The sequence below is a fragment of the Thamnophis elegans genome, chromosome Z (assembly GCF_009769535.1).
Source record: "Thamnophis elegans isolate rThaEle1 chromosome Z, rThaEle1.pri, whole genome shotgun sequence".
Lineage (NCBI taxonomy): Eukaryota > Metazoa > Chordata > Lepidosauria > Squamata > Colubridae > Thamnophis > Thamnophis elegans.
In genome coordinates, this window is record NC_045558.1 from 97406729 (window position 1) to 97462256 (window position 55528).

The following is a 55528-nucleotide window of genomic DNA, read 5'->3' on the forward strand; positions in this document are numbered from 1 at the left end:
AAAATTCTAAATGCAAAGAAATAGTATTTGGAGGAAAATAAAACACAAAGCACTTCTTCAAATGTATATAATTGACCTAATATGAGTTTAATCTTTAATCTTTAAAGATTAACATCTAATCTTTTCTATATTTAGAAGATAGTATCATAATTCACATCATCCCCTAATCATCTTTGATTCATGAAAGTTTTTCAAAGCATGTAAAGGGTATCAATTAGGGAAAGCTCTATTATTTGAAACAAAGTTCTTCTAGTTAAGAAGTAATCATATTTGTTCTAGATTCATACCAATATTTATTTTTTAAACCCATTCCATGAATAATCTTTGAATAAACTGATATTGATTTAAGTTTTGATTGATGGGATGCTGCAAGACCGTCTCATAACCAACCTCACTTCAATATCAGGCAGACTTTTCTGTTTCATATGTAAACAATCTTCATCTGTAGCTGCCAGGTGAAGATCAAAGCGCAAAGAAACAGACTTTTTTCTTAAGTGTGGGTTATCCTTGAAGAAAGAGCCTTCCCATTCTTTAATCACTTCATCTACTTTTTCTGTCCTGAAACAATAAATAGATTATTATGTATAAGTATTCATCCAAAACATGTCCTCAAGCTGCAGTTTCAAGACATGTTTATTTATACTCAGATATATGTTTATTTTGGTGAAACAAAAAGGGTGTGTGAACATCTGTTCTGTATTTGTCTATTCATCCATTTATCTGTATTTCTAATGAATATACTTGAAAGATTTCTGTTTTTTTCCCCCTATGGAAAGATATGTATTACCAGGCAATAGAGTTGCAACATATAATTTTTCTATTGTTTTCCTCAGTAAGCTATATAGCTTAGAAAGGTAGTTCTTAACTTACAGTATTCATTTAGTGTTATTATAAATTACAACAGCACTGGAAAAAAAGTGATTTGTGACCTGCCTTCATACTACAACGATTACAACATTCCCACAGTCATCTGATCCACATCTGAGCACTTGGCAATATATTTATAATGGCTGCAGCATTCGAGGGAGGGGAGGGGGGTGTCATGTGATCACATTTACAATCTTCCCAGCTAACTTTTGACAAGCAATGGGGGAAGCTATATTTGCATGGCAAAAACATCATAAAAACGTTAAGCTCATTTAATGATCCCCTGCTTAGCAATGGAAATTGTGATCTTTAGTTGAGGAGTCCATGTCTACGAGGCTACACCTATTATATATTTTTATGAATTAGGTATTATAATCACACATACATGCACATATTTAACTTACTGTATTGTATTATGAGTCTCTGTGCTATCCTTTTCAACACCTCCATTTAAGACTGCTTGCTTTGTCAGTATTTCCACTTTTTCAATTTCATGTTTTTTTAGCTTGCTTGCTATGTAGATAAAAAAACCAGAATATATTAGAACATACCGTTTTAGGAGATGCAGAAGAAATATTCTATATTTCAAAATGTGTTCCAGGTTTATTTTCAGTGCCTTTTAAATCATTTATACCAGGGAAGCCACAATTTTGAACATAAAGCTATATATGTCACACAAATACTGTGTATGCAATTTAATTACTAAACCAATATTTTAATATGACAGGTCTGATCTCACTGCAATTATACAATTGTAGTATTTTATAAGTGGCCGTGATGGCTCAGAGGTTAAAGATGCTGATCTTCTCAGCTGGAAAGCCCAAGTTCAAGACCAAAGCCCCATATGACTGTGTGAGGTCCCATTGCTGCCCCAGCTCCTGCCCACCTAGCAGTTTGAAAGCATGCAAATGCGAGTAGATAAATAGGTACCAGTTTGGTGGGAAGACACCAGGGTTTTGGGCACCTTTGGCGTATATCTATGCGGGCCATATAACCACAGAAAATGTCTTCAGACAACACTGGCTCCCTCAGCCAAGAAACGTTGATGAACACCATGTCCACAACTAGATAAGGAAACCTTTAGCTTTACCTAGTGTTTTATAAGCATTGTTGGGTTATCCTCTATTTCACTTTTTCTCTTCCCACCTCTGTTTCTAGTGGTACATTCCTTTTATCCAATATGACAATCCCATCTATGGCAGTATGCATACATATTTATAAAACACCAAGATTTTTCATTTTTTCTTCACTAAAAAGTGATGATTGCCAGCTCGAAGAAATTTAACATTGAAGAGGGAAAAGATCTATTCTAGCTCTTTTTTAAGTTTCATTTCTCTACTGTTAAGAAGATTTTTTTTCTAACATGAAAAAAATCAAAATCTCTTATTGCTTGAGGTGACTCAGCCCACTCTTGACATTACAGAATATCTTTTGTTTGTAGAAATCCTATTGGAGGTGATATTTCCAGTTGCATTTAAATGAATGAGAGCCCCATTTTAGGTTTGTATAGTATAGTGTATTATTTCTAGTGTTAAGTAAACTCACATGAAGGTAAAATAAAAGCTATTTGGCTGGTGGTAGGTTTTCTGATATCTGTTGTTTCTTCGTGTTTTAAATAATGAAACCTGGAGAGAAAGAAAAAAAAAGATACAGGGTAAAGTAGGAGTGTTATATCTTCTGAGTAAAATCTTGATGAAATCTGTAGGTTGTGCTAGAGTGCCTATTAATGCTCAGTGTTCTCGTTGAACATGTTTTCTGTACAATATAATTTGACCTTTATTCAGGCATTATCAATGCCAGGTTTTATTAGTTTCTTTCCCAGGTATACTGTAGTTTTTGGGATGCTGCTGAGATACTTTTAATAGTCTACAGGTTGTTAGGGTTAGGATTATCAACATGTATTACACTGAGCATAGGTATCAGAGGAAAAGGAAATGGGCAGAGAAAGAGCAAGGCAGAAAGGTAGAGAAGGAAAAGGATGATATATACTTATGATTTTAGATCTGTCCATCATTGAGTATATTTTCCAGTTAACCACCTTTGGGGCTATGTGAGCTCTATAGAAAATCAGATCCTCATTCCTGCAAAAGCCTACTTCAGACATAATCTTTCTTATTGAACCATTATGTTGAAGTTTATGGTTAGTTTAATTAGCCATAGTTTCCTGATCTTTGAATTGAGAATCTCGTACTAGCACCTGATAACAGCTTTCTAGTTCTTCTGTTATGATATGTCAAGGAAAGAACTAATTCTGTATACACAAAACTCAGCATAATTGTATAATACGCTGTAATATGTTGCATCTGAACTTGATCAATTGATGGTTTTATAGTTTAAGTAAACATTACATTGTAGATTTTGTAGATTTGTAGATTTATTGAACATTTATAGGCCGCCCTTTTCCCTGAGGGGACTCAGGGCGGCTTACAACAATGGGGGAAGGGAGTGCAAGACAAGACATAAAAGAAAAACGTGAGTAAAAAAATTAACCATAAAACACAACATTCACTCAACATTCGGGCGGGGTGAGAGTAAAATCCTATCCCCAGGCCTGACGGGATAGCCAGATCTTGAGGGCTGTGCGGAAGGCCTGGACTGTGGTGAGGGTACGGATCTCCACGGGGAGGTTGTTCCATAGCGTCGGAGCTGCAACTGAGAAGGCTCTCCTCCGCGTAGTCGCCAGTCGGCACTGACTGGCGGATGGAATTCGGAGGAGGCCTACCCTGTGCGATCTGATGGGACGCAGGGAGGTAATTGGCACAAGGCGGTCTCTCAGATAGCCAGATCCACTACCATTACCATTGTAATGACAATGTACTTCCATGAATCTATTTCCTGCATATACTTTGTCTATGAATAAGAGATGATCCTAAATTTCCATTTTGATTGAATTGTATTATAGATCCTAAAAAAGATCTTCTTGGCTTTCGTTTTATAAACAATTTCTTAATTGTTTAATTCATACAAATTGTTTAATTGATTAATACAAAGATGAAAGTGATGACTTTTTAAACTCTTCCTTTTGCATTCAGTGGAAAAAAGAGGAGAAATGCATGAGCTTTGAACATTGACCCCTCCCCCCCTGTCTGATCTTTCATTAGGGTCTGAAGATCTGGCTCTGCTAGTTGGCATGGGTTCCCAGACTATCAGATTAAGAGAAGACCCCACCTCTATATGTTGTATTCCTTCTCCCACATCTTTCAATTGTAAATTATCATTATGTTACTTATTGTTTGTTTTAATGTTTACCAGTTTTTAATGTTTGTAAGTTGTGCAGGGTTTCCTCTAGACAAGATAGGCAACCCACAAATCAAATGAAATAAATAAAAATAAATGACTTTGTTCTTGAAGATATTTTCTTTTAATGAATTATGTTTTTTTTCTTTACTACTCTGGAAGAGAAACGAGGCCATGCTGAAAGAACATGCTATGGTGTGTTGTTTCATTCTTTAGTGTGGTTCTACTTTATTATCTCATGGTTATGTGATCAAAATTCAAAGACTTGGCTACTGACTCATATTTCTGAGGGGGCAAATGGGGCAAAATTCAACAACTGTCTCAATTAGCAATGGAAATTGTGGTTTTAAGACAAAGGACTACCTGTAGCTGCCCATATCAATACCTGCCTCTAGGTGGCTATATAAATTTGATTAATAAATAAATATTTCAATTCATCTCTTCCATCTCAGTGTTCAGTTCTCCCAGAAATTTTAGTCCAATCAGGAATTTTCTCAATTCATTATTAGGCAATGAGACATTTTGGTTTGTTTCACTGATCTGATTCCTATCAACAGAAAGGCATAATGGGGTTGGCTTGATTTTGCCTTGGTATACATGAACTTCCACATTGTGATTTACTTTTATGTAGGAATCCAAGCCACTGCAGTTTGTTCTACAAAGCATCAATCAAAAAAATCCTGATGTTGCATGCATCCCTGAGTTATATTGTAACTGATGCAATGTACTTAACAATCTAAGTCACTTTGATTTAGGCAAAGGTACCTTTTCTCTTCCTTCTCCAGCAAACTGCGATAGGTAGCTATTTCCTGCTCAAGTCTCATCTTGGAATTTAACAATATTTCATGTTGCTGGAGCTGTTTTTCTATGTCCTGCCGCACTTCTTGGAGCTCCTTCTCCAGACCTTCAATCTCTGTTTCCAAGCGATTCAGCTGTGTTTGGTATCGTAGTTCTGTAGCCAGTAGCGAATTCTCCAACCCCCTTTCCTATTATATGAAGTTTCTGATTAAAATGCCAAGTTGTACTTCCAACCATTTAAAAGCAATTAGCAACAGCTTACTTTCAGAAAAATCCAAATCTAAAATTTCTGTTAAACATAATGAAATCTATATTTAAACAGGGTCTTACCTTATGAATCATAAAAAAACTGTTGACTTGTACAATTGACTAGATACAGTAAATATGCTTATATCATATATTTGTTTTCATACATTTTCACAGGTATAGGTATGCAGGTCTTGGTGTATTTGGGTACGGAAAAAGATTCGAATATGCCAAGAATTCGGGTCTTTTCCCGTGTAAGATTGAGATTGTCTTGGCAATGTGAGGTGAGGTCTCATTCGCCATCTTCAGGCTGGTGTTTTGGGCTTAAAGCGTGGTCGGAGCTGCTGTCTTTCTATAAATCTTGGTGGGGGTGTATGGAGTGCTGGCTTTGTTTCAGTAAGTGGATTGATTGGTTGTGTGATTGTATCATAATTGGTAGATTGGTGCTGATTGATGCTGGCTGTGTGTCTGTTGTTGTTTTGTGTTGTAACGGCCTGGGTGGTGGGTGGGGCTCGTTTGTTGACTAGGGCTGGTTTCCAGATGTCTGGTAGGCGGGAGGTATCATCATGTTTATTCATGTTGTGAGGTGTTTCTCTATTTTGATAGTTTCCATAATTATTCTCTTGTTGAAATGTTCAGTTTTGGATATTAATTTGGTTCTTTCAAAATTAATTTCATGTCCTGTAGCTTTAAGGTGCTGGAAAAGGGAAGAAGTTTTTTTCTTTTTTTCTTACTGCATTCTTGTGTCCTGCGATGCATGCATTTATTCTCCTGTTTGTTTGTCCTATGTATGTTGCAGGACAGATTTTGCATGGTATTTTGTAGACTCCTTGGTTCTAGCTGGATTTTATCTTTGGGGTTTCTTAAGATGTTGGCTATTTTTTGGTCAGTGTTGAAGGCTGTCTTAATATTGTGTTTGTGGAGAATTTTGCTGATTTTATCTGTGGTGCCTTTGATGTAAGGGAGGAGGGCGATGTCGTTGTCCTGTTCTATGTCTCGGTTCTTGGGGGGAGTATCCCTTTGGATTAGGTTGGTAATTGTTTTTCTTTGGAATCTGTTGGAGATTAATACGTTTGTGAGAGTGTGTAATTCAGTTTTCAGGTGATCTTTGTCTGCTAGGTGTTTGGTTCTGGAGATGAGGGTCTTGGCTACAGAGTTGATCTGTGCAGGGTGGTGATGGGATTGTGTGTTTAAGTAGTGGTTGGTGTGTGTGTAGAAGGTGTGTCCTAGGGAGCCATTGGGTTTTTTGTAGATTAGGACACCCAGAAAGGGAAGTTGGTTGCTTGCTTCTATTTCCATAGTGAATTGTATTTTGGGGTGTAGGATGTTGAGATGTGTGAGGAAGTTGTCCAATTTTTCTTTCCCGTGTGGCCAAATCATGAAAGTGTCATCAACGTATCTAAGCCAGAGTTTGGGTTTGTGTTCTGATTTATCTAAGGGGTTAGTTTCAACAAGACTGGACTACTGCAATGCGCTCTACATGGGGCAGCCCTTGAAGAGTATTCAGAGACTTCAACTCGTCCAGAACGCAGCCGCGCGAGCGATTGTGGGTGCACCTCGGTACACCCATGTTACACCTATCCTCCGCGAGCTGCACTGGTTACCGATCAGTCTCCGGATACGCTTCAAGGTGCTAGTCGTAACTTATAAAGCCCTTCATGGTATTGGATCTGGGTACTTGAGAGACCGCCTGCTGCCAATTACCTCCCACAGACCCATTAGATCTCAGAGGGTTGGCCTCCTCCGGGTGCCATCTACCAGCCAATGCCACCTGGCTATTACCCGGGGGAGGGCCTTCTCTGTGGCAGCTCCGGCCCTCTGGAATGAACTCCCTGCAGGGATTCGGACCCTCACCTCTCTCCAGGCCTTCCGAAAAGCCTTCAAAACCTGGCTTTGCCGGCAGGCTTGGGGGTGATGAGTTCCTCTCGACATGTATGGCTGTGCGACTGTTGTCTACTTTTATTATCTGTATTTTGTCTTTTATGTTCCCCTTTCCCCCCCCCTTGAATTGTTCGCCGCCCTGAGTCCTCCCGGAGAAGGGCGGCATACAAATAATACAATACAATACAATACAATACAATACAATACAATACAACAAAACAATAGTATCCCAATGAACAATTTTTGGAGTTTAATATAGTTGTGCATTACAGAGAATGAGGGGGGGGGGACCATATAGAAATATATACTGTAATTAAGTGTAGCAAATAATAAGCTTATGAAAGATGACCTGGTTGGTATGGCCTTGATGAATCCTTTTTTTCTATCTTTAGAGACTGAAATCTTTGGGACAATTTGGAAAGGGTCAATAGAAGATTCAGTTGTCTCAGGCTTAGGGTGCACTAGAGGACTCTCCCAATAGAAATTTGCTTTATTTGGTGTTAGGCCATATTGCTGTGATGGTTTGAAGAATCTTTGGCTTTAGTTTTAACATTAGTAGAAGGTGTGGGAATTGAAATAATATGTTCATGGGGGAAAAAAAGAGTTTCTCAGATATACCATTAATTAATTCCTTAACTTCATTTTTTTTAAAAAGCCTAGTTCCCTCAATGGATTCCTTCTGTTATAAATATTAGAACAAAACATAATCATTTTTTCAGATAAACTTTCTACATATAAAATATCATAAAAGGACACTATTATTCTTTTTTGTCATATTATTTTTTTACTCGTAAAGTTTTTCTTTAATGAAGAAAGTATTTTATGAATATTTTATGAAGAAATATACTTTGCTCTCATCTGCAATATAAAGTAACCGTTTAAGCATAGGTTTAGTTCTCAATATCACTTAGACTACCACATATTTTCTCAATAAGAAAGTAGCTAGGAACTCTTAAACTAAAATGTCTATATTTCTAATAATTCCTTCTCCCATGCGGCCTATTCATAAATTAATTTAAATTCCCCCAGAAAATTTTAATATGGTGGGGCATTTTTGTCTTCTTATTTTAAATCCCCAAAGAGCAGTTCGTTGTTCTTTTTATTGGATGGGATAATAAAGATGCTTAAACTTGTGAGTTAACAGAAGAGGACATGTTTTCTTTCTAAAAACAATTTTAGAATAGCTGTTTGCTCACACTTACCATGGCATGAAGAGAGTCTATTTCGGTCTGCATATGATGCCATTGGCGTCTAGCTTCATTTAGCTCTGCCCTGGCTGCCTTTAAGATTTCTTCATCTTTGTTCATTCTTGCAGTTGTGATTTTTTCTAGCTGCAGAGAATATTTACACTGCCAGGTCAACATTGTCAGGAACAATGAAAATTTAAACTTTATTTGTGTGAATGAAGCCCCAACTTTCTGAAACAAATCATCATTCATTCATTCCCTTTATAATGTTGCTTGGCCTTGCAACTAAAGAAAAGCAAATCTTCCATTTCAGTCAAGATACTGTGATTGTCAAAACAGTAATGTAAATATATTTCTGAATGCTAAAAATGATTTTAGTATAAAATCATTGTTAAATATTGTAAAAAAATTGTTAAATATTGTAAAAAAATTGTTAAATATTGTAAGATTTGTAGTCCAACATATATGAATGCCACCAAGCTGGGGAAGATTTCTGCAGGATATAGTACAGTACTGTGCATGGTGTCTAGTGACATATAGATAGTCCTTAAGTTATGATTGCAATGGAGCCTGCCCATCACGGTCATAAGCCGTGACAGATGTAAATCAAATCACTCATGTGACCAACCCAATTTGGCAGTGGTCATCAAATGAATGTTGCTTAGCAAATAAGTGGTTTGCTATGGGTCAGTCTTGCCAAAAGCCAGAAATAAATTGTCAAAACTGTCATAAAATAAGGTTATGTGACCATGAGATGCTGCAAAGACCCATAAATGCAGTTGCCTGACCACTCAGGGAAGTCTGTCATAACTTTGAATGGTTACTAAACAATCAGTCATAAATTGAAGACTGTTTGTAGTTGGTTTATTTGTGATTTCCTTTTGATTGCCTTAAAATGTATCATAAAACTTTAGTTCATTCTGATACGAGGAGCCTGACTGCTAACTGGAGTGGTAAAATCTAGTGTCACAGATACTAAAATATTATTCTCTTTCCAAATGACACTCACAAATCCTCAAACGTTACAAGCATTTAAAAAAAATATAAAATGGCAGAAGTATTGCCAGCTTGCTAAGTCTGAAATTTCAGTAATCTCACACTGTGTCTCCCCTAATTTGGACAGGACGAGTGGACTATTAATTTATAATAGCCTAAGAAGTTTGGAAGGAACACGGTGATTCAGTGACTAAGACACTGAGCTTGTCAATCAGAAAGGTCAGCAGTTCAGTGGTTCGAATCCCTAGCACCGCTTAACGGAGTGAGCTCCTGTTACTTGTCCCAGCTTCTGCCAACCTAGCAGTTCGAAGACATGTAAAAATGCAAGTAGAAAAATGGGAAGCATTATTGGTGAGAGGGAAACAGCGTTCTGTGCTCCTTTGGCATTTAGTCATGCCAGCCATATGACCACAGAGATGTTTTCGGACAGTGCTGGCTCTTCAGCTTTGAAACAGAGATGAGCACCATCCCCTAGAGTCAGTATCGGCTAGCACATATGTGCGAGGGGAACCTTTACCTTTAAGATGTTTGGAAGCACTTTTTCAGAGATATTATAAATTCACAGTGGAGATTGTTGGAATCTTGTTAGATTTGTTTTAATGTGATTCTTAAAAGTGTTGTGGTAGATTGACTGCATCCATGAGATTGTGAAAGCCCAGATTCAGGGACACATCTGGAGATTTCTGGAAATCTAAGTTGTGGGAGGGGTGAAGGGAGAGATAAAAATCCATATGAAATATGAATCCATATGAAACATGAACTTTTTTGAATCATTTCTTGTTCCAAGGATTAGAATAGAGATGAGTCTTTCTTGTTCAACATGGACAACACTGTGCTAACTTTAGTATGGTTTAAAACTTTGAAAGTTTCTTACTTGTTTGAGAATTTATATAAGTCAAGTAGACTTCTAGCAAATGGAGGTGTGTAGGACCTTGAGCTTTGCCAATGGCTTTTTCTCACTATTTTCATGTTACAGAATGAGGATGGGGAGATGATTATGAGGGTTTTTAAAATGTTGAATGAAGGCAGATAGTTTCTGAAATTCAGATTCTAAATTAAGCTTGGGGAGCAAAGTCAGACAAAAGTAATTTAATTCCAAGATGCAGCCACATTGGGTGATGAAACAGTACTCTTGTCAAACAGTAGATTATTGATGACTGGAAAATGAAACAAAGCAAAAAATTAAATGCTTAGCTGTTTGGAAGAGTTCTTCTATGGCATTTAGAAAATACTAGTGGATGCCAAAAAGTTAATGTATTGGCTAGGAAGGACCTAGCATATGCAACATTTCAGTCTAAAGCTCCCATCATATGCAAGAACTTTTAACCCAAAACATTTGGAGTGTACCACATTGTGGAACATTACTGCAGAGCATGTTATAATATATAAAAATATTTTTAGGAACCAGTGTGGTGCTGTGGTATGTCAGGGATCTCCAGATATTTAGGGCCATTTGGATACATTTGGAATTTTAAAAAACGTTATGGATATTCTCAAAATTGTTGTCATGGTGGGCATGGCCAGGTATAAAACATCTATTTACTAGAAAGTAAATGGATAAGATAGCTCCCCATAATCTCATCTAATCTTTTGGAGGCTTTTGAGGCTTTCTATTATGCCAAACTATCTTTCTCTTTTCTTCTGGGCAGATGTGTATGATTCTACATAGAATGCTGCCCTGAGTCTCTCGGGAGTAGGGCGGCATACAAACTCAATAAATACAAATACAATGCTGGGCTACAGCTTCCTATCATTTTTATCTTCAAAGAGACCTTGGAATTATATGTGGGCCCCAGAAATATTATTAAGACAAGATTATTCTTGAGCCAGATGTTGTTGTTTTTTTAAATCTCATAGTGCTACAATGTTCTTTCTCTTTTTAAATATACGTACCTAAACATTATAAAAATAACGTGGATAATATAGTCTGGAAGAAAGGTAAAATAGTCTAGTTTTAGACTTTTTGATAGTTTTTTGACTGAAAGTGATTCTTTCCTAAGCACAGTGTTTACAGAGTTTTCTTTAGCATGATTTATTAGAATGAAGTGAGCAGAATAAGCAGCAAATGAAGTGTTTTCAGTTTAAAACCAATACACTGTATCTTTTCTTGTATTATGACAAAAACTATTTGATTCTGTTTCTTCTAAATTTCACGTAAGTTAGTTATCAGATGGGTCTCTCAAAATAAAATGGGAAAATGAGAAATTTGAGTCCTGTTAGCCTAGGAACCAGTTCCTAACTTCTGATGGATGTTGATGGAATTATCTGTAAGTACAATTTTCCTGGTGCACAGCAAATTAGTTCTAAAGTATAAGATTTGAGCAAGCCAGATTCATATCAATGCAAACTGAGGAATTTGGATAGAGAAAGAGAATCTATTAGTATATTAGCAGAGCAAGATAGCTTTAAAGGCAGTTGTTCAATTTTCAAGTACTTAAAAGTTTAAAATTTAAACTTTTATAACCTCAGAGAGATAAATATTTTAGATATTTGAAAGAAAAGATATATGTAATGTTTGTAAACTTAAATCTGACTTCAGTTCCATACTAAACCAATGATTCCGGGGAAAAAATTACAACAGTCATGAATAAAAGATTGCTTTGCTTGATAAAGCACCTCTATAAAAATAATTTCTTCAAAGTGCAAAGGCCCAATAGGTGATTTATGTAAATCAGTCCCAGTGATCAGAGGTATACAGTATGTCACTGATGCATGCTGGCACTCAGCTCAACCTACATGTAAATGACATAACCTCTAATTTATTCTCTCTGGAACATCATCTTTGAAACTGATAGGGAAGAAAATTACCATATTATATATATATATAGATTATACCATATTGCTTTCACATATTAAACATGTTTTGCCCACAATGATGTAGCAATCTTCCATCTGTTATATTCAAGAGATTTTACAGCAGTGATAAATTGTAAAAAAATAAAGGTTCTTGTATGTTCTAAAGGACATAAGAAATAAAGTTGATTGATGAATGGATACCCCATTTAGCAAATGAGTAAACTTAATTACACCAGTATTCTTTTCCAAACACTTCTTTGTTAGATTGAATTTATGTTATTCAAGATGTGGATTTTATATATTCTGTTATCAATTGATTCCTTTATAACAGTGTGTCAAGTTATGTAGTTCCCTAGATATGGTTTGTAAAGTCAAAGTATTACAGGATTATTATACGGCATTCAATTTTATTTTATGGGAAAGGAACATAAATTTTAAGGGATGTACTAAGACTACTTTGTGTTATTAAAAATGTTGAAATAAGATTGGAAATTGGTAGTCCATCTATAGCTTCTTTACCATAGACTTATGTATTAACATTTGTACCCGTCATCTGTAAGTTATTTGATGTTGACTTTAGCTTGGTTTAAAAAATTAAATCATAAAATTAGGATTGTCTTAATACAATTGAAGAGGTGTGTTTACATAGAGGAAAAATGGCAACTTAAGAATATTATTAATATGGAAAGAATTTTCTGAAGCAAATACAACTTAAGCACTGTTGAAAACAGTTAAGAAATGATTTTAGAGCAACTAAATATTTAGTTTCTCACAAGAGGCAAATAAAGAAAAGCTTTAACTGCATTCTTTCAATGATCTTTGAAAGCTGATATAGAAAAAACACTACTGGAGTTGAGATTACTACATACCTTTGTGAAATAGGATAGATTTAAAGAGTGGAGCACATAATGTTTGAATGTGTTTAATATAAATACTTTTTTTCCCCTGACATCCTTTCTTACCAAATCTTTCTCTCCCTTGCAATCAAAATAAGAACTTTCCCCCCATGCCTTCCAGGCAGTCTTGATTCCTGGTGACTGCCTGGACAAGTCCTTTTATTTTCTTGGTAACATTTTTGGAAGTGGCTTGCTACTACTTTCTTCCTGGGGTTGAGAAAGAGGGACAGGTACAAAGTCATCCACCTTTTTTAGGAGCCAAGGTGGCGCAGTGGTTAAATGCAGCACTGCAAGCTACTGCTAGATCAGCAGGTCAGCGGTTCAAATCTCACCGGCTCAGGGTTGACTCAGCCTTCCATCCTTCCGAGGTGGGTAAAATGAGGACCCAGATTGTTGGGGGCAATATGCTGACTCTCTGTAAACCGCTTAGAGAGGCCTGAAAGGCCTATGAAGCGGTATATAAGTCTACTGCTATTGCTATATTTTGTGCTTAACACAGGAAAGCACTTAATTATTAGCAGCTAAATTTTGAAGATTTTGATGTTTGGAAAATAGTTTTTATTTATTAGATTCTAAAACTCCACTGTGCACATTAAATCAACCTTAATAATTAATAAACTAAGGTGGATTTAAGACTCCTGGGAGAAATGCTAGAGATGCAATATTTAATAATATGTCTTCGTAATAATGCCATATTTTTTCCTGAGACTATAATAAATAGATTAAATTCATGAAATTCAGTGGGTAGGTTGGATCAGTCACAATATCCTAGCTTGATATATGGCATAGGATTATTACGAAGAAAATTTGTAAAGGGTGTGGTAGTAGGAAAGGTGAGCTATAAATGCAACAAATAAAATAATTGGTTTTGGAAAGAAACTCATACGAAATAATCCACAAAAGCTATAGGAGTTATGCTGATTGACAGATTCCCTTCTGGGGATGGGTGATCCTTCTTTTTTCTCAAATAAGTTAATCAGTTGTTAAGGAGGAGGCCCAGGCACACCACAAGATGCTGTTCTATTTCCAAAAGTGGCAAATAGAAGAAACTAGATGACTTTTCTGTAGGGAGGAGGGCAATCAATATTTCTTTTTCTTTTCCTGGCCAGAATCAGTGAACACCTTATATAAGGAGAGGAATAAATGATCCCCCCCCCAAAAAAAATACAACCCTCTTCAAACCAAAAGAGAGAGGATGAAGACAAGAAAAAAAAAGTCATTATAACAATACCATAATATAACCTCAGCATGATTTGGAAGATGGCAGAAACTGCAGACCAGGAAGCCAAGCAGAATCAAACCTGCTTATTGGTCAGCTTGGGAGAACTTTCAGTGAATTATGGGCTAGGTTGGGAAGTAAAAAAAAACATTCCAGAAGAAAAAAAGTAGTTCATTTGTGGACTATTGTCAAGAAAATTGCATAAATGTGTTTATAGGGTCACCAGCAACTGAGCTCAGTGAGAAATATGCCTGGTTAGTGGAGGTTGGACTTCAGATGTCACTTCAAGGTGGAGCAGACACAGTAACTGACAGCTACAGATCAGACTCATAGATTTCAAAGCCATCCCATTATATTTAAGATTGAGCTTCTCCATATGTTTATACAGAAGCTATGTATGGAAGGAATTCTGTCTCTTGATAGAGCTAGACCTAAATAAAACATTCTGAGAATTCAGTGAATAGGAAAATCCACAAAACCATAAATAGATTAGATAGATGATGGATGAATGGATAGACAGATAGATAGATAGATGATAGACAGATAGATGGAGATAATTTCAATTATTGAATTAACACAAGATGAAACATACATTTCCAGAAGTTGCAGATACTTATCAGGTCTTCTGAAACAAAGTTTTCAAGAAAGGGGATGGAATGTGTATAGGAAGTTGAATGAAAAAAATATTTTACTGAGTAAATTATTGCTAAAAATGTGCTCTCTGAATTAAGGACCATTTCACCAACCATAATGGAAATATTTCACTAGCAATAACCTTTCAAAGCATCAATGGCAAACATGGAATTAGCATCCACACTCTCATAGCTTAAGTTAGGCACCACCAAGCTCAGCATCTCTATAAAACAAAACACAAAAAAATTCAAGAGCAATCTATTAATCACTCTAATGCAAGTAAAATAAAAGTTTTACATTTCTGTTTGTAAAAACCTCAAAGGATATACACAAGGAAAAGACTATAGGATACGTTTCATGATTTTAGGACTATCATTGTAAACTTTGTCACATACATTATAATAAGCGATCATTTTCTCTAATGGAGAAAAATTTTCTCTAAGGAATGTTAGCTGGAAGCTGCTAAAGACTTTAGAGGTTTAAAGCTACTATCTAAATTTGAAAATGAACCTGTGATGAGTTATATTGTATCATAATTGCTTATCTCTTGACAAATAATGGTGAAATTCTGAAAATACTTGGTGAAAAACCTAACCAAACAACACAGGTAACTTCCATTTTTCCTATCCCCAGGATCTTTATTGAACAAGAGACCACTGACCCTTTGTCTTTGTATTCTAATACAAGAATACTGTATGTAAAACTAGTTTTAAAACATTAAATCATATTTTCAGTGATTGCATGCAAGGCTGTCTGGAGAAGCCAGTGGACATTTTGAATTTGATCTCTAAAAGGTGAATATGGAATGTGCAGATATATCTCATCTGCATCAGCATAAAGCAGCTGGGCATTTCCCTGGGACATCATGGCAGCTGTGCCACAGAGATGAAGGTTTTCTGGATACAAAGATGAAATAAATGTAACTCTACTTAGCATCTTCATTTCAAAAGCCATATAGTCTATACATGTATTGGGATTATGTTACTGAATATGAAGGAGGGAGACCAATGGAATTCTGCTTTCAACTGCTTAGAGCAATCTAAACATAACACAACTTTAAAACTGCTGGAGTTGCCTGACAGGGAGAATTTTGATCCTGGGAAATTTTCCAGGTCACATTCCAAAGGAAAGATGCAGTTGCTTTGAGATATTTTAGACACGTATTATGTTTGTGCTCCCTTGTCCTTGAATTTTTTTTTTTAAATTTGAATCCAAAGTTCAAGAACAGTCCTATTACAACCATAATATAAATAGTCCTTGACTTAACAAACACAACTGGGACCAAAATTTCTGTGGCTTTGGTTAAGTGAGTCATGCCCAGTTTATGAACTTTTGTTTTTTGCCACAATTGTTAAGTGAATCATGCAGTCATTAAGCAAATCTAGCTTCCCCATTGACTTCGCTTATCATAAGGCGTCTGGGAAAGTTCCAAATGGTGATCACAAGATTTTGAGGTGTTGCAACTATGGTAAATACATGTTGGTTTCCTAGTGCTTGAATTTTGGTCATGTAACTGTGAGGATGCTGCAATGGTCATAAGGGCAAAGATCAATCAAAAGTCACTTTGTTTAGTGCTATTACAACTTCGAAATGATCTCTAAATGGTTGTAAAATCAAGGACTACCTGTAATACTGGCTTGAAGCAAAGAATGAAACTACATGGGTCCAAATAATGGAATTTCCTTGGCAACAGTTTGCAAAGAATTTGCCATTCCCTGGAGACTTTCCCTCCAAATAAAGTAGTTCTGATACTAATCGGCTGAGACTCATACTAAGTGGCAAATTACTCTAGGCCAAATTATCTGGAGCATAATAGCAATAGCAGTTAGACTTATATACCGCTTCATAGGGCTTTCAGCGGTTTACAGAGTCAGCATATCGCCCCCACAGTCTGGGTCCTCATTTCACCCACCTCGAAAGGATGGAAGGCTGAGTCAACCTTGAGCCGGTGAGATTAGAACCGCTGAACTGCAGATAACAGTCAGCTGTAGTGGCCTTCAGTACTGCATCCTAACCACTGCGCCACCTCGGCTCTTAAGATATAAATATATCTTTATCTTTTTTGCAGTTTTGGGACTGGATTGCCCAGATACCTAAAGCAAGCCAGCCATTAAAAGATACACACATACAAAAAAAACCCAACAACTATTGCTCATTCAGAAATGGCAAACTCAAAGGCACAGTAGGATGCTCATCAGCATGTATCCTGTTTAATGTTATTCCTGACAATCAGATCAGCAGTCTGGTACATTTTATGGCTGTGATTCAGAGGCATTTTTTTTCCTGGGTGAATTTTTAATGCTGTCCTTGTGATTGGATAACCTTTAGCAAACATGAGACGTAAGCCAGACAAGCAAAGCATTGCAGAACAGCGTGATCTTGACTTTTCTCTTTTAGAGATGCTATAAAACACAGGCTCCTCTTGACCTATCTTTAAAATCAATTCTTTACCAATCTTAAGTAGTTTTCTTCCTAGAGAATATTATATATAAGTGATGAATGGAGCAGAGAAGCTGTTCAAGATTTGTTATTCTATTTTGAGAAATATTTTCATGCAAGGTGACCCAGCTTTACTTTGTTATTCATTTTAAAAACCTCAACATATTTCCCCCTGTTCTCAGAGTCCAGACGTGCTGTGGATGAGAGAGGGAGGGAGGGAGGGAGGGAGGGGGGGAGAAAGAGAGAGAGAGATGGTTGCTCCCCCCCAAAAAAAACACTGCATTGAAAATGTAAATACTGTACCTCACAGAGGCTGAGAGAGGAACTGAGTGCACACCGGATTGTCTCCTTATTCAAGTAGGTGCCTGTTTGTATATGGACATTACCTGGGTCCCTGCTGAGAGGATGGCCTCTATCTGACTTCGGCTGAGGAGCGTTTCATAGTTTGCCCTGATCTCATTGAGGAGCTGGGACAGTTCCATGCTGCTCCCATCCTCCACCTTGGCTAACTGAACCTTATTGATAGGGTGAGAAGACTGCTGCAGAACGTTCCCAGCCTGCAATTGGAATAAGAGGGAGAGAGACAGAGGAGGGAGAGCAGAAGGGGAAACTCAGATTTTTTTAAAGCAGCAGCGTCCCATTCCTTGATTAGCCCTTAGTTATCATGGCTCTTTTCAAACTTGCCCCTGAAGCTTGCCCCTAAAGCTGTCCATTTGTATACAAGCCAAAGACTGGAAAAATGCATGCTATTTATTTTTAAGAGCATAAAGTGAGAAACATTTCATTATGATTTTTTTTTAAATGTAGGACTTAATTGTTGCATGAAAACCTTGCACGGTGTCATGCTCATATACTTCTTTTGGCAAACAGTAGTTATTTACTACTATTATCTTATCTATCAGAGATGGATGCCATAAGTTTCAGTCCCAAGTACCATTTGCAAAGCTTGTGGGAATACCAATGAAACATGAGTTGCTTATTCCTGACATACATATATGCCCATACAAGTTTTTTCTAACATGAAAATAAATATTCTGTGACATACTCTTCATTTTTCACTAGTTATTCAGTAAGTCTGTGTTGCAAATGATTTAATTCACTCACCAGATAAAATAATTCAAATGGAATATAAACCCCAGGTGTTGACCTTTGGTATATTAGTGTGGAATTGGTTCATAGTATTGGATCCTCACTCAAGAAAAATAAAAAAGATGATAATTTTGTTCAGCAAGTCTTTTTAAGCACATAAAAAAACAATAGGAGGAGCCTAGAAAGATTTTTTTTTTAATTCAAAGGACTGATTAAAAAGCAAACTACATTATATGATTCCAGCAGCATGCTGGTCATTCAAAAGAATAGCTGTTGATGCAAGGGGCAAGCCATTATTGAAAAACTTGATAAAAGAAAGGCAGAGAAATATGAATACTTATTTCTTTTTAAGTTCATATTTAAACATTAAGATCAAAAGGAAGTTTTCTTTTGTTTAAATATTTTAAAACATGGTTTCAAAAGGGGAAGAAGAAAAATAAGAACCTTTATTAGCTGTTGTATTATTTTCTGTGCTAGAAATACACAGACTAGAACCTGCTAAGAACTGAATAACATTAAATATGGTGCCTCCATATTTCTTTTGTGCTATTATTTTAGAACATAAGCCTGAGGGCAGGGAGCCTGCTTTTCATTTTTCTTTTGGAAAAGTAATCTATAAGCTACCTTTTGGCTTAAGTGCCAGGTAAAAAGAAATAATAAGTAAATCATATGAATCATATAAATTATATTATTTGTTTATACAGGATTACAACTTTGTGAATCATTGTATAATCATCTGAGCTTTCTTACAGCTAAATGACATAGTTAACATTTCCTAGGTTCAAAGAGTGCTAAAGATTAATATATACAAGCTTAGGCATTCTACAAACTTGCAACATTGAAATGTAATATTATAGCTCTCCAGTTTCTATAAGATTTGTTACTATAACAGCTAACGAAATTATTCTAATAGTCTCCCCTACTTGACTTCCATAAACTTCTGGGTCTTTTCTAGAAAAAAACAACCCTTAATTATTTTAAACCTAAGATTTAAAATAGTTTGCTAATAAGAAGATTTTAAATAAATTGGGAAATGGTATTTGTGGATTCGTAATTTGGTACTTTGTTAATTTTTTAAATACAATTGAAATAACAAAATAATAATTAGCCAAAATTAATTTACATATACATAAAGCAGAGAAAATAAAAGAAGACAAAGGGAGAAATTACATTCATATTAATTACTACTAGCCTTACACCTGTGCCTATTGTATACTATGCATTTAGTTTTGCTTATATTTAAGTCTGTTAAAGTTTAAAAGAAAAAAGGAGGACAAATAGTACATTGAAGATTACAAATGAAATAATATGCATACATAAATTTGATTATATCTCCAAATAATGGAATAATTACTCAAAAATGGAAAGGGAATTTGGTTCTTCAAACAGTTATAAAATCAGAGGAGAATGAATGTCCTTTGTCCTACTAATATGGATTTTTCACACTTAACAAAGACATGCATGACCAATTTCTTAGTCGTTTTGTCAGTTTCCATATTATTGATTTGCAATCTAAGAAGCATCAATATTATTTTTTAAAAAAAGGCTGGTGTCAGGGTTCCATATAATACACCCATAGCAAACAGAACTCTGAGGCAAGTAAATTCCTAAAAAATAGGTTTATTGGATATATCATATCAGCACAGAGTGGTGAAAACAGACTCTAAAGTTCCTGCTGTTTTCAACTAATTAAGGGTAAAAGTTTCCCCCCCTTTCCCAAGCAGTCACTACATGATCCAAACAAAGTGCTGTCCAGTTGCTTGGAAACTTCACTTCTCATCTCATCAGCCACCTGTGGGAATGTCCTTGGTTCTCAGGAGAACTATTTTGTTTTGGCTACAAAACTCCAAATATCTCTATTCCCCCCTCCCTATCCCTCCAAGATTGCCTCAGTCAGATCAACTTCCAATTGACAGCTGGTTAGTGGTATTCATACTGCAGTCTGATTAGTATATTATCTGTTTTTATTAGTTAATAAATAATAAGTATACGTTCCATATTCCACATGTTTTCCAAAGAAAAGATCACCTCATAATTTCCAAATCTCTTTGCTAATTAGCATAATCAGAATAGTCAAATTGTAGCTATCATGCTGTTGCATATCACATTTTTCTGGTGGATAATATAAAGAGATGTGGTATTTTTACAATTGGATCAAAAAACCCTCCAATATATTAGGTATGTCAATTTTTGTTAATAGTCAATGAAATCTTCCAGGGACGAAAACTTGCCATTGAAAGACAAACCTTGTGATGCATTTAATGTGAAAAATTAAAATGTCCTTCAAAGGTTAACAACTGGAACCTTCAGAATGACACATTAGGCTGAGAGTTTTCCCAAATAACCCTCCAATAGAATATGTTTGCTTTCTGAAAATATAATTCACTTCATCTTTGCTTATCCAGTGTAATCAGTGTAATCATTCAGAATTTTATCAGTAAAATCTCTGATAAACCTTCACTGTTATTTGTGAAGGTCCCTAAATATTATACGCAAAGATTATTCATCAGGTATTTTACCAAAATGCAGAGATACAGGATGCTACAGGGGTCAGTCTTGGATCTTCCATTGCAATATTTTCATTAATTATTTGGATGAAGATGTGAAAGACATTCACATCAAATTTTCAAGATAATACATTATTTGATGGGATAACTTATACCTTAGAAGACATGTACAATTCAAAATGAACTTTGTAAATTAAAATAGAATTTTTCAACCTTTTTACCCTGCAGGATCTGTTGAAATAATTGTTATGTCTTAGATAATCTCTGCAGAGACTTCTAAGGCCTGTTTCCTCTTGTTCCTGGGTAGAGGCGATGGAATAATGGTTATAAGTTGCTGGAAGATGGATTTTGCTGAGCTTTACAGGAAACCTGTTACCAACAAATGCAGTTTGATAGTGATTTTCCCAGAGAGGGGAGAGGCTTTGAATCATTCAGAGGCTAGACTTTCATCTATTTAGGGTGCTTGCAAGTCAGCTAATGGACATTACCAAAGAGTTGGCTTTGGATAGTGAGATGGGCTGAATATATAAATAAATTGAAATGTAAGTAAATAATCACATGTCTCCATTTTAAACCAAAAGTCTTTCAGTATGAAATGGACATATACCAGCAACCATAGCAGTTTTAGCAAGTAATTAATAATTAGTAATAGTAATATAATTACATTATAGTAATATAATAATAGTAATAATAATTAATAAATACTTTGGTATGTAAATTTTTGTTTTATCAAGGAGTTAAAGTGTAACTATTCTATTTCTGATGTTGAACTAGGCTATTTACACTATAACTCTTTTATGCATATATTCATTTATGTACATATGCTCTTCTGAACCTAAAAACATAGAAGTGTGATATGCACATAAGAGATACTGGATCTTCAATAGAGGAAATTAGTTTAGCTGCAATAATCAAGGTGACGAAGTGAAGAACCTTTTGAGCATGTGATTTGTACAAATTTGAAAAATGAATTATGCTGATATGGTGAGGGAGATGTCCCGGGCATTAGACAATTTGTACTTTTAATAACGGAATGAGAGCTTGTTGAAAAAGGAAAGCACGTTCCAGTGGAACATCAAAGAACTATAGATTACCAAGTTCTAACAGATCATGTTAGACACCTATGTTCCCCTACAATGATGGAGTCACAGAATTCTCCACTTGCATCTTTTGTTTTGTTTTGTTTTGTTTCTGTAGTCTGATTTGCTCCTGGTGGTCAAATACATTCACCTATATTTTCATATACTGATTTTTTTTCCATGTTATCTCTGTCAATAAATCTCTTATTGACAACTGCATTCAATTTTTCTTGCAGGGGTAATCTGGATTTCTTTTCACAGTGCTTTCTTATATGACATTCACACCCCCCCCCCTTTTTTTAGGAATGAGCTGAGCTAAATCTCCAGGCAGATAGCTAAATTATTAATTTGAACCCAGTTAAACTTTTATTTATATTAAATAGCCATGGGGGTTCTGATGTAATTACAGAACTCTGAAACTTCAGTATGTTTTAAATTTGCTATTAAATATGAAAACCAGAATGTAAAACAAGAATCTCAGACAGATATAACTTGCAAACAGAAGATTTATTGCATTGCAGCAGAAAACAGAATGTGATTTTTAAGTCAGTATTTTAAAGTTAGAAGAAGGCATAATGTGTAGAATTTATTTTTCTAGACTCCTTGGTTTGGTTCTATAATTAATTATTTTTGGTTTCAGTGAGTCTTCTCTAAGTAAATTTGATTAAATTTGAATCCCAGTCCCGTATTAGCAAAAAGCTGCTAAGCTGCAAATTGACAATTGATTCCGATGGCTTTCTTCTACCCAAGTTTTCCCTCAAAAGCAAGCTTTGAAATATTTCTTTCTTGCAGTTTATTTAGATGTTTTTTCTTCCACTGATTTCACTTGGGAAGAGATGACTTTGCCATCCACCAGTTCTTCAACAATGGTTTTAACCACCCTGGTTTTGGTGGGTTCTGTCAAAGGAAAAGTTTAATAGTTTCATTGATTAAAAACAGCACTTTATTCAGTAAAATCTCTCATCATAAGATGATAATTATATTAGAAAAATTGCTGGAAGTGACACGAAGAGCAATTTGGGCAGAGATATTACACTTTAATGGGAAAAAAAAACCCCTGGAAAAAATGTAATAAGCTACATGTTGCAAAACTCTGCCATCGCATCCCATTTAGATATTAAGTGTAATCTGATATGAGTTGGCAAAGACAATTTCTAGGGACAAAAACCACACATATGCTACTGGTTTCCAACCACAGTATTATGTAATCAATTTACCTTATAGAACTGACAATGTATTTACAGCCATAATGGCTCCAAGATACTTATACCAAATGGGACATAGTAATAAATTTTCTTTGTTTTATTTGCATCTGTTTTTGGTGGCAAGCTTTCTAACTGCTTATGATTGGAAACTATTAAAACAATTTGTTTCTTATACTTTCCTCTTAATGCCCAAATTTATTTTGTACACTTTTTTCTTTCTCCTTCTTATTCACATTTTCTATAATTTCAGGAGAACTGCATGAATGAAAATAATCTCCTTCCTTCAAAAAGCCTTTCTCCTACACAGTTTGCACATTTTTAGGCTTTTTATTTTAATCACCTTAAAATATGATACTAAAGTTAATAAAAATTAGTCAATGGGTTCATAATTATTGCTAATAAAGATATGTATGGGTGACTATTAGTTTTATACCTGAGCAGTCATTTAGTTCATGGAATCCTTTTCCTCCTGTAATATTCTAAATTTTTCAATGATTCTCAAACAGAAGCCATTCCTCAACCTTATATTTCAACTCATACTTTTCATTCAGCATGGGTATAAGTCATGCTGGCTGGGAATGCTGGAAGTTTTAGACCAATACATTTGTAGATTAAACCAACATTATTTCAGCCAATTGTGAAATAGGCCATCTCAGCCCTCAAACTGGTATCATCAATTTTTGCCTTATGCCCTTGGTATTAATGGTCAATGCTTCCTAATTAAAAATCCAGATGGCAGTTTAGACTGTGATACTGGTCCAGTGGATTTTAAAAGTATCAAGAAGACATATAATTTGGATATGAATGGAAGAGTCAAAGATTTGAAATAGCTTTTGTTAGTCTACCAGCTTTCAGGAATGTCAATATTAAACTTTCTAACTAGTTTAGTTTTTGATTTCCTTCCCTAGATAGAGACATAACCAAGTACATCTGAAGGGCATCTGATCTCTGCCTGAGCTAACAGGTGGAATAAAGGTTACTGGAAGTGTTAAAGATAATTAAACTGATGCATTTCATCTTATCAAAATGAAATTGTTCATAAGGAAATATTTTCAATTTTGTGTGATGTACTTTTAGATATACCAAGTTATACCAAGTCAGCACAAATAGCAATGTATTATTTCTAAAAGAATAGGATTATAATTACCTCTGATTTGAACTTTTGTCTCGTAAGCAGTACGGAGACTGTTAACAAAGAACACAGTATTAATAATATTGTAGTAATTATCTGAATCTTAAAGCTTGAGCACAATAAATATTTGACTAAAAAGAGAGATATGCATTCTGTGTCATGCATTTTATAATTTTATTATTCCTATCAATAAAATATTTGAAAACTAAATTAATTCAATAATGCTGATCAGCCCTATGATTTTTTTAAAAAAAATATAGTAAATTGTATGAATTTCTAGACAGTATCAGAGAGGATTGTATATATAAATTAGAATTCTTTTTTTACTTTTTAAATGTTCCATAGAGAGCACTAATGTGAGTTTTACTTGTTTTTTTTATAAAACTAGAGAATAACTAGAAGGAGTAATCAATAAATAAGAAAATAAAAACACCTCCCCAAGAGATGCTTAATAATTTTTTAATGTTTTTAAACAAAAGCATTTTTTTGTTTCACAAGCTATATTCCATGATTTTGATGTCTAAAAATACAGTTCTATAATTGATAAAAAAGAACTTTAAAAAAGAATGAATTTGGAAGAGTGATGCTCTTTCTTACACACTAGGATTAATCTACCTATCAGTCAATCACATTTCTACCCTACATTTCTTATCAATCCATCAACAAATAGATAGTAAGAGGCATTGTGGTTGAACACATAGGTGCTTTTCCTCCGATGGATCCAAAGGAAGATTTAGCTTCAACTTCTAGCTAGCTGTCTAAAAACACAATCTTTTGGTCTGATCCAATATGGAACATATGTAGCTCAGTGCATTCTTTCTTATAGTGACACAAAACATGAGAAATCCACAAGCAGAAATGAATGTCTGCAGTAGCAGATATTTGTATAAATAAATATCCTAAGCCTGAATCTACCACCCACTCACTGTGTAATTATTGCCTCATCCAGTTTTGAAAAATGTTTACTCACCTTTCCCCGTCTAGTAGACGTCTGTATGTTTCTATTTCCATTTCCAGTCTGGTCTTGATGCCCAACAATTGCTGATACTCTGAATTTTGGCACTCTGTTTCAGCCCTGATCTGTTGCAGCTGTTCTTCCAGGCTGCTGACTTGAAGTTGTAACTGATTAAGCTGAGTGCTGTAGTTCCCTTCAGTTTCTGCCAAGGTTCCTTCCAGAGATGCTTTCTGTTAATTGGAAAAATGCACATAAGCAGGTTAAAGGTTTGTTATGATTCTCTCAATATTATTTTTCCACCTACAATCCAAATTGTGCATACTTGGGATTGCTAACAACATACGGATTTTCTTTCCTTCTTTGTTTTCAATTTGGCACAACAAACATAAATACAATTTACATTGTGCCTCTAATACAGCCTCATAAACAAACTTATAGAAGTTACTAGCCATTAAAAAACACAGTAGTCTTGTTAGAGACTAACTATCATTGTTTCAATGCTCATCTAAAGTTATCCCTTTCTAACCCACCAACAAAATCCAGACTGTTTTAATTTTGGGGGATCCTAACTGTGATCTGAGGTTTGAATTTGGAATTTGCATCAGTGCATTTGTGGGTTTTTATTTTCTGTTAGAAACCTATAACTCTTCAGTTTAGGAATTTGTAAACAGAGTTTTATTAAAACAAAGGGAGAGTCTGTTTCAAACCAAAGAACAACAAATTTATTTTGATTTCCTGCTGTTCTTGAGAGAAAGGAAGCAAACACAAACCTTTGCCAAAAGGGATTGTAATTCAATTTCCAGGGACTGGAGACTTCGTTTGAGTTCTATTAATTCATTCCTGGCTGTGCTTGCAGCACCGGCGTCATCGTGGATCTGTTGCTGCAGCGGCTGGCTCTAGAAGGAGGGAGAGATCAATAAAAATATAACTTAAAAGCAACATATAGAGCAAAAGTAGGCAATTCTGGGTAGAATTTAATTTGGATGCACAGTAGCCAGAGTAATGTAATATAGGTGGATTGTAACACACAAAAGTGGGATCAGAACTTTCTGTTTTTTATGGGAATTTTCTTGTGAGTAGAGCATTTCCTTTTTTCTTTTAAAAAGAATTATGTTGAAAACTATTTCAACATATACATTCATTTTTTATGTGAGTTATCAAACTGATTAGTTTTAGTGCAGTTGGAGGAGACGTGAAAAAAATATAATTGGGGTACCATCTTACCATTTTGATGAATTGTTCTTCCGCTTCTCTACGGTTTTGTTCTGCAAGATCTTCGTATTGTGCTCTCATGTCATTCAGTAGCTTAGTCAAGTCTATTCCCGGAGCAGCATTCATTTCCACGGTAACATCTCCTGTAGAACTGCTCCTCAATAGAGTAATTTCCTGAATATAAAAATTGGAAGCAGGTTACGTGTACAACCAGTGAAATCTGGTTATGGTGGCTTTTTGAAATCTACCTGAGAGATAGAAATGAAGCCATTTTAAAGTAGTCATGCGAGAGATGGAGAATAGTAAGAACCACAGTATCCTTGATTCCTCTGTTGACATACCTATGGTAGCCATATGTGAAATTCATAGGCTTTTAGGTGGAGAGCAAAAGCAGGCAAACATAGTTCTGTCTGTGTAAGCACTAACAGAACAAACCAACTCAACTGGACTTTAATAGATATACTTTTTTTAAAATGAAACTTTTCATGTGTCTCTAAGTGAAAGATTGGCATTTCCAGATTTCTGATAAGAAATTCTTAATATATTTGTTGGAAGAATCCCCAGGACAACATGGAAAATGATGTGTGTCTTATTAAGGCTTACCTTGAGGCTTTGGAATAGACTCAATCTCCCTGACTGACTTTGAAGCATCTATCAGGAATGGGGGTATTAAGTTAATGTAGGGTGTTCAAAAAATGGAATGTGCACTCAAGTGTTATTTATATTTGTTCTACAATAGGAATTTTTCTTGTTATTTTGTTTCAGCACTGGCACTGCCCCTCCTCATTCCCACTTAGAGTACTTAGTACCAATGTTACTTTTTTTTTTTTGAACTGCAGTCAATCTGCCTTTCTCTTCCCCCTAGTAACATGCCTCAGCTCATCATCGTTTCAGCCTTGGGACATTTCATACTCTTCTCATCCTATGCCTATTATGGGAATTCACACTAATTTCTGCCCTTTGGGTTTCTGCTTGCCAAACCTGCTAATGAAGTAATCCACCTAATGTACCTTTCAGGCAACTGGCTGCCTAGGTTGAAAAGGGTATTATTTTGCTCATAGTAACAAATAAGTGGATCAGGGACAGTGAGACAAAGTTTTAAATTTGCTTTCTGAGCGAGGTGCATATGAAATGATTATTAATTCAGGAACCGTGTACAGTATACTCAATTATACTTGGAAGAGACACTGATAAAAAAAGTAGAAAGAATTGTCTTTGACTGGGACCATTGAGCAAAGATGTAACTAATTAGCAACACATCTCACTTTTATCCTTCCAATCAAAAACATCTGTGAAATTTTGAAGTTAGATATATGGGGACTAACCTGAGTTCTTTTAACTCAGCATTTTCCAGATTTTGATGATGACTAAGCTTATTCTCTGGGAATGACCTAAATATTCCAGCTTTATCTAGGTATAAGATACTGATCTGCTAATTGATACTTGGAGGAATTTACAATCCAAGTAACAAAGCCAAGCCCCAATCTGTCTTGGGAAATAATTTTATATCACATCGGCAGCAGATGAAAGTATACTACTAATTAAATTATGACACAATTAACCTCCTTAATTTTGATAGAGTATTATGTTCTGAAAATTCAGCTTCCCTCTTAGATATGGATTTTTTCCCCCTGTTCAGGTGGGATTTTTCATAATGTTATAACAAATGTGATTAAAATTTGAAAGAAAATGAAAGAATACTCTCTTTTCATCAATGCTATTAAATGTAATAGTTAAAACAAGCCATTCTAATTGATAAATAATGATAAAAAAGTTATGTAGGACTAATATTCTCTTTGAATAGCCTTATTTTGTTGAGGATTTAGATGAATCACTCAAGCTGAATAGTTAGATCAATTTGAGGATGATTGACTGAAAATTACCTACTATGGTTATCAAGTAAGTGTCATTGATAAGTGAAAATTCAAACTGGAGTCTTTCCCTATCCTAAATGAACATTCTATTGACAGCACTAGACTCCTATTCTGTATTCTGCAGATTCCTGGGATCTTAATTCAGCTATCGTACTAAATTTATCTTATTTTATTGTCTGCAATTTAGGATTCTCTGGATGTCCTAGATTAAAACTTCTAGAATTCCCAACCAGTACTGGAAAGGAATTTGAGGATTAGTCTCATATGTAGAATCTTACAATTATAAGTTTAAAAAGGTAGGTTTAGAATGTTGATAAAGAAACTCAACAAAATTCAGAATCCCTTTTTGTTGCATTTGAAATCCATGCAGTCAGTTCTGTGGATTGTGATGGAAACCAGATAAGTCCTTTACCTCCTCATGATTCTTCTTAAGATATGCCAGCTCCTCTGTGAGACTCTCAAGTTGTGCTTCTAGGTCAGAGCGATTCATGGTGAGATCATCAAGTACTCTACGCAGACCATTGATGTCTCCCTCAACACTCTGGCGAAGGAAGAGCTCATTTTCAAATCTAGGGGAAATAAATGAATTTATTAATTGAGCAATAGCTATATTTAGCAAGGAAAAGACAAAATCAGAGCTTTCTCGCTGCTTTCTAGTTCAGCTTCTGGTGATCCTTAATTATTACTTATTAATTGGAAACTACTGAAAGCAAAAGGATTAAGAAAGGGGAAACTTTTTCTTTATGAATATCTATAAATTGGCTTATTGTAGAACTCAAGTTCAGTTTTGTTTAATATCTCCCTGCTTCCCATCTCACAAATGTCAGGAGAGCTTCAGTTTTAGATGTAGTAAATGCTTTAAACAGAAAATATATATCCTAATGTGTTATTCTTTGATAAAAATGTAAGTCTACATATACAGTATGTATATATATCAGGCTCCCGAGAAGAGAAATATTTGTAGCTGTATAAAAATAGAAATCTTTTCCCATGAGCAACCCAACATTGATGATGCACAAGAATATATTGTTGATACATGAAAGTGAAATGGGAAAAAATGATGGAGAATAAAATGCAGCGTATTGAAGAAGTTGTGCCTGACTGAATAGAGACATTGCCGCATATTGATTCCATTAATTCTGTCCCATTTCTTAGTAGCTTAGAAACTGAATAGCTGCTTACAAGATTGAAAAAACCTCTTTCTAAAGGTTCCAAGGTTGAATGATCATCAGGAAAGGACACGGTGTTCTAGTAGAGATTGGATTGGATGACTTGCTAGGATTTGTGCAAACTATTATAGCTGATACATAGACAGATTCAGTAAAGGTGTTGATATGGAATTGTAAAGTAAGACTTAAAAACTATTTCATTTGTAGTGTATATATAACCATGAATCTTTGTACTGAAACTTTTTAAAAAAAAATAGCTACTGTGCTAATACAATATATTAGTACAATAGTTGATACAACGAGGGTAGAGAGCTGAATACTAGATATGATTCTATAGCTTTATATGCCTTCTTATATTTGTACATAACTGAAGATTGCCAGTTTTGCAGAACTTAATTGAAGTCATAGAAATATGACATCATACTTCAACTGACTTGGAAAAAAAGTTCTACTAAACAAAGTCTAATTAATTTCAGTGGATATTTTCTAATTATAATGTAAACTTAGATCTAACTCCTAGTGCAAGAAAACATTAAAGTGGTAGGGGGAGTTTTAAATGTTACACTGGTCTTTATGCTTGTAATAACCCTAGTGTTTCTGGAAGACATGAGAAGGTGCAAAGAACTGCATTTTTCAGGAGTTTCAAAACTGAAAAATGTATTTAACTTACTTCATTCGGAAATCATCAGCAGCAAGTCTGGCATTGTCAATCTGTAAGACTACATTAGCATTCTCAATGGTTACATTCACAATCTAAAAAGAACAGCATTTATTACAAATCAATAATAATCACATGTTCTGGTAGAAAATACTGCTTAGTTATTTTTTTAGTAGTATATTTTATATAATGAGGGATTGCTAGTAGAGAAAATAACACCCTGAAGTGCAATTTTATTTATTTGCTGAGGATATAAACAATCTACCAGACTTATTTTTCCAAATTACTCTGGCCAATATATTGTTTCAGACCTTTTTCTTCTTCAAATATGTACTATATAGATAGGTAACTAAGTTTGTTTTTAAAACAGATTTTTACATCTATATATTTATGAAAATATCATCAATTCTGTTTAAATTACACTGCTTCCCTTTAATTAATGTTTATGAAACATCTACAATTTTATATCAACTTTATTTGGGGTTCTCATCAATTGGACAACCCAATCTAGTTAAGCAGAGTGATTTAGATAGTTTAATTCAGTTATTAAATGTTTTATTAAAGTATGTACTTTTTCTGAACTGAAATTCTCCCTCTCCTTCCATTTATGCTAGATATTTTGCTAGATATTTTTATTAAATACATTAAGCACTTGATAAAGAGATAACCTGTCATGTCACAGGAGTCATTCATTGTAATATAGGCTAAAGTAGAATCCTTAACTTATTTTGTACTCTAATAAAAATTAGAGAAAATATCAGTTGCATGAGAATGCTAGACAGAAATTGTTTTCTTACCTGGTTGCGGAGTTCATCAATCATGTGATGGTACTTGCTGTAATCACGAGTCACTCCAGGTGCCCCAGGTCCATTTTTCTCATACCAGTGGCGAATTTTACGTTCAAGCTCGGCATTGGCCTCCTCCAGGGAACGCACCTTTTCCAGGTAGTTTGCTAGGCGGCTATTTAAATTCTGCATGGTTTCCTTTTCAGCACCAGCCAAAAAAACACTATCACTAGCCCCATAGGCCCCACCCATGGAAACAGATGAGCTGGAGCGATAGTTTGCTCCATAACCACCACCTGCCACAGAGGCACTGCCAAAGCCAACACCACCACCATATCCAGATCCACCATAGCCACTGCATATAGCACCTCCATAGCTACTGCCTAACCCTCCCATAGATCCCCCACCAAAGCCATATAGACTTCCTCCACCAATGCCTGACATCTTAGCACCTCCTTCATAGGAAGATATTTTCCTAGATGCAGTAGAAATTCGAAGAGACATTGCAGTTCAGTGATGTGCTACTGCTGAGCTATAAAAGGCAGAGTCAAAGGGCAGGCAGAGAGTATGCTAACGGGGCACTTTCCTCTGCCTTTTATAGGATCATTAGGGTGTTGCTTCTGAAATTCCTCCTACTTCTGGCGAAATTTTTTTTTGTTTGCTCAGCAGATGTAAGCTACAACTGGTTTTCTCCTCCCTCCCATCCTATTAGCATTTAATTCAACCTATGTCCATTTTCAGTTGAGTGCCCCAAGGGTGTTTGTTATGCTGAGGGTGGAGTAGGGAGGAACAAAGTCAAAAATTCATTATGGTATTGCAGTTGTAGGTGAGTAATTCTTTCCCTCATCTATAAGACCCCAGGCATTACTCTTTCTATTCCCAGAGCAAATATTCAAGTAACATTAATTTATCATATTACCCTCTGAGCCTTTTTCATTCACACAGTAGAAGAATGGAGGACCTCAGTGTTTGCCTTACAGTCACATTTTCTCATTGAGAATTTGCACCTCTGAGGACAGTAGAATAAAGTCCTGGCTGGTAATACAGATAGGTAATAGGTGTGCTACCTTGCTTTAAAATGTAGTAATCAGCTTTCATGGATTGGTAAATATCCTCCTAGTCACTCTGTTGAGTATGGCTTGGGGAATTTCCCCAAAGTCATGCCCTCATGGGACCAGGGAAGAAGATTGTATTTTGTTTTGCTTAAGTCATCAATTGCATCAATTGGCAATTTGCCCTATCTCTCTGTCGCTGGAATAACAATTTGCACAGACATGAAATGTTACAGCATTTTAACAGATGCTTTTAACAGATTAACAGAGTTGAAAGGGACCTTGTAGGTCATCTAATCCAACCCGCCACCCTACACCATTTCTGACAGATGGCAGTCCAATCTCTTTTTGAAAGCTTCCAGTGATGAAACTCCCACAGCTTCTGAAGGCAAGCTGTTCCTTTGGTTCATTGCTCTCACTGTCAGAAAATTTGTCCTTATTTCCAGGTTGAATCTTTCCTTGTTCAGTGTCCATCTATTCTTCCATGTCTGGCCTTCAGGTGCATTGAAAAATAGCTTGACCCCTCTTCTGTGTGGCAGCCCCTCAAATATTTGAACACTGCTATCATGTCAACCCTGATGCTTCTCTTCATTAGACTAGCTTTGCCTTGTTCTCTCTGAGGTAATATGCTCCACTGCAGTGGCGGATTAAGGCTCACTGGTACCCTAAGCACTGAAAAATCTTGGTGTCCCCCCCCCCTACTTTGTACATAGTGTATAAATCTAAATTGTTTTTTTCCCCTTTCACAACTTGGTAGTGCCCACTTTGGGCTGGTGCCCTAAGCACGTGCCTAATCTGGTTAATGGTTAATACACCACTGCTTCACTAGAATTTTAAACAAAAGCATAAACCTTTAAAATAAAGGTGTCTGTTTCTGTTTGGGGTGGGGGAGGGAATTGGAAAGCTTTGCAAGATTGAGGTCCTTTTAAGTTTAGCATCAACTTCTAAACTTTTTCTGAGAATGCTTATTAAGTGGGGTAGAAGGTGGAAGTTGAAGACTGCACTTCAAGAATCCAGAATATTCCAAGTCCTATTTAAGATGAAGGTTGACCGGTTTAGCAGAAACCAAACCTAAAATAGTAGTCATGCTAAATTAGAGTAAAAGCAGTTAGAAACAGACTTCGAGTGAAGTCACAGATGAAACAGTGAATTCTTCAGAATAACAGGTGGAGAGTGAAGTGTGAGCAACAAATAGACCTAGTACGCAGGCATTGCTCCAGGAGGCAGTGATTGAAGGCAGTTTAAGACTTGAATTCTCAGAGCCCCCCTCAAGGCTCAATTATCAGGTAGCCAATTTTTTCTGCTCATTTAAATGACTTACTCATGAACATGATGTTCTGTTTCTCTGATAGTCTCTCCTCTACTTTGCTGTCACCTGAGTTTGCACTTTCTGCAGCCAATTGTTCCCTGAGATTGGATGGTGGATCAACTGAATCAGAAAAAAATGCTTTGCAGCCTGATGAAATCTGGCTGAAAGGGCTTTCCTCAAGATAATAGAAATCCTGTTTTCTTCAGTAGCTGCTTCTCACAATCTTCTACCTCAAGCAATTCTAGACCTTCCTCTGAGTTGGCACAAGACCTGTGTGATAGTTTCCCATCCAATCTACATAGCTGATTGGGATCTGTGAAACTAATATACACTATACATTTTGCTTACCTTGTGTCTCAAGCTTACCTTATGTCTTGTATCTTGAAGACATCTGTGTTCACTATGGCACCATAAACAGGTACAGAAACCTGAATAGCTCACAGGTAAATATCTTGAACTGCCAGGTCAGAATTCCAGAAACTGAGACGAATCACAGTTGGGGGAATTCCAAAACATTTGGGGGAATTCTGTAGTCAAAATCTATCTTCCAAAATAAGTAGGTTTCTAAGTGTGGAAATAATATATTTCCCTAATTTTCATATACATGTTTGAGTTAAAACTCCTTTGTTTTATTTAATATAGGGTGTCACATGTCATATGGGAATATTCTGTGAAGTAAAGAATATTTGTAAAACATAGCATAACTGGAAACATTAATTAGGGTAAAATAGTTCCTTAATGAGTTTAATATATAGATAGCAGATAATTGAATAAAAAAAAATTTCTTGTTTTAAAATGAATGCTGTAATAAGTCCACTTTCTTTTTCCTGTTTCCTGTATCTGTCTCCAGCAAGGATTCTTAATTTTAAGTATGTCAGTCTGCATCCTTTTCTATGTATTTAACCACAGCTGTGAAAAGAAAAAAAAATTCAAATGAGAAGTATGATTGAACTATCTAGTTCATAATTTTTTAATTAAAAGAATGTATTGTAAGAACAAGAGGAAGAAAAGGAAGAAGAAAAAGAGCAGCATTATTGTAACACTAATCATAGAACTTCTTTTCATTTTTTGTTTAAATTCAGGGAGAGGGTGATTTTTGGAGGGAACATTTTGAATCTGTTGTGTCCATTGTAATAGAGCTGCTTTTGGGTCAAGAATAAAAAAGGCTGGACAACTGTAAACACACATTATTAAATATATAATGAATTATAGTAATAATGCCATCTACCTTTAAGATTATTTTTCTTCTTTGAATTCAGCGCTCATGAATGTTTGTTGTGTGTGTATATATACTCACAGAGAGTTTAATAGTAATCAAAGATACCTGGTAACTTTATTTGCAGGGTTATTTGATAACACCAGGTAAACCATGTTCAACTCAAGTGTTGATAGCATAATACTTTAATCATTATAGATTAAGCTGAAAGCTTGGCATCTAGCCAGAGCATAATTCTTTAAAGTGGATGGCTGTACTGTGAGAAAAAGCCTTGAGCAAGGGAGGGGAAGAGAATTTTAGCTATTACATTTCTGTAAATTCACTAGGGAGCGGTATTGGCACATTAAAACGTACATGCTACTAAAATTGCAAATCTTCCTCAGAACTTGTAATATGGCAAAGTTAACTCTGCTTTTTGGCACCAAAGTATTTTTAATTAGGTGAGTAAATAATTTATACAAAGCCTACATTTGCCTGTTTTTTATCCCCAGAAATGGATTTAGTTGCTTGTGGTTTTTCTCAGAGGTTCAAGGAAAATTTAAGTTATTAATTGATCCCAGCTCCATTTTGAATACGTGCTGCCTTCCTGGGCTTTTGATTTTTTTTTTTGTTCCAAGTTTTATTGTGGGACAGAATCATTAGTGAACTTTAAATCAACCAATTAAGTTAATGAATGTAGGGTTACCCATAGCTCTTTCTTCTAAAATCTTAGTACTGCCGTCTAGCATTTCACTGCCTTACAAATTAGTCAAATCTGAATTTCCTAGATTTTATTTGAAGTTAGATGTAACTTTTTTTCCAGAATTTGCCTTTATTTTTGCATTTGAGAGTTCTTTTTTATGAAGTTTTGCGGAATTTCCTTGTTTCCATGCTAGGCTCAAGAGTTTAAATCTGCTTGTTTTAAATTGCTTCTGTTTTTCAGTATATAGAGAATGACATTTTCATGGTAGTAGTATAACACACATGTACAAATCCTTTCCAATTTCTCTCATAATGTCATTTCTTCTCATTAGAATTTCAACAACAGAAACAGGGAAGACATTGTAAGAAAGAGAAAAGTTCCATTTCCTATCCTGTGCATCCCCTTTGCCCTGTAGAAGGCAATATGACAGGTACAAAAAATTGATGGTTAAATTAATAGTTGCTGCAGAAATTCAACAGAAATTGCTGAGATAATTCAATGATATCTTTGAGAGACACTTTATCTGTAATTGGAGCAGAATTAATAGTATATACAGAAAATAGAGTATGCTCTTATTCAAGTCCATGCAGACCTAGAAACTGATCACTTTATATCGATGTTTCTCAATCTAAGATACTTTAGATATGTGACCTTCAACTTCCAGCCAATCCACACATTTTAAAGTTGTTAAGATTGAGAAGTACTATTCAATACCATGGACATTCTGTTTCTACTACTATAGTATGAATTTGTCTTCATCCATTCCTTTAGTCATGGAAATGACTAAAAACATTTCTAGATGTCACAAATTTAACTGCTCATTGCTTGATGCCTTGGGGATCTAGTATTGTCAGGAATTCTCTGTTCTATATAGTACAGTAATTGTTAAAGAGATTGCTGATCAATATATGGATATCAAACTCATTTTGTAATGTTCACACATATTTTAAGAACACTGAGATTGCCTAGAATCTGATGAGTAGGCAACATGTTCATGATTAATTAATTACATGCATCTCTTTCTCTTTGAGTGTTGCAATAACTGCTAGCTGCAAGATAATTTGAGGGAGCTAAAATATAGCCAAAGGAAAATAGATGAAACAAGAAAGTAAAGAAGGCACTCATATTATTCCCCCCTCCCTCCGCCAGTCTTCTGATTTTTAAACTGTATGGTGAATTCTGTTTTCAAGATATAGCATATTGCAGGATAACTGGCCCTTTAATCATTACCTTATCTTTTCAAACTAGACTTCTTTAAATTATGTTGTTCAAAATATTAATACTTATTTCAGACTTTTCCCAGAGAGCAAATCATTTTAAATAACTGTATCTCTCTGAACAGATAACAAGATATTTCTTTAGAATATCCCAATCTTTTTCTGTGAATGTTGTTCCCAGTGCCACCAAATCGTGGTTCAAGAGAGTTTTCTTGGGATCTTTTGATGAGCCCAATAAATTTGGAACAGTTATTGATTTTCCCCCTGTGCTATAGTTCTGTCATATGCACTGTAACGGCTACTATTGGGAGGCCAGAATTACCAAGCTTTGATAATATCATTTGCTTATTTGTTTAAAATGAAATTCCGTGGTATCCCATCATTTGCTGATGAAATATGTATGTTCCACATCTGTTACTGAATTGAGTTATATTAATGCCATATATTGTAAAAAGCTACATGGCTTTGCTAGACTGTTACATAATATTTCACATTTGAGATAATTTGCTAATGACGCGATATCAGTTAGCATGGGCATACTGGCATTTACCAGAGTAGTGAGTAGTAGTGAGAAATATCATTTATAAATCTCTAACACAACTCTGTTGCATAACTAAATGTGTTTTCAGTGATGCCTGTCAATTTGGCGCAACAGTTTCAACCCTTCTTGGAATGAGACAGACTTCTCTTAGTTTCATATGGCTTAGTCACCTTGTGCCCGGACTGGTGCAAGACGCTTCATGTGCAGCTGACATTTTAAAACCATCCTGAAAGTACAGCGTCTCCAGATAGTGGCAGCTCATAGTGTGATGCACATTTCAGTCTGTCCGTGTGGCGCTGCTTTGTAAGTTCCACTGAATACAAAGTGTTGGCTGTGCCTTTAAAAGCTGTTCCTTTTACATAGGATCTACATAGGATCTGGATTTCTTTGGGACTGTCTTATCCTAATTAATTCTACCCTTCCAATTAGAATCTGTAGGCCCTTCACTTAGATCAGATGTGGCCATTGCAGGCCGCATGTGGTCCTGGACAGCTGGTAATGTGGCCCCACAAAATCAAAACTTTCATCATTATGTGATTTATATACATTAAGTATATTATATACCATATTTTTCAGAGTATAAGATGCACCTTTCCCCCCCTTAAAAGAGTGTGGAAATGTTGGTGCATTTTATACACTGAATACAGCCATTTTTGGCATCCCGAAGCCCTACCCCACATCCCATTTTTGTGAAAAAGGCAGGTTTTTTTGCCTTCCCTCAGCCCCTGGCAGCACTCTGCAGGCTTCAGCAGGGCTTCAGCAAGGCAAAAATGTCCCTGTTTTTGTGAAAAGCTAAAGGTTTTCCCCATCCACTCATTTCCAACTCTAGGGGCAGTGCTCATCTTCGTGTTTTAGCCGAGGGAGTCAGCATTGTCTAAAGACATTTCCGTGGTCATGTGGTCAGTGTGACTGTATACCAAAGGCATGCAGAACACTGTTACCTTCTCATCAAAGTGCTACCTATTTATCTACTCACATTTTCATGCTTTCAAACTACTAGGTGGGCAGGATCTGGAGCAGGAACTCACCTGTTGGGCAGTGCTCGGGTCTTGAACCCGGACTGTCAAGCTCAGCATCTTTAACTGTTGAGCCACCATGCATGACCCTCAATTTATATGTAACTCAACACAATTCCTCTTTATTCATTATGGCTCATTCAAGCCAAAACGTTGGACACTCATGATTTAGACATTGTTAATTTCACAAGCTTCAGAGGCAGTGTTTTGTTCCCCAATTGCTGTCTCCTTTCTTTAGATACTATTCCCCTGAAATCTGGACATTCTGGGTTTCAGAAAGGCCGACAAAAGCTGAATTTTTCAACAGGAGATGAATGAATGTATTTCATTCAGTTGCTCCCCTTGTTTATTATTCTTTTATTAATGTTTTCATGCACTTTTTCACATTTACACAAATACAATAAGTAAGGTTCTACAGTAGGTAACATCCATGTTTTATGCTAGCAATTGCAATAACTTGGATTTTAATTCATGTGGAAAAATGGCAATTTTTTGAACTAGATTCCCTGCAGATACATATTCTGAGGATTATCATTACTTGTGGAAGATATCAGATTATTATGTCATATGGCAAGATATGCAACAGTGACCTAAATGGCATTGTTTGGTATTGTTGCAAAGACTCTAGTTGCTTCTTTGATTTACAAAGAGACAGGCTAATTGAGCTTAAGATCACACATCGCACATCACTATTATTGAACACATACTTGATTGCATAAGCAAAAGTTAGGGCATACCATTTCATAGGATAGAGATATATCTAAAAGACACCATTAATGATAGAAGTGTCAACCCTGAAGTTGGCTGAACTGTGGCCATTTTCTTTTTTGTAATTTTTCTCTGGGGAGTTTCTTTTTTCATTGCTTCAGGAGGAGGGTGTAGAGATAGCTGGGGTATTATAGCCTAAATAAAATTATTTCCCCTGGGAATCAAGGACATTGGAGAAGGTGCTCAAAAGGTAGAGACTGAGGTGACCTATCAACAGGACTGTATGTTGATTGGACCATGTGACTGGAGATGGGGGAAAGTGACAAAGTTTTAGTTTTAATTGGGTGTAAAACCAGTGGGAACTTAGAGCCGTTTTTTCACCAGGAATGTGCCAATTTGATATGTCCCAATGTTCTTTGAGGAAATTGCCTGCCTCAGAGTTCTTATTGAATGGGATGTATTATTTAGAACCTTGACAAGAAGATGATACAAGGGGAATGATAATGTCAATTTAATTAAATTAATGCCCAATTAATATAATTCTTATCTTTAAAAAAAATTACATATCTCTGTTGTAAAGTAAAAGTGTTTACTATTTAACATTCCTTCTCTCAGAAACCTCCCAAATCTTTTTACACATTACATGCAATTTAATTGCTGTAGCAAAAAGCTATTTTTTTCATAGGAAGGTCTAAAATGTAGACCACCTCTAAATTTATTGAAATAAAGCAGTTTTAAAATACTCAGAGGTGGGTTCCTACTGGTTCGGCCGAACCAGTAGTGGTACGGTGGCCTGGGTCTCTGGCAGTGACCCAGGCCTGCCACGCCCCCGAACCGGTTCTCCAGTCGCCGCCGTTGCCACTGCCATCTTGTTTTTGAGTTCTGTACATGCACAGAACTATTTTAATTGAACTGTGCATGCACACGCAGTGCGCATCCAACACGCGCACGAGTGAACCGGCAGTAAAGTCAGGCAGAACCCATCCCTGAAAATACTGTAAATGGTACATGTTTGCTGTGGAGAGTATTAATAATGAGAGCACAACAACACTTTTGTAACTTGCAAATAGTGAAAAAGTTTATTAAACTACTCAAGCTAAAGAAAGCACACTTTGAGGTGTACTTTAGAAACTTGCATAAAGATAAGTAGATAGAAATTAGAAAGATTTAAAGAAAAAACTTACTGCTTTTAAAAAAAGAAGGATTTCTAAATCTAGCTCTTGAAGAAGCTCTTTCTTGCTAGAAAGTGTTAGAAAGTTTATAAAGATGGAAAGTTATTTTTGTAATTTGCTGCTATTTATTTAGCTAGCTTCTCTTCAACTGATTGGACTTGGGAAGAAATCACTCTGCCATCCACCACTTCCTCTACGATTGTCTTAACCTTTCTGGTTTTTGTTAACTCTGAAATAAAATACAAACAGTGCAATGTTATTTATTTCTTCATCAAATTTATATGGCCACCAAAGGCAACAGGATATAAAAACAGAAAATATAAAAACATCACAAACAAATATAAAAGTCATAACAATAAATATCATAAAAACCAAAAATATAAACCATAGATGAAGAGAGAATAAAAAAGAATACATTCCTCAACAACGGAGCCCTGTAGATAATCTCCTGGTCTGGTCACATAACCAGATCTGTGGGCCTTTTGGAATATCAAAAGAGATGAGGCCAAACCTCATAATTAGCTGGGAGAAGGATGTTCTATAAGGCAGGTGCTATGGCATGTAAGACACACGTCCTGAGACCCACCAAATGTAGATCATAGTCAATGGTACCCACAGCATGCCTTCTCTGTAAGATCTGAACAGTCACTCGTGCCCTTGTGACCTCTAGGCTGGAGTACTGCAATTTGCTCTACATGGGGCTGCCCTTGAAGAGTATTCGGCAACTTCAGCTGGTCCAGAATACAATATTATGTGGTAACCCATCCAATATTTAATTCAACTCTAAGAAAATAAGTTTTGGTATTGCATTAATAATAAGGATTAGTACTTAAAGTATCTAAAACCAAACACTTTAATATAGGCAAATCTGCAGCCTTTTCATAAGTTTCGAGTATATGGAACAGGTATTGTACTGTGTTTTTCAAGGTGAACAGGTCAGGAAAGAGGCATAATAAAATTAATGCTCTTTATTTTAGTAAGATACAATACCAGAGTTGAAAGCTAATTCATGTTCCTCTTTTCCCATCTTATACTAAACAAATTCAAGGTAGGATTGTGTACTCTATTTACTAATACCTCTTGGTGGCTTGTTCTGTCCTTTGGTATGTACACTAACTCTGTACACTATTCCTTTAAATGTAGCTTCAGTACTCATCAGAGAAGCTTCTATCATTTGGTAATGATTAGAAGCATAATTATAATATGTATGCGTTTGATAATTATTGTTTTTCAATGGGGTTGATTAAGGTAAAGGTAAAAGTTCCCTTTGTACATATGTGCTAGTTGTTCCTGACTCTAGGGGACAGTGCTCATCTCTGTTTCAAAGCCAAAGAGCTAGCACTGTCTGAAGACGTCTCCGTAGTCATGTGGCCGGCATGACTAAATGCCGAAGGTGCACGGAATGCTGTTACCTTCCCACCAATGGTGGTTCCTATTTTTCTAGTTGCAGTTTTACATGCTTTCGAACTGCTATGTTGGCAGTTATTAAAAAGCTGGAACAAGTAATGGGAGCTCATTCCGTTATGCGGTGCTAGGGATTCGAACTACTGAACTGCTGACCTTTCTGATCAACAAACTTAGCATCTTAGCCACTGAGCCACCGTGTCCCTTTGGGTCTTCTAAATTTGTAAGGCAGAGTGATATGGTCATGCCAGCCTAGGGGTTACCCCTGTATGCCCAGCTTCCTTGCAGCCATGGCCTCCAACACACCTAGCTTCAATTCCATCATCCACCCAGGGGCTATGCCTTGGGGGGAGGGCATATGGACATCTGTATGAGAGGCTCCATTCAAAGCATATCTGGTATAGGGAACATCAAGATGAAAGGGGAAATTGCAAAAATATTGCAAGGGCATAGGAGGGGCAGTGTACTGTTAATGTGAAAGAAAATAGCAGGGAGTGAGTACTACAAGCAAGACTTTATAGAAATATATGCATTACCTTTCGCAGGAGGTGCTGAACTGTAGGCGGCTTTCGAATAGCCTCTGGAAAGAAAAAGAATTTTTTTTTTTTGTAAATACTTGACTCTTTCTGAGCATCATTCATGGGATTTTCAAAGTATTGGGTTTTATAAAAAATATTGCTCCTCCTCTGTGTGGTCAGTTTCCAAATGTGGAAGTAATGGCACTTCTTCCAAGCTCATTCATTCCCACCAATTATCTTTTCTCCACCCATCTTGAATGGTCAAAAAAACTATTTTATTAGCCATGACATTGACTGTCCCTATTGCTGATCCCTTTTCTGCCCTTATTGCATCTGTTTTAAATAATTGCAATTACTGCTTCTGCCTAAGATGACAAAGCCTAATAGATTTTCTATACCTTGAGGCTTTGGATGATGGAGGAACAGAGAAAATATTTCTTTAGCATTATACAGCTAAGATTAACAGTACAACTAAGCCTGCTCAGTTATGAGCTGGGAACAAGCTATGGGGACATAGCAGAATAATTAAATTATCAGGGCACTTATGAGCTGAGGTTAGATGCAAGAGGAAAAAGGCTATCTGGAACTGCCTGATCATGGGAAGACTAAGACCAGCCTTGGGAGAGACTCTTTTGAAATCAACTAGGAAAATGAGGTGGGTGGGAGGGAATTTTGATACGGTCAGCCGATCTATGCTTCCCCTCTCTGGAGAGAAGTATGAATTGGGTAGAGGTTAAAGTTATACACTGGAGCATTTGTTCCAACCATGTCTACAGCTCAGAACAAACAGCTAATCTTCTAAAGTGGTGAAGGGATGGATTTGTCATGAATGGAAGGCATGTCCCAGGATAATGTTCCAGGATGCAATTTGGGCCGGTCACCAGGACCAGAAGTTTAATCTTCTGAGCTTTTGGATTTACGGTGGAGCCCATCCTCAGGGAACTTCTTTCTCACTAGAATGTGTTGATTTCTTTGTTTAGAGTTTAGAGTTTAGAGTTTTATTGGGATTTATATGCCGCCCTTTTCCCTGAGGGGACTCAGGGCGGCTTACAACCACAAGGGAGGGGGGTGCAGTGTCAAAAACAGAACAGTATGTGAACAAAGAAAAAATAGTAAAAACACAACTTTCATTCAGCAATCAAACACTCGGGCGGGTAAATTGGGAACCTATCCCCAGGCCTGCTGGGAGAGCCAGATCTTGAGGGCTGCGCGGAAGGTCTGGATAGTGGTGAGGGTACGGATCTCAACGGGGAGGTCGTTCCACAGGGTCGGAGCTGCAACAGAAAAGGCTCTCCTCCGTGTGGTTGCCAGTCGGCATTGACTGGCAGATGGAATTCGGAGGAGGCCCAGTCTGTGCGATCTAATTGGTCGATTTAGGGAGGTAATCGGCAGAAGGCGGTCTCTCAAGTACCCAGATCCACTACCATGGAGTGCTTTAAAGATGGTCATCAGTACCCTGAAGCGCACCCGGAGACCAACAGGTAGCCAGTGCAGCTCGCGGAGGACGGGTGTAACGTGGGCGAACCGCGGTGCGCCCACTATCACTCGCGCGGCTGCATTCTGGACTAGCTGTAGCCGCCGGATGCACTTCAAGGGCAACCCCATGTAGAGCCCATTGCAGTATTCCAGCCTAGAGATCACAAGGGCTCGAGTGACTGTTGTGAGAGCCTCCCGGTCTAGGTAGGGCCGCAACTGGCGGACCAGGCGAACCTGGGCAAATGCCCCCCTGGTCACAGCTGACAGCTGGTGGTCAAAAGTCAGCTTTGTGTTTAAAATGTGCAAGTGCAGTTTTATAATGATGGGTGCATAACCCCTGGTAGGGTAGGATTTCTTGCATATGCCATGCTTGGCTTTTCAGCATATAGCTAATGATAGAATAACATTACTATGACCAAATTTTGAAAGTAATTATTATATCAGTACATTCAGTATATTTGAACAGAATAAATGATCTCCAAGTCCTATTTATTAAATGTTGCCATTTTATAGGACCAAAGAAACATACTTTTACTTCTATAATAGTCTATTTGGTTTCTGCTTAAGGTTAATGTTTGTGTATGTTGTGAGTGTTGTGCTTTTTGTTGTGTTTTGTTTTAATTGTTGTCTTTGGTCTGAGCTGCCTTGTTTTAGATTTTAATTGTTTTAATTTAGTATTTTAAGTCCATTGGAATGAGTGGCTATATTAAATCTAATAAATCATCATCTACTTATTGTCCTCTTACTTTGGAAGGAGTTTTTCCTACAGAAAATAAAAGTGATTTATATATATAAATTGTTACATGGAACATACTACAGACTCAAAGCTTCAGAATTTGTTCTAAAACTAATCAGATGGTAGGGTGGTATTTATATATTGTGAAAGTGAATGTCGTAATAAATTTGTTTTCCAGATACTACAACACATCTTACTCTATTCTAAGAATTTTTTTTTTTTCAATTACATATTTGCAAATTCCTTACCCCGCTTCTCCCTCCAATAAGCGGTGGTAGGTTTCAATCTCCTGTTCCAGACGTGTCTTTATTCCTAACAGTTGCTGATATTCGGCACTTTGGTTTTCCATATCTGACCGGATCTGCAGAAGTTGTTCTTCAAAATTACTGATCTGCATCTGTATTTGACCAAGCTGATCACAGTAACTTTGTTCTGTTTCTGCTAAAGTGCCTTCAAGGGATTGTTTCTGTTGAGAGACAGGCAGAGGAAAAATGAAGCATCAATTGTTGAAATAAACAATTGGAGGAAAATTCTGGACTGCAAGCCAATATTTAATATAATATTATGACTATATATTCTATATGGTAGGTGAGTGGTTGAAAGAATCATTCATGTTCTACTGCATTGTCAAGCTAATTTTTCTTTATTTACCGGTAACTCTAGACAGGACAAATTTTATATACATACATACATACATACATACATACACACATACACACATACACACATACACACATACACACACACACACACACACACACACACTTCTGGCTAATAAGAATGACTTTTATATACTTTATATAATATCTCCAAATTTTGCTTGCTAGCTTTTTGAACAAAGTGGATGATGACTTCTGTAGCATGAACTTTAAGACTATCACTTACATTCATAATTAATTATAATATATTTTAATTAGTAGGCACATATATGCTGTAAGGACTCTAATTTGTTTTTGTCTGCTTATTTGTTTTTAAGTATGCTGGCCTCTGGCTGGAGTAAAATTTGATTGGTATACATATGTGAATAATAGAAAAGTCCTTATCTATAATTTGTCAATTAGAAAGTCATTTACAAGGACAAAGCTGTAATCTCATGTTAATTTAGAGATAAATCCTATTTATTTAGTTCCAGATACAACCCACAGGTAGTTGATTAAGTTAATCAACTTTGGTTAATTCCAGAAAACTGAGAGAAGAGATGGACTACCAGGCTATAGGTTAGGCTGGGAAGCTGACATTGTACCACTCCAAAGTTGTCATGCAGAGGAAATCAAGCTGGTGTGGTAGTTCACTTACCATAGCAATCTGAGCCTGAAGCTCCAGTTCTAAGCCTTGCATGGTGCGCCTTAGTTCAGTAACTTCATTTTTGCTTGAACTCAATTGGTCAACATTGGCAGATATCTCTTGCCTCAATGCGCCAACCTAGACAAGTCAGGGAACAATATTTAGCGGGCTAGGTAGAACATTTTCTATGTTTGACATTCAAGTGGAGACATTCAAGCGTTTGACATTCAAGCGGTTCTTGCCTGCTTGTTGAACTGTTCTTCTGCTTCTCTCCGGTTTTTGTCAGCAAGTTCTTCGTATTGGGCTCTCATGTCATTCAGAAGTTTAGTTAAGTCAACTCCAGGAGCAGCATCCATTTCCACAGTGACATCACCACTGACCGCTCCTCTGAAACTCATCAATTCCTGTGGTAGAGAAGAGTGGTAAATATGTCACAATGTGATAGATTGTCACATTATGACAATTATATCATAGGAGTTGATAGACAAAAAGGAGATGCTGCATGGGTTCCGCCCCCTTTTATGTATAGTAAAACATTTCCAGATGAATCTTCTTTCAATATGAGTGATATCTAGCACTTAATAGAAGAACAACAGTTTGGAGGGCATACAAGAAGTCGTGTGTTGCACGTAGCTATATCCTACCACAGAAGGAAATAACAGCTGCTGCATTTTGGCATCTGCTGTCCAAGGCAATTGCCATGTTAGGCTTAGCAAAACCCATTTAAAAGATTGTGGTGATTTATTATTTATTCAAATTGTAAGGTAGCAAATCATCATGGTCTAAGACAAGATACTAAATTCAAAATAAAGTTCAAAATAAATAAATAAAATCAAAAGGGGAGAGCAGGAAATGTAAAAAAAAAGCATAGTTCATATGGGTTCACAAATTACCAAGGACCGGATCCCAGAAGGGCTGAGATAGCAACAGAGAAGGCAAGGCACTTATCCAAGGGGTGCAGTGTGACACTGTTTTTGAAGGTAACTGGAGTATGATAAATGAATCCTCATTTATTTCAGACGGGGCAGATGATTTGGATGATTTGAGTACATTTTGTTTTGCAATTCAGTTTTTCACTGAATTCGTTTTTTACACTCTCAGTGAACTGACAGCAGTTTTAAGGAGATAGTTTAACCTGGGAAATATTTTGATCCTCTATCAGTTCTGTATAAAATTCAACTCTACTTTTTTTTTAATTTAAAGATTTGTTTCTAGAGAGGTAGGAGTTTTATTTGTGGCATTATCTATCTATCTATCTATCTATCTATCTATCTATCTATCTATCTATCTATCTATCTATCTATCCATCCATCCATCCATCCATCCATCCATCCATCCATCCATCCATCCATCCATCCATCCATCCATTTATTGATAATGCCACATATATAATTAGATGGGAATTATAGAAACTGTGAATAAAGAAAGGGCAGATTTATAGAGGCAAACCAAAGCAACTTTGGATAAATATATGAGTCTTGGATTATAATGTGGAATGCTTAAGAGAGCGCCAAGGAGGTTCATTTCTACCCTGTGCTACAATTATTCTCCTTTAAAATGTTTTCATTTAGCCACTAGATGGCAGACATAGCTAAAGTAGGGAATTTTCATTGTTTCTTTTTAAAAAGGGGAGAAAAGGTTAGAATGAAAATCTACCATTCCTTTTGTCCATTGTTAGCACATTGTATACATTTAAAGTTTCAAAGCAACATATTAGTATCTATATGCTCTATTTTGGTTGTAGTTCTTCCAACAGCTAGGATTTTCGAAAGCATCAATATCTGGCAAAGAAACCCCTTGAAAACATGTGTAGAAGCAAAGACATTGACAATTAAAACACTGTATGTCTTTGTACACTATTTTCTGAATTGTCAAAAAAGTTCTTTTTCGAGAGGCAACTAGATTTTCTGATTTTTCTTTAAAGACATTTCGCTTCTCATCCAAGAAGCTTCTTCAGCTCATCCAAGAAGCTGAAGGAGATTTTTGGATGAGAAGTGATATGTCTTCAAATAAAAAACAGAAAGTCCAGTTGCTTCTTGAAAAAGCACCTTTGGGACAACCATGACCCGGATGACTGAGATATCTTCTGAAATAAACACTTGTCTGTCATTAATTTACTTTGCACTTTATTTTTTCATTTTTCATTTTCATTTTCCCTTTATTTGTATGCCGCCCTTTTCCCTGGGGGGACTCAGGGCGGCTCACAGTTCAAAAAAAAGTGGGGGGGAAGGACAAACAATTTCTAACATAAAGACAATTTTTACCTTACCTACTAAAAATCCTCCCCCCCCCCCATTTGGTAGCCATTTGCTACCAAGGGTATGGTGTTGCCGGTGGCAGATTGAGCTCCAGGTTTGAGAAAATTCTGGACACAGGGCAGTGCTTCATCCTGAGGCAGAAACCTGAAAAGCTTCACACAGCAGTGTGTGCAGCTGCAGCAAAAGTGCTGAGCGTTTAAGCATTCTCAGGCACATGGATTTAACCATTGTTTCAATGTTTTGGGATAGTGCTATAAAAAAAGAATTATTTGTGTCAAATTGTAATTAAATTCTACTCAGTACCAAAATCTCCCTGCTTTTCCAGAGATCAACAATGGGGATAAGAGCTGGGGACAGAAACTTGTCAGTATGAGCAGGAAGATCTAGAAAGTGACATTTGTAAATTAACAAAATTCTGTGCCTTTTCATCAAAAGAGAAGCATTCCTGTCAAAATCTAACACCAACATTTGCCAGTGTCAGGAATATATTCCAATAAAATATATCTCAGAAACTTTAGAAAAACCTTTCTCCCACCTCTTCATGGTTCTTCTTCAGGTAGAGAAGTTCCTCATTCAGGCTCTCAATCTGCAACTCTAGATCTGATTTACTCATGGTTAAGTCATCCAAGACTCTGCGTAAGCCATTAATATCACTCTCCACGCTTTGGTGTAGGAACAACTCATTTTCATACCTTTAAAGTTGATAGAAGAATGACATTTTAGCAATAGCACTTATACTTATATATTGCTCCATGGTGCTTTACAGCACTCTCTGAGAGGTTTACAGAGTCAGCATATTGACCCCAACAATCTGGCTCCTCATTTTACCAACCTTGAAGAGGTCAACCTTCAACTGGTCAGGGTCAAACTCCTGGCAGTGGGCAGAGTTAGCCTGCAATTCTGCATTCCAACCATTGCACTGTCCCAGCTCATTATGATTTATAGTCGTCATTTAATGAATGCAGATGGATTTATAATCAAGGATGATTTAAAAAAACTGAATAGGTAATAGGTTGAGGGAAAGTTAGACCCAGTTCTTTTCTTTTCCTTTCCGGAGTGCAATTGTTTTACTTACTTAAGTTTGAAATCATCAGCAGCTAGTCGAGCATTATCAACTTGTAATACAATCCCAGCATTCTCAATTGTATGTCGACTTATCTATAATAAAATATTTAAAAGAAATACGTTCATTCCCCAAAATTCTAAACACTTTGCATCTAAGATTGAAAGAATAAAAAATATAGGCATGCACACAGATATATGGACACATGCATACTCACAAGCACACAAACGGAGAGACATAGACACACAAGAATCATATTTACTCTTGCTATCTAACTTATTTAAATTCAACTTGCACACAAAACATACATGAGGATAGCTAATCTATTTAAGTTCAGGAGTTAACTTCAATAACTTAATTGAAAAGTCTAAATCAAAATTGATAAACCAAGAGTTGGACTCCCACCATAGACTGAATAATAAATGACCTCATTCTATCTTCACCTAGCCCTTAATGTGCTCAATTGATGCATGCAGTTTATCTACCACTTCAATTTTCATATGCTCTAGGCAGTTTACAGGCATTAAATATCAACTAGAATTAAAAAATAAATCTTACGTTAGCAACAAAAATGTAACATGTAATATATATATACATAATATATATATATAATATAAGATATATATATAATATATATATAAGATATATATATATAATATATCTTATTTATATATATATAAATAAGAAAATGAATCTATCTATTCTGGAACTTGATTTTCATACAATAATTATCAATAAACCAAGTTTATTTTTAAAATGGCTGGGTAGGACAGAGTGTGAATGAAATGCTGCAAGCATTCAATGATGTGGAAATTTATTGACAACTTACTGAGTCTGGAAAGAGGGTCAACTGAAGTTGGAATACTTTGTGAAAATATTTGAGCTACTTGCCTGGTTCCGAAGATCTTCAATGAGGTTAAAATACTTGCTGTAATCTCGGTCAGTGTCAGGAGTGCTGAATTTGGCATACCATTCCTTGATTTTGAGTTCTAGCTCAGCATTTGCCTCTTCAAGAGCATGGACTTTGCCCAAATAGTTAGCAAGGCGGTCATTAAGATTCTGCATGGTTTGCTTCTCATCACCTGAGAGGAGACCTCCATCTCCTCCTCCTCCTCCCATGCCAAAGCCACCACCAAAGCCACTTGCAAAACTGCCACTGGCAAAGCCACCACCCATGCCACCACCATATCCTCCAGCAAGGCTTCCTCCACCATAACTCCCTCCACTATAACCCCCTCCACTATAACCCCCTCCACTATAACCTCCAGCAAACTTGGAACCACCACTGAACCCTACGCCACTTGACAGTCTAACAGATCCCCCACCTCCACCTCCCATACTATAGGAGGAAATCTGCCGAGAAGAACCCGATGTGAGGACAGAGAGAGCCATAGTGTTTGAGCAAGAAGGATGGCCTATGCTGTGCCAGTAAGCAAGCTGATTTAGAAAGAGTGCCTTGGCTTGGTGGGCTTTTAAAGTTTATATATGAAGCTAATGTGGTGCATTGTTTCCGCCCCATCCCTGCAAAAATGATTCCTTGCCAAGCCAAAAGCATAACGTCCATGATCAGATAAATTATTAATTATTTTCTCTAATTAAAAAGTGATGTTATCAACTCCAACTTTTCAGAAATATGTTCCCTTGGGTTATTTGTTGTGCCAGCTTTCTGGATCAGGTGGGATGGAAAAGAGCCAGATCTGTTTTACTTTTCTTTTTATCCTTAAAATTTGATGAGCTACTCTTTTTGTCTTTTGCTCCTCAGCAACACTTTCTTTTAACTTTAGATTGCATTCTGCTCCACAGCTCCAGCCCCCAGGCACAGCTGTTTAAACTGAAAGAGGAAGCCAAGCAAAGCTTCAAGGGGCATGTATGAACAATAGTATTCCATTACATTTGGTAAGGATTTATTTCCCTCTCCTTCTTTTAATCTAACAGAAATGCAAATCTTAAATACCTTGTCATTAGTTTGGCTCAAACCTTCATAGCTGATATTAAAAATCTTTGATGTTATATTGGAATTCATAATTTATGTGCAGCCTGTCTTTGCAAGTTCTTACAGATGGGATGGTAACTGAGATTAATAGACTCAAGAATTTTTCTTTCACAGTAACTCTAAGATGGAACAGAACAAATTATTTTAAATGTGGATCACCAACATTTTATTTCCACTAATTCTTCTGCATATACTATTTCCAGCATTTTCTGTCAGATTATGTTTAATATTGCAGTTTACTCCTTTGCTATACTATGTTATGTGTCTTGGTTTTAAAATGTTCTGGCCACATTTTAGAAAGCACTGTATCACAGATCTCCAATTCTTAAATTTCTCCGTTTTGCTTTACATTAGGCTCTTAGTTTGCTCTTGAAATCAAGCTTAACTGGGATATATGCAAAAAAGAAAAATATTAAAAAAAAACACCCTTCTTGCCCCTAAGGATGGCATGTGTCTTCTTTAATCCTGATATCATGTATTAAATACAGTTTAAATACATGTACGAAAGACAGTTAAAATCATTATGGGTATTTCTACATTTGATCTTCATTGTAGCATTGCCATGACATTTTACTTTACAATGGCTTCCGATCTTGTTACGTTACATTAGGAATCATCTAGCCCTTTTCATGTTTATTCGTTTACCAAACTTAGAAAAAAAATGGATGGGAAGGAAAGACAAAATATCTACATATTTGACTGGAAGTAGTCAGAAACCCCTGGAAAGATATAAATGTTTTCCAGCCTGTTTGTCTTGAGATTTGAAAATCCCACACTCTGAAGTACCCCTTGTGACTGGAGACATTAGGAATGATCTGTTAAATATCATTCATATATATATATATATATATATATATACACATACATACACACACACACACACACACACACACACACATATTGTCCTATTGCAATTTTGATTCATATCTTGTTCAACTCTTATGCCCATCAGCTCTAGCCATCATGGTAAGTTGTGAGGAATGACGCAAGCTGCAATCTAACAACAGTTGGAAGGCCATATGGCTCATCCATGACTTAAACAAAACCGCTCTACTGTGAATATTACCATATTTTCCTTAAGACTGTTTTGACTGCCCTTCAAAGCCGAAATTGTGGGAAGATATAGGAGATAAATAAAGCAAGGTAATTGTCCCTTAAAAACTTCATCCAGAAGCATCTTGTGGATTCATGTATTCTCTGAATGTAGCTGTTTCAGGTGCATCACAGATCACAGTTTTTTCTCTGCAGCAGCTTGACAGCAAATGTTGGTTGCAGTGTGATTTCTTTCTGATGATTCCTTGCTTATGATATTTTTTATGATATGATATATATAATGATATATATAATTATAAATGTTTATTATTTATTTAAGGGTTTCCTGCTTCATTAGATCATGGAAATGGTAAACATAAATTATGTGAGATTAAATTTATACTGTAATTTGCACCATAAAGTTTAATTGATACACTGAATTTTATTAAGCTGTTTATTTTCCGAAAATGTTTTCCGCAACTGTATGTTCCTAACATTGAATAGATTTCTAAATGATAAAGAATTTGGTGAGAATGCAGTATTGTTAATGTGAATCAGTTCCCAGGGGTATTTGCAAAACTACTGTGGTGGTTAAAATGTAGAAGAATCTATTTTATTCATTGCACAAATTTGCCGATAGTGCTAACTGCAACATTTCCTGGACTGTGAGCCCTTGCTTATAGTCACGCATGTCTTGGTCACCTCCCATTTGGATTATTACATGGTGCTGCCCTTGAATACTACCCAAAAAGTTCATCTGGTCCAGAATGCATCAGCATGCATGTTTCCCTAGGATTTCCTACGTAATACCTCTGTTGTGTGAGCTGCACTCTGAATTCCAGTTTCTTTCCAGGTGCAATTCAAGATGCTGGCCAAACAGAAGTCCTATTTGTTCAAATTACCATAGACTTTTGGATTGGTATAACAATTCATAGAAATGAGTGATAACATCCTAATAAATATGTCAGTAATACGTAGGGTTACAGTGGCCACATAGTAAGTGAGGCTGGGTTAAATCAGAAACTCCCAGTCCTTTTCCATAGTCTGATTATATTATATTATTATATTATATTATATTATATTATATTATTATATTATATTATATTATATTATATTATATTATATTATATTATATTATATTATATTATATTATATTATATTATATTATTATATTATATTATATTATTATATTATATTATATTATATTATTATATTATATTATATTATAATATTATATTTATTATTTTATTTTATTTATTTATTTATTTATTTATTTATTTATTCAATCATGTATTAGATAACATATATAAGTATAAACATGATTTTGAATACAGGAAATGGATATGAATAAAAGGGAACATTAGGACAGGGACTGTAGGCATGTTGTGCCCCTTACAGACTTCTTAGGAATGGGGTGAAGTCGACAGTAGACAGTCTAAGATTAAAGTTTTGGGGGTTTGGGAAAGAAACCACAAGCCTGAAGTAGCCTGAAGATGACGAATGAGACTTAGTCGAAACGTCACCAAGACATCTCCAATTTTACACGGGAGAAAATCCGAATAACTAGAGACCTACATACTAACACCCGCGAAAACCTCAGTATATATATATATATATATATATATATATATATATATATATATATATATATATACACACACACATACATACATACATACATACATACATACACACACACACACACACACACACACAGACACACACACACACACACACACACACACACACACAGATATTGTCCTATTGCAATTTTGATTCATATCTTGTTCAACTCTTATGCCCATCAGCTTTAGCTATCATGGTAAATTGTGAGGAATGACACAAGCTGCAATCTAACAACAGTTGGATGGCCATATGGCTCATCCATGACTTAAACAAAACTGCTCTACTGTGAATATTATCATATTTTCCTTAAGACTGTTTTGACTGCCCTTCAAAGCCGAAATTGTGGAAAGATATAGGAGATAAATAAAGCAAGGTAATTGTCCCTTAAAAACTTCATCCAGAAGCATCCCATGTCTGTATCAGATTTTTCTCCTTCCAGTGTGGAAGAAAATAATACAAACAATAATTGACTAATATTCCTTTTGGTTTGTGGTTTCTTTCACAACCTCAAAAAATCATATTTGGCTTCTCCCCACTTTCTTCTTTTATATTCAATATCCAGGATTGTATTTGAGTAAGATGATAGAAGCTCTCTTTAATGGATTAACACTTTGTTGCTTTCAATTCACCTCATTGTTGGAAAAATTTCTGTCCATTCCAGAAACATGTACAGCACTTACAGTAGCCACTCCACTACTCTCTTTGCTAGCAATCTTGTCCATTTATTAACTCTTTTCCTCAGCTGCATAAAATCAAAGCAGCATTTGAAGCATCCATCAGGCAAAGAGGGAAAGTGACACCCTTTTTTCTTATTCTGTGTGCCTCCAGTACTGTTGAGTTGTAGCATGTTGCATCATGATCCTTACTTGTAAAGGATGCCTTCGAGTGTAAAACAAAATTATTTTTTCTCAACTGCCAAGAAACTTCTATATGTCTAAGTAATTATTATTTCTCCTGATTTAGATTTATTCTAGGTATACTTTCAGGCTTATGCTATCTATTGTTCTATTGTTCTATATTATATAGATCTATTGTTCTATATTAAAATGTGGTTGCTGAGAATCGTACGCTGATTAATCTACCTATGCATGTTGATATAATTATAAATGTTTATTATTTATTTAAGGGTTTCCTGCTTCATTAGATCATGGAAATGGTAAACATAAATTATGTGAGATTAAATTTATACTGTAATTTGCACCATAAAGTTTAATTGATACACTGAATTTTATTAAGCTGTTTATTTTCCGAAAATGTTTTCCGCAACTGTATGTTCCTAACATTGAATAGATTTCTAAATGATAAAGAATTTTGTTGAATGCAGTATTGTTAATGTGAATCAGTGCCCAGGGGTATTTGCAAAACTACTGTGGTGGTTAAAATGTAGAAGAATCTATATTATTCATTGCACAAATTTGCCGATAGTGCTAACTGCAATATTTCCTGGACTGTGAGCCCTTGCTTATAGTCACGCATGTCTTGGTCACCTCCCATTTGGATTATTACATGGTGCTGCCCTTGAATACTACCCAAAAAGTTCATCTGGTCCAGAATGCATCAGCATGCATGTTTCCCTAGGATTTCCTACGTAATACCTCTGTTGTGTGAGCTGCACTCTGAATTCCAGTTTCTTTCCAGGTGCAATTCAAGATGCTGGCCATCATCTTTAAAGCCCTATATGGCATATAACCAGATCAGGGGTGAAATTCTACCAGTTCAGGAGAACCGGTAGTTAAAAAAAAATGCTAAAAAAAGTTTTAAAAAGTTCCGACGATTGCGCAGCACAGCTGATTTTCGCACAGCTGTGCGGTGCGATTTATATTTGCTAGAAAGCAGGAAATCCTACTTTCTAGCAAATCAAAATCACGTGGCACAGCTGTTCCCCCCCTCACTATTCTACTTACCTTTGCCGACTCAGAAAAGGCTTCTTAGTGCCTGTGGTGCGCATGCACTCAAAGCGAACTGATAGCAGACTTCAGAGCATTTCACCTCTGGGCCAGATGTCTCTAAGGATATCTACCCATCCTAACAGATTAGATAGGCATACTCTTAGTCCCTTATTTCAGGCACTGCCATCTGATAGGATCTAGGATATATGCCTTTTCTGTGGTAGCCCACGCCCTATAGAATATTCTGTCCCTGAAGTTCCCAGGGTCTCTGTGAAGCCCTGAAGACCCAACTTCTCCTCCCCCAAGTTGGGATAAGATGGTGACTGCACATTAAAACTAGATTGCCACCAGATTTTGTTCTTATGTATTTGGCTTTAATGTGGTTTTTATATTATTTTAATTTTTGGTTGGAAGCTCCCAGATTTTATTATAAGGTGGGTAGGTATATATATAAATTAACCAATACGTGCAAGTAA

General features: G+C 36.0%; 3 protein-coding genes across 3 annotated transcripts; all 3 read right to left on the bottom strand.

Annotated features, from left to right (window-relative positions):
* Positions 1–344: 344 nt before the first annotated feature.
* Positions 345–17677, bottom strand: KRT222 (keratin 222). The gene is made up of 6 exons (XM_032235073.1): positions 17582–17677; positions 8232–8360; positions 4870–5090; positions 2413–2492; positions 1272–1380; positions 345–558 (listed from the first exon to the last, which is right to left on the bottom strand). The coding sequence occupies exons 1-6, from the start codon at positions 17675–17677 to the stop codon at positions 345–347; spliced, it is 849 nt and encodes a 282-aa protein (XP_032090964.1).
* A 4733-nt stretch (positions 17678–22410) lies between these two features.
* KRT24 (keratin 24) lies at positions 22411–31364 on the bottom strand. Its single transcript, XM_032238165.1, has 8 exons — positions 30873–31364; positions 30088–30170; positions 28661–28817; positions 26387–26548; positions 25933–26058; positions 25178–25392; positions 24223–24260; positions 22411–22767 (listed from the first exon to the last, which is right to left on the bottom strand). Exons 1-8 carry the CDS (start codon positions 31362–31364, stop codon positions 22664–22666), a joined length of 1377 nt encoding a protein of 458 aa, XP_032094056.1. The 3' UTR covers positions 22411–22663.
* An 8534-nt stretch (positions 31365–39898) lies between these two features.
* On the bottom strand, positions 39899–49904 carry LOC116521234 (keratin, type I cytoskeletal 24-like). Its single transcript, XM_032235924.1, has 9 exons — positions 49404–49904; positions 48525–48607; positions 47985–48141; positions 45434–45595; positions 45204–45329; positions 44156–44373; positions 42165–42175; positions 41714–41743; positions 39899–40002 (listed from the first exon to the last, which is right to left on the bottom strand). The coding sequence occupies exons 1-9, from the start codon at positions 49902–49904 to the stop codon at positions 39899–39901; spliced, it is 1392 nt and encodes a 463-aa protein (XP_032091815.1).
* Between the last annotated feature and the right edge of the window lie 5624 nt (positions 49905–55528).

Excerpts from the sequence above, each read along its gene's own strand:
- KRT222 (XM_032235073.1), bottom strand. The coding sequence starts at position 17,677 with ATGGAACTGTCCCAGCTCCTCAATGAGATCAGGGCAAACTATGAAACG. Across the intron at positions 2,493-4,869 it reads CTGGAGAAGGAAGAGAAAAG|GTTTCATTATTTAAAACACG; the intron begins GTACCTTTGCCT and ends CTTTCTCTCCAG. Across the intron at positions 1,381-2,412 it reads AGCTTTTATTTTACCTTCAT|CAAGCAAGCTAAAAAAACAT; the intron begins GTGAGTTTACTT and ends TTATCTACATAG.
- KRT24 (XM_032238165.1), bottom strand. The coding sequence starts at position 31,364 with ATGTCTCTTCGAATTTCTACTGCATCTAGGAAAATATCTTCCTATGAA. Across the intron at positions 30,171-30,872 it reads TTGATGAACTCCGCAACCAG|ATTGTGAATGTAACCATTGA; the intron begins GTAAGAAAACAA and ends TGTTCTTTTTAG. Across the intron at positions 22,768-24,222 it reads GACAAAAGTTCAAATCAGAG|AACCCACCAAAACCAGGGTG; the intron begins GTAATTATAATC and ends TTCCTTTGACAG.
- LOC116521234 (XM_032235924.1), bottom strand. The coding sequence starts at position 49,904 with ATGGCTCTCTCTGTCCTCACATCGGGTTCTTCTCGGCAGATTTCCTCC. Across the intron at positions 45,330-45,433 it reads AAGAACAGTTCAACAAGCAG|GTTGGCGCATTGAGGCAAGA; the intron begins GCAAGAACCGCT and ends TGACTTGTCTAG. Across the intron at positions 40,003-41,713 it reads TTCAGCACCTCCTGCGAAAG|AGTTAACAAAAACCAGAAAG; the intron begins GTAATGCATATA and ends ATTTTATTTCAG.